The sequence below is a fragment of the Miniopterus natalensis genome, chromosome 17 (assembly GCF_054644295.1).
Source record: "Miniopterus natalensis isolate mMinNat1 chromosome 17, mMinNat1.hap1, whole genome shotgun sequence".
In the NCBI taxonomy this organism is placed as follows: Eukaryota; Metazoa; Chordata; class Mammalia; order Chiroptera; family Miniopteridae; genus Miniopterus; species Miniopterus natalensis.
In genome coordinates, this window is record NC_142097.1 from 1,054,736 (window position 1) to 1,124,624 (window position 69,889).

At 43.8% G+C, this 69,889-nt stretch overlaps 2 protein-coding genes and 1 pseudogene across 6 annotated transcripts in view; all 3 read right to left on the bottom strand.

Moving 5' to 3' along the window:
* Positions 1–2,773, bottom strand: part of FLCN (folliculin) — a 20,749-nt gene extending 17,976 nt beyond the window's left edge. For 2 of the 5 annotated variants that reach the window (XM_087825740.1, XM_016215630.2), the window contains exon 1: positions 809–1,175. The gene's annotated coding sequence lies outside the window, so the exon portion shown is untranslated. Of the gene's footprint in view, positions 1–808; positions 1,178–2,494; positions 2,532–2,692 lie in introns of those variants that run through there. The other 3 variants (XM_087825737.1, XM_087825738.1, XM_016215628.2) reach the window with 3 other exon arrangements.
* A 7,289-nt stretch (positions 2,774–10,062) lies between these two features.
* Positions 10,063–13,002, bottom strand: LOC107539191 (uncharacterized protein C15orf39 pseudogene; annotated as a pseudogene).
* A 12,763-nt stretch (positions 13,003–25,765) lies between these two features.
* COPS3 (COP9 signalosome subunit 3) lies at positions 25,766–54,198 on the bottom strand. Its single transcript, XM_016215624.2, has 12 exons — positions 54,091–54,198; positions 50,564–50,693; positions 48,230–48,342; positions 48,094–48,143; positions 46,572–46,664; positions 44,253–44,432; positions 41,404–41,544; positions 39,692–39,865; positions 36,272–36,358; positions 28,805–28,918; positions 27,452–27,532; positions 25,766–27,093 (listed from the first exon to the last, which is right to left on the bottom strand). Exons 1-12 carry the CDS (start codon positions 54,143–54,145, stop codon positions 27,040–27,042), a joined length of 1,272 nt encoding a protein of 423 aa, XP_016071110.1. The 5' UTR covers positions 54,146–54,198; the 3' UTR covers positions 25,766–27,039.
* Between the last annotated feature and the right edge of the window lie 15,691 nt (positions 54,199–69,889).

The following is a 69,889-nucleotide window of genomic DNA, read 5'->3' on the forward strand; positions in this document are numbered from 1 at the left end:
AGGCATCCACATAAACGTAGCATTTGGCCACGGTTCCTCCCATCTGTAGAGCATCAATACGAGCCTTTACACTCAGCAGCATCACACATCCACTGTCCAGCCTAGGCCAGAGCATCCAAGGCCATTTTCAAATGGGTCAGGTAGGACAATGGCAGTCATAGGCCTGACACTTTGTAGGTAAAGAAGAAAACCAGAGCTAATTCTAAGAGGAATGGACTTAGTGCATGAGAAAAAGTCCAAGCAGGTTCCAGCCAACCTCAAATTAGTTTCAACAGCAGTATTTCATAAAGGATCTCTTCAATGCTAAAAAACAGTTCTCATCCTTCCTGCTCTCGGTTAGAAGGCCAGTAGCCACTGGAAGGGACCCTAAATAACACTCAGCTCCGGAGTCACACAGGCCTTCTGGGTTGGGGGAAAAAGCCTGTCTCCAGCTTTACTGGCCATGCCACGTCAGGTATGTTCCTCACCCTCTCTAAGCACCACCTGCAAGCTGAGAAACAGGGGCCATACCCCACCTCTCAGAGTTAACCACTACAACTGGAGTAGAACTCTGGGCAGCTCATATGAGGTCAGCTCTATTCACTCTCCCATTCCAATCTCTGCAAATGTTTGCTGGGGAAAAAGTCTGGTTTGAGTACGCCTAACAGTTCTTCCTTTCCAACAAGCTTTCCAGAATCCAAGGAAGAGGCAGAAATCTTCCCCTACCCAAGAGGTAGGGTTCTTGCCCATGTCCCCCTCCCACAGTGGCAGAGCCACACCAGGGCAGTAACTTCCCAGTGATCCTCCCACCCCTGTGATGTGCCCTGACCTGGGTCTATTTCACCACCACTTCCTGTGGTCTTCTCATAGGGCCACAGAGGACTGCAAATAAATGCAGTATTGTAATGGCTCTTCATCAGAGGTCAGCATCAGAATCCCCACAGCTTCTTCAACTCGCCTCCCTTCAGGAGCCTCATTAAGCCAACTGCTGGGATACCAGCACTGCAGGTGAAAAGTTCCGGAGCACTGACTCCTGAAGAGGCCCACACAGGCGGCTCTGTTTCCGCAGACTTCACGTGGGTTTCTGTTTACAGAGCTCCCTGCTGTGTAACACTGGAAGGGCAAACGCAGTGTCATGTGCCACTCTTACGCAGTCATTTGATGGCATTGATAACCCTGTGCCTCCAGTACTTTCTCTTCTGTGACCTGGGGTCCCTCCTGCAACCCTGGGCTCGGTCCAAGGCTGGAGAACCAGTACCTCCTTCCAGTAAGCTCCTCCTTGCCCTCGGCCTCGGATGGCTGCTGATGACCACCTCAGACCTCAAGGCACAGGAACCCACCCCTGGGCTAAACATACAGGAAACAAGGATGTGTCTGACCATACCCACCCAACTGGAGAGAAATGCCACCCACCCTCCATGGAGGCCTGATCTAGGCCTCAATGCCTCAGAGGGCCGCCTGGGAAAAAAGGAATGAAGACGCACGTCCTCCCTACACCAGAGGTGAGGAAAACCGGGAAGGGGCCGGGCTGACCCGGCGCCACGGCGAGCGCGGCCCCCGGACCACGGCTCGGTTCCGTCCCGGCAGGGCGCGCACGCGGGAGGGCGCGCACCGGGGAGGGCGCGCACCGGGGAGGGCGCGCACCGGGGAGGGCGCGCACCGGGGAGGGCGCGCACGCGGGAGGGCGCGCACGCGGGAGGGCGCGCACCGGGGAGGGCGCCCCTCGGCCCCGCAGAGAAGCGGCGACGCCAGCCTCCCCATCCCGTGGCGCAGAAACCAGCGGCTAAGCCCTGCGGCGCGCCAACAGACACGCTTCTTGCCAATATGACACCAACAACAAAGTTGGTATAATCTGTTGTTGTGTTGGCTGCTGTCATTTTTTTCGACAACCTAAGGAAAAGAGGTCGGTGCCCTGACTGAAGTCGGATATTGCGTGTTTTAAAATAAAAGTTCCTGTGGGGCTCGGGTAGAAAATCGCTGCTTTAGAGTTTACAGATGTGCCCCTCCCTCATCTCGGGTCCTCAGCCCCCCCACCGCGGCCCCTAACCCCCAATCACTAAACGCCCCGATCAATCACTAAACGCCCCGATCAATCACGAACCACGCCGATCAATCACGAACCACGCCGATCAATCACGAACCACCCCGATCAACACGAACCACCCCAATCACTAAACGCCGCGATCGACCAGGAACCACCCCGATCGATCACGAACCACCCCGATTGATAACGAACCACCCCAATCACGAACCACCCCTATCAATCACAAACCACGCCGATCGATCACGAACCACGCCGATCGATCACGAACCACCCCTATCGATCACGAACCACGCCGCTTCACCAACTCGAAGCTCGGCTGCGCCCCTCAGCTGACCCGGAGGCCGCAGGTCCGACGGCGCCGCCCGGCTGCCGGCCCGTCCCCGGCCGCAGCGCCGCCCCGAGCAGCCCCCTCAGCCCCCGCACCCGGGCGCGCTCCCCGCCTCCTCGAGCGCCCGGCCGCCGCGCACTCACGGGACGCGCCAAGCCGCCGCCCTGGGCCTCAGTCCGCAGGGACCCAGTGGCCTCCCGGGGCTGGCGGTCGGACCGCTGCGCACCTGGCAGCGTCTTTCCTCCCGCGACCCGCCCTGTGCCCTTCCTCGAGCTCGTGGGCCAGACGCCCGGCCCCGCAGGACGCCGCCGGCTCCGCGCGAACCCGGGCTCCTAACTCACCCGGCCAACAGCAGCCAACAGCAGCCAACAGCAGCCGCAGCGCCTTCTCCGGCGCCGGACTCCGCCGCGGCCGTACCACCCGCCCGGGCCGCGGAGGGGCGCACGGGCCGTACCATCCGCCCGGGCCGCAGAAGGGCGCACGCGCCGTACCATCCGCCCGGGCAGCACGCGCCGTACCATCCGCCCGGGCCGCAAAGGGGCGCACGCGCCGTACCATCCGCCGGGCCGCGGAGGGGTGCAGGGGCGCCGGCCGAGGGCGCCCCTGCCCCTCGAGGCAAGCAGAGCCTCGCCAGCCCCACACATCCGAGAGGCCCGCTCGAGTTGGGTCACTCCGAATCTGGCCGGGAACCGAAGCCGCTGCCCGGCACCTCCCTCTCCCGCCCCCTATTCCCAGCCCCCCACCAAAAAGTACGAAATGGTTCAACCCCTGCCGAAGGGAGCTATTGGAGGAAACCACTTCAAGAGGGGGGAATATTTAAATTTTAAAAAGGAGACAGAACGTCGCAACCTTATAAAAAGCACTGTAATTTATCTTACAAGTCGGTTTTAAACCGATGGTTTTTACTAACTTGCCGATGAGCCCCGTCTTCGGCGGGCCGTGCGGGAAGACGGCGGGAGGCGGCGCCCGCGCGCCCTGCAGCGCCCCCAGCGGCGGGAGGCTCGTCTCGCCCCCGGCGGGCGGGCCGGCGTGCGCATGTGCGGCATTCACACCCACCCTCCCCGGTGAACCTCGAAGTTCTGAAAGTAGAAAAGTCAACTATTAAGTAATAATATTTTTTAAAAACCTGGGCGCTTGTTAACCTACTTAAAAATTGCCTTTAGAGGCGTGGGTGCGGGGTGGGATGTAGGGCCTCGGGGTGAAGCGCTGCGGCGGTGACACCCTCCGGCCCCCGGTCCCCGCGGCCGCAGCCGGCTCCTTGGCGCCGGGCGCGGGCCCCTGGAGCGCTGGGGAGCGCCGCCAGCCGCTGCGCAGAAGTGGGGGGTGGCTTCCCCCCCCCGCCCCCCTCTGCGGGTCCCCGCGGCGCTGGGGCGCGGGCTGCGGACGAGGCTGGCGGGGGGGGGGGGGGGGGGGGGGGGGGGGGGGGGGGGGGGCAGGGCGGCGAGGCGTCGCTTTGCAGGTTTAATTGTTTTTACCAGTCCAATTCCTCCGATGCTGGGCAGCACCAACTTCACCCATGGGTGCGCAAAAGTAGGTTAATAGTGATAAGTGGTAATACAGGAGCAAACTTTCCTGCACTGACGACTGCAAGCCTACGTTTGGGCACCCCTGCATGTTGCTAGTAAACCACAGATAACCGCTGAAGGAAGGGCAGCGACCGGGAGGCTCCGCCCACCTGGGATTCTACCCCCTCCCCCGGGTCAGGTGCCCGCCGCTGACCGCGTTTGCACCCTGCTCTGAAAGCCTCCGTGGGCCGTGCGAGGACTGGGCCGCCTCCTGTGCAGCTGTGCCTTTCCAGTTTCTAGAACAAAACATTTCTAACATTTGTGAAACTGAACAGGATGCACCCTGAAAACGGCTACAGCAGCCCTGGCTGGTGAGGCTCCGCGGTCAGAGCCGCAGCCTGCGCACCAAAGGGTCGCGGGTTCGAGTCCTGGTCAAGAGCACGTGCCTGGTTAGGGTCCATCTGCCCAGTCCAGGGGTGTGCAGGAGGCGCCCAGGTCCAGGGGTGTGCAGGAGGCGCCCAGGTCCAGGGGTGTGCAGGAGGCGCCCAGGTCCAGGGGTGTGCAGGAGGCGCCCAACGGATGTGTCTCTCTCGCATGGATGTTTCCCTCTCCCCCCACCCCCTCCCACTTTCTAAAAATCAACGGAAAAAAGTCCTCCCATGAGGATTAACAAGAAGATGAAAGTGGCCAGAGCAGCAATTCTGACTGCAAATGATTGAGTTCCACAGTAGTAAGCAAAGAAGTTATAAAATTGCAAAAACTGCCCTAGCCAGTTTGGCTCCGTTAGAGACTGGGCGGGCGACTGGAGGGCCCCCGTGCCATCCGACCAAGGGCAGGACCTCGTTGCAGGCTAGATGCCCAGCCCTGGCAGGCACGCAAGTGGCAGGCAACCCATGCATGTGTCTCTCACGTCGATGTTTCTCTCTCTCCCCCGTCTACTCTCTGAAAAGCAATGGGAAAAATATTCTTGGTTGAGGATTTAAAAAAGAATGTATTTTAAACTGCAAAATTTTAAATCATTTTCATGACTTTATTTAACGAGATTAACATTTTTTTCTAAAAATCCAATTGTATATTTTATTGCATCCATCAGGAAGGTGCTTTTTTTTTGTAATCTTGTGGTTTTTTTTCCCCATTATGTCTTAGTGTTAACTGTGTTTTATTGATTTAATTTTTTTAATTTTTTTATTTTTTTGAGAGAGAAACAGCAGTTTGTTGCTCCACCCAACCATGCATTTATTGGTTGGCTCCTGCATGTGCCCCACCAGAGAGAGATTGAATCCACAACCTTGGTGCACTGGGACAATGCTCCAACCAACGAGCCATCCAGCCAGGGCCAGTGTTAGGTGTTCTTGAAACTAACATTGGTTAGCCAGGTTTTAAACCCAAGGGAAAAAAAAATTTCTGTCTTGTAGCTTTAATTGGAGGAGTCAACTCCCTGAGTTTGTTAGCGGAGGAACCACCTTACTCAGATTACCCTTATTTCCATGGATAAACTAATGCAAGTCCAAAGTAGGAGAAGGTTTATTCAACCACTGCCATTTTCAATAACATTCAGTGTGCATTGGACTACAGCTGGACTACATTTATGCCGTTAATATCTTTCCCAGCACCGCTGGTTTTAGCCGCCTACCTCTTTTGGAGGTGTTTTCTCAAAAAATATATAAATCTGTTTAACAATAACAACTGCATGCCAATTCCTTGCCTCAGTGAGTTATACCAAGTGCTAATGAAAGTGGGCTCTCACAGAGCATAAACTCTCAAGGACATTCAACAAGAGAGACATCTTAGAGATCAGAAAATATACCCCACATTACCAGTGAGAAAGTAAAGCTGGCAGTCACACCCAACGAGGCTCAGCCAATGAAACACTGTGGTAAACTCAACATTTCTATGTACAATAGGAATTTTATGAAATGTTACCAAAGCATTCTGCAGGGCTCAATCATAATAAAAGAGAGGGTCTGTCAACTTCCAGTCAAGATAGCAGAGCAGATAAATGCTATGCTCACCATCTCCCATAACCACATTAAAATTACAACTAAGCTACAGAATAACCGTCATTGAGAACTACCTGAAGTCTAGCTGAACAGAACTCCAATGACTAAGGACATAAAGAACAAGCCACGTGGAGACTGATAGGAGGGGCAGAGATGTATCTTAGCTGTAGCCCTTGAGGAGTGACAAACAGGAATTGGAACTTTAAGAGAATATAATCAGCCCTGGCTCAGTTGGTTGGAGCATCGTCCCATATACCAGAAGGTGGCTGGTTTGATCCCCAGTCAGGGCACATACCCAGGTTGCTGGTTTGATCCCCAGTCGGGGCACATATGGGAGGCAGCTGATTGATGTTTCTCTCTCACTTAGATGTTTCTCTCTCTGTCTCCCTCCATTCTTCTCTCTCTAAAATCAATTTAAAAACAAATACACATAACCAGTAGGAAGGGTCTATGTGTTAACAGACCTTGAACGCCAGGTTTTGGAGTCTCAATGTTATAGAAATGAGCACTAAACTCAGCACAAGGTCGAGCAGATGAAAAGAGCTTGTGCACAGGGAGTTGACCAGAAAAGAGAAGTGAGCTCCCAGAGGGGGTTCCTGTGGCTGGCTTATATAGGGGCCTTAGGGTGGGTGTAGGGCTTGGGAGTGAGGATGAGGTCAGTTGTACCATGATTGTCATATTGGTGTGGTTGATCACTGGGTGGTCACAAGATCACTCAAAGGGCCTGTAAAATAATGCTTGTGCAAATGTTCTAGTTACCATTTAACTGACAAAACAACTATGAAATTTCATTGAAAGCAAAGAGGCATGGCCAGGCCCCTAAGACGGAACTCTTTTGATAAAGAGGGAGCCTAGCCCTGGCCAGTGTGACTCAGTGGTTAAAGCGTCGGCCGGAGCACCAAGCACCGAGCACCAAAGGGTTCAGTTCCCAGTCAAGGGCACGGACCTGGGCTGCAGGTTTGATCTTCAGCCCGTCTGGGTGTGCATGGGAGGCAACCAATCAATGTGTCTCTCTCCCATCAATGTTCCCCTCGCCTCTCTGTCTCTCCCTCCCCCTCCCTACTTCCCTTCCACTCTCTCTGCAAATCAATGGAAAAAATATCCTCAAGTGAGGATTAACAACAGCAACAAAGATGGAGTGTGGTGCTACCCCGAACTGCCTTATATGGGAGGAGCCAGGGCTTATGAAGCTCTCCTGCTCTGTGTAAGCGCAAGAACCCCATACACAAGAACTCTACAGGAAGAGCTCTGTGTTTATAATAATCTCTGTGGTCTTAACTTCCCCTTCCCTTAACTTCCTTTCCCCTTCTATAAATACCCCTCCATCCTTGGCGCTCAGGCCAGAGTGTGCACGTGGCTTGCCATGTCTGCACGCACTGGATTGCAACCCTTCCTTTTTCCCTAGTAAATCCTTTTTGGTGACAAAACACCTAGTAGGTGTTATTTTTCAGCCAACATTTGGGAGGTTCATCTGGGATTCCAGAGAACAACTCTGACAGCTTTGGGGCAGGTGAGCAGCTTTTGCTCGCTGCCTGCTCTCAGATTCAGAAGCTTAGGGTAAGTCTTCTGGAATCCCTTTTTGTGTTTGGAGCTCTCTGGGCTTTGTTCAGGAATTGTTTAGAGGTTTTATTATATTTTATTTTCGTTGTTATTGATGTTGTTAAAAGACATTGCTCATTTGTCTGTCTTGTCCATAAGTACTCAATTGTTGGCAGCTAGACAACTGTCTTACCAGTGAAGAAGCAGTCCACGTCACAGCAAGACAATCCGAGTCACGGCACCATGTTTGCGGTGGTGGGAATGGGACCAGGTGTCAGACCAGTGGGGTCAGACCAGACCTGGGTTCAGCAACCCCCGCATTTGAGTTCTGACTAGGAAACAATTCAGAGCCAAGACTCAAACTATAAGAGAACATTTATTTATAAAATCACAGAGGTAGGAGAAGTAATTCCTGGAAGAAATGGGCTGAGGAAACAAGTTATAGAGGCAAAGGAAGGGCCTTCGGAGCTTAGAAGTGAGGGAGGTCAAGGTGACTGACTGGGGGGTGGGGGGTGGGGGTAGGGGGGAGAAGGGAAAGGCGTGGGCACGCTCTTGGGAGGAAGAAGACTCACTGGTTCCTCTGTCCTAAGGGTTTTAAGGGTGGAGATTTCGGGGAAGTCCCTGGGGAAGATCTCAATAGAATATGCATCAGCTTCCCAGGTGTGTCCTTGCAGGGTCTCCACTGATTGATTGGTTGGTACCAGGGCAGGTTGTCATGTTCAGTGCAGCTGGTTCTGAGGTCAGTTGCTTGTCTGGTTTTGCTACTTTTCTGGGCCCGGAGCTGAAATACAACTGAGGCCTAGGTGTTATCTCTGGGGAGGAAAAGTCAGGGGGCCAAAACACATGACCAGCCATATGCTAGGGGAGGAAAGGCCACCTGGGGTGAGGTCCCACCCTACAGTTGTCTGTTGCTCCGTACCTGGGTCTTTCCATCCTGGTAGCTTTCTGCACCTGGCCATTGTCCTTGCTCTGCTCACGTCTGACAGCCTACTGCATTGATTTGGCACATTGGCTTGATTTCTTCAGAAAGAGATTGTCCTTTGAGACAAAACTGGCTTTTGCCCAAAGATCCCTTATGGAAACAGGTTATTTCTAGTGAGACTAGTCAGTTCTGTCCACTATTAGACTGTGCCATCCCATTGAGAGGAGTGCCCGTGAGTGCTCAGCTCAGCCTGATTCTCCAGGGGTCAGTTCTTTTCCTAGAACTGGCTTTTAGCTTTTGGCCCGGTCCTCTGTGATCAGACTGGTCTAGAGCAGCGATTTTCAACTTTTTTCATCACATGGCACATAAACTAATTACTAAAATTCTGTGGACACCAAAGTATATATTTTTTGCTGATCTGACCAAAAAAAAATAGGTATAATTTTGATTCATTCACACCGGATGGCTATTGTTCATGTTGGCTGTTGTAGTTTTTTTATTTTACCTTTTAATGGTGTTATACCTGGCTTACGCAAGACTAATTCACACAGAGACCAATTTGACCATTTGGAGATTTATTAGCCGGCGACTGCGAGCGGCTCCTGCCCTAAACAGACTCGCAGCCCTGAACAGTCTTTGCAGGGAGAATATAAAGGCAAAAGCACATCCTGGTTGGGGAGGGGGCAGGTGGGGGACTAGGGAAGCGGCAGACAGAGGCTAAGGTAAGCGCTAATCAACCTTCTTTGTGCGGCTGTTCCCTGGAATTTCGTGGATGGAAATCTTTCGCAGAGCCACGGGAGGGGAGAGGTCATTGTTCCTACATAATAGATCCTGTTGCTCTTGCTCATCTTCAGAGTAGCCGCCGTAGGGGTAGGAGGCGGGAGCGCTGAGATGGGGGCGCTCTCCGTGTTCGCCTTCATCCCACTGCCGTTTGTAAAGGTGATGAGAGTGAAGCCCTTGATTCTCCTTCGAAGGGCAGAGGAGGATCCTCGGTTCTGAGGACCATGAGCTTACAGAGTGAATTCTTCTCTAATGAAGTGGGTAGGCGGTTAAGGGACAGGGACCTATGATAGGGCGAGTGTGAGGAAGAGCAGGGGCCCAGCTGTCGCGGACAGGAGGGGTGTGAGCCAAGAGGACCAATTAGGAATACGATGGTACCAGGACTGAGAGCTCTCGAGCTGCCTTCTACCTGCTTCAATATTTTTCCATACGAGGGATAGAGATTCTTAGATGATGCCAGTGTTATGAGCATAGAAGCAACAGGCTTCCCCTTGGGCGGCACAGAGGCCTCCTTGCTGTAGGAAGCGGAGGTCCAGCCCCCTGCGGTTTTGGAGGACCACTGCCAGCGAATCTACCTGTTCATTAAGGGCAGCTATTGAGGCCTCTAAGTGGTTAAGATTGGTATTAACCTGCTCAGTGAGTTCGCGGGGGTGGGGATCAGAGGTGACTAGGGCAGCTGAGCTTATAACTGCAGATCCGGCTATGCCAAGTCCGGCTAAAACAGGGAGGAGGAGGGGGATTCCTCGTTTCTAAACCTTCAGGGGGGAAAATAAGAGTGTCCCCCTCTGACCCACATGTAAATAAAGACCTGTGGTAGGACATAGACAAAGAGACAGAAAACAGAATTTCGGGGGTCTTGTAATTCCTCGGAACTGAGACAGCGAGTAAGGCCCTGTCATGCAAACCATGTATTATTTGGGGCTAAGAAGTACTGACTAGAGGAGGGGAAAGACGAATTAAAGTATAAAGTTGTGTTGTCCTGTTTTACAAAGGGGTAAACCAGGGCTCGAGAGGAAGTGACTTGCCTAATTACACAGCAAGGAACATAGGAGCCAGTGTCTGACCCCCAAGCCAGTGGGGCTCCAAAGCCCACATGTCTTCTCTCAGGATGAAACAGAAATCAGTCCTTTCTAATAAGGGACCTCAAGTTACATGCTCAGGGACTCTCAGCCCAGCTGGGGGTGGGGGCAGGGTGAGAACCCGAGAGACTCCAAGGGCATGTCTCCTCGCCAAGCTGGGCTGGCAGAATGGAGGGGCAGAGAGAGATTACCGGGCAGTAGCTATCAAACAGCTCCAGCCACCAATGCTCCAGGAGATGGCTCTGGCCACCTAACAGCTGTGGGCAGGGTGAGGGCCCGGCTGCTCCTGAGGCCTTGTGGCCCTCAGTGGGCGGTGCCAGGCCACTAAGCCGGCGGTTTCCAGCAGGGTTCGGCAGCGGGCCCTCAGTGTGTGGCCGGGTGGGCTGGCACTGGCATCAGGGGCAGGTGAGGCACAGCAGGACCCTCCCCCGGCAGTTGCCTCTGCTTTCTCCCGGCCAGGAGTTAGTAGCTTCCTCCCTGGCTTCCTGGCCTTGGAGATGGGAGTCTTCTGAGCCAGAGATAGGCTCCCTGGCTCATCTCTGGCCAGGATGGGTTTCAGCTGGCGGCGTCCACAGTCACGCCGCTGCGGGCCCAGCAGGTCAGGGTATGTCAGGCAGCTGGCGCAGTGCCAGCGACTTCAGCATGCGTGGGGAGCAGCTACGCAGGGCTCGCTCCCGCAGTGCCTTCTCCTCTGACAATGCGGTGGGCCGGAGCTCCACGCGGTGCTCCTGCAGCATGTGGTCCACAGAAGCGGGTGGCCGCCTTGGGAAGAGCTGCTCCTTCACCCGGTGGATGGGCACGAGGATGGTGCCAACCCTCACCACATGGGGGAAGGGGCACTGCCAGGTGCACACAAAGCGCTGCACTGGGACAGCAGCTTGCCCAACAGCCCCTGCACTGTCTGGCCATCCTGCCGTGCTGCCCCGCCCCAAGGCCCAGCCATCTCAAGCCATTCACAGCTTCTCAGGTGGGGAGTGGGCCACTGAGCCCGAGATGGCATCACACAGGGATTCGTGCAATCGTGCAAAGTGTTGCTCTGGGGAATCCACTGTGACAGGGGTAGAAGCTGGAGTCAGAGCCTGGGCTAGAGCAGGTGATGGAGCCAGAATAGGTGCTGGGGTGGCCACGAATACACCTGGAAAAGTGGGCAGTGCCAGATCAAAGCAGGCCATGGGCAAGGGCTATTTGAGAACCTGTAGTTCAGTGGGCACAGATGTAGGGGTGGGTGCAGGCTGGTCAGAGGAAGGGACTGAGGTGGGCACAAATGGGACCATAGCTGCAGACAAGGGTGCCGGCCAGAGGATCTTGAATTTTCGGAACATGAAGGCCACAGAGCTGTGGAAGTTGGTCTTTGGGGTGGTCTCTGTGGTCACTGGCTCCCCAGGCAGCTCTGAGACTGGGCTACCTGCATCAGGTACCCCCACAGCTACAGGGAGCTTGGAGTGCACCACAGGACTAGGGACCTTGATAGGAGGAGCCTCTGCCATTGGTTTCTTTACACTCAAGTGCAGTGCCACTTCCTCCCTAAGTGAGCAGTGCACCCTCAAAGGGGCCTCCTGGGTAGACAAGGTTCCCCAGGAGTCTTTGTCATAGCTGTCCTTGGGGACTGGGGCTGGATCAGGCTCAGATGTGGCCTTGGGTGTCTGCACATCCAGATAGTCACAATAGGGGGCCAGGCTGAAGACATTGTCAATAATGGGTATGGGTGGAGAGGCAGGGGAGAGTGTGTGCCCTAGTTCTGTAGAATAGACTGGTGCTCTTGAGCACAGGGTATGTAGGTGGGGCGCAGGGAACTGGGCAATCTCCAATAACAATGGGTGGCCTGGGGTGCTCATTGAACTGGGGCTGGAGCTGCTCTTTCCTGCAGCTGGGCAGCCATGTAGTCTTCTCAGCATCCTGCACCAGCTTCTCTGTAGGCCTTACAGGCTCTGCACACAGCTGACTGGCAGCAAAGGCTGGCATGCTCGCTGGAAGGCACTGGGCTGTGGCACAGCCTGAACACTATTCTGGGAAGGTAATGTCCCCCTGAGCCCCGGGGATGCTCCACAGAGATAGGTCATCCCGTGCATAAGGAAAGCCCAGTGTCTGGGGGCAAAGCCTAGTGGGCACTGTGGACTGGGGTGGCTCGAAGCTTGCAGTATGCGCGTTGGTTCTTTCCTAGGGGTGGTCTCCCCTGCAGGTGGTTTTTTGTTTTTTCTCTGGCTTGTGAGGGCCCTTGTCCTCCCTTACCCCTGGTCCCTCTTGGTTGTTGACTACTAGACTCCTTTAGGGCTGCTACTACTACTCTTGCCAGCCTTTTTCTTGTTTTTCAGAGGGACTATCTTAGTTGTCAAAAATTTTTTGAGCTACTTTTACTAGTTGGGGTAAGTTCATCCCTTGGAACCCTTCTAATTTCTGTAGCTTCCTTCTAATGTCAGGGGCCAATTGAGTGACAAAGGCTGGGTTGATCGCCCTGCTGTTTTCCAGGGCAGCTGGGTCTATGGGAGTTCAGACTCGATAGGCCTCCTGCAACCTTTCCAGGAAAGCTGTAGGTGATTCCTGAGGGCCTTGGGAAACTGCAGTGACTTTGGACAGATTGATTGGTTTTCGGGTGGCCCCTTTTCAGGCCTGCTAGGAGATACCGGTGAAAATTGTTCAATGCATCCCTTCCTGCGGAGGTGTTGGGGTCCTACTCTGGCCGATTTGTGGGAAAAGAGTGTTCAATTCTATCTCTATTCTCTTCTAAGGAACGCCCCCCCCCCCCCCCCCCCCCGCCGGGCCCAAAACTGCTTTGCTGGCTTCCTTTCCAACTCTTTCACATTCCTCAGAAGTGAACAGGGTAACCATGAGTTGCTGACAATTGTCCCATGTGGGGCAATGGGGGTGAAACACAGACTCTAGTAGCCTGATAAGGGTCTGCGGTTTTTCCGAGAAAGGGGGATTCTGGGCTTTCCAGTTGTATCGGTCGCTAGACGAGAAGGGAATGTGAACAAGAAAAGGGGATCTTCCCCTTGAGCCCCTGTATGCCGGCGGGGCCTCCCTCGGGGAGAACAGCGCTAGAGGAAGGCGGCGCCTCCTGAGAGGGGCTCCCGGTACCCCCTGTGCCAAAACCAGCCTCTTCCCAGTGGTCGAGCACACCCTGGAGCGGAGTTCTGATTTTCGAGCTACCCCCGCCCATAGTGAAGCTAATGAAAACAATCAGTGCGGCCAAGGGAAAAAGGAGAAAGATTCCCGATGTCTTCCAGAAGGAGGCAAAGGCCGAGTCCCGTCGTCCCGTGATGATGGGAAAACAGATTAGGAGACAGGCAGCGGGAGACGGAGGGGAGAAGGCATGGAAAAAACAGTCTCGGGTGAAGAATATAGTCAGAGGCTGCCTTGGAAGACTAGGTCCACGATCTTTGGAGAGAACAGATTTCAAAAGAGAACGGGATAGGACTCAATGTAGAAAGATCCTCTAAGATATCTGAGGCAAGAGAAACAAAATTGTAACTAATAGTACAATAAATTGAACTAATATATGTAGGCTAAGTGAAATAAGAGAAACTGAACCAATTTATAAATTCTATGTATTCCTTGAACCCAGATCTTTCTGTGCACGGTGTCCGAGACAGACAAAGGAGAGGGGAGGTCCCGGAAGGGACCCTATCAGATGCCCGTCTGTCCACTGCCTTGTGGCGACTTCGTTCGGCCTTGACTAAGGTGCACCCGCATAAACCCCGGGCCTAGTCAGCAGATTGGGGCCCACTCACGTCCCGTAGCGAAAACCGTGGGACTACAGACACATTCACATGACACTCATTCAGAGGTTATTACATTTCCACCCGACAAAACCTGACTGGGACCTCTATAGGTTGGGGGAGGTGATCAATCTTCCCCTTGAACAGATTTTCAGAACCAGGTAAATCCCTCCATCAGCATCCTGACCCAAGGAGGGCACCCCGCACAATTAGAATGGCCATGTCTGGGCCTAATTGGCAAGAATCCAGAGACTAGTCTAACCAGGAAATAATTTAAAATTATTTCTTACCTCCGCAGGCGTCCTGAGGGACTCCAAATAAATAGATGGCCATAGGGCATAAGCTTCTCACCCACAGGGGAGAAGTCCTCATCGCAGGGCCCTGGGATTTCTTCAGGGGGTACCCCTCTGCGACAGGAAGTTCCTTAGAGGGCCAGTTGCAGAGGCCTGGCAGCCTGGAGAAATTTTAGAATTAGATCTTGCTGGGGCCTCCAAATGTTATACCCGACTTACACGAGGCTAATTCACACAGAGACCAAATTGACCATTTGGAGATTTATTAGCCGGCGACTGCGAGCGGCTCCTGCCTTAAACAGACTCGCAGCGAGAATATAAAAGCAATATAAAGAATATAAAGGCAAAAGCACATCCTGGTTGGGGAGGGGGCAGGCGGGGGACTAGCGAAGCGGCAGACAGAAGCTAAGGTAAGCGCTAATCAACCTTCTTTGGGCGGCTGTTCCCTGGAATTTCGTGGGCGGAAATCTCTCACAGAGCCAGGGGAGGGGAGAGGTCACTGTTCCTACCAAATGTTGTTGCCCTTGGTCATCTTCAGAGTAGCGACTGAAAGGGTAAAGATGGGAGCGCTGTACTCCAACTGCAGAGGCTTTTCCAGTCTTTCCTCTTAATTATCTTGGAGAAACTTCTCTTCAAATTGTTAAGAAAACTATTTCTATTTTTTAATTTATTTTTTATTGTTGACAGTATTACAGATGTCCCCCCCCGTCCCTCTCTACCCAGACCTGCTGCACCCCAGGCTTCACCACACTGTCGTCTGTGCCCATGTGTTATGAGCACCCAAACACCAGAAAATGCGTTATCAGGCAGCCCTGAGGTGAAGGGAGAGGGCTGTCCCCTTCTCGGTTCTTGTCGGTCTCGTAGGAGGGATTTCAAATGAGTGACTGTGGATGATTGTGTTGTAGTAACGCCAATTTATTAAAGAAGTAAAGCAAGTAGCCTGGCCAGTGTGGTTCAGCGGTTGAGAACCGTCCCATGTACCACAAGGCACCAGTTCGATTCCCAGGCAGGGCACATGCCTGGGTTGCGAGCATCCCCGGTGGGGTGTGCAGGAGGCAGCGGTCAGTGTCTCTCCCTCTCCCGTCCTCTCTGAAACGAGTAAAAGCATATTTAAAACAAGAAGAAGGAAGCAAGTAACCGATGGAGGATGTGAGGCAAGCGAGCCTGTGAGCGCCACACCTGCTGCCTGTTAGCCCCGGACACGCGCTTCGCCCGGTGCATGCACTTCCCCTCTGACGTGAGACATGACACCCAAAAGAGGACCTTCCTGACATCGAGGGATAAAAAGGCTGCGGCAGCTGGAAGACCTGTTGGTCAGGGATGCTTTCAGAGAAAGATCTCGATCAGAAGGGCAGAATGACAAAAACTAACTGAAACTTTAAGAAAACCATCAGTCAGGAGGAGCGAGGGCTTATGGAAGTTCTTATACTCTACACAATTACGAGGACCCTCTACACTGGGACCCTCCAGAAAGAACTTTGTTTATGATAAAGTTCAATGGTCTTCCTTTTCCCTTTTATAAATACCCCTCCTATCGGCACAGAGGCCAGAGTGTGCGTGTGGCTTCCCATGTCTGCATGCACGGGGTGGCAGCCCTTTCCTGAATCAGTCCTTTTAGCTGATAAATATTAATTTTCAGTAGACAGAAGGGGAGTTCCTAGCTCCACACCGGGCTCCCGAGCCCAGGGTTCCAGTGTGGGGAAGGTAAGTCCCTGTAACTTCTGGCTGTGAGAACCAGTGGAGGTTGTGGCTGAGACGGAGCTGCTGGCGTCCCAGGTGTTCCTCTTAAAGGGCCTCTCTCCCCCCACCCCCCTCCCTCTGAGCAGCAGTGGAACCTGTGCACGAACACCTCAGTTGCTCTGAGCTCTCATGCTGGAGCAGAAGCTTGAAAACCTCGAAAAACATACAGGGAATTGAATTTCCTGGCTTCATGGCAAAAACGGAAGGGGCAGCTTTCTCCCAGACAGAAGTGCTGGCAGAAGCCATTGTTTTTTGCTGAGCCCTCCCCATGCAGGCACAAGCAGGTGCCATATCTGAGTCTCCATCAACCAGGCTACCTGTTCCCCCAGCCCTGCCGATTCCTGAGACCTCACTCCACCCAAGTTGCTGCAGTGGCTTTTCCATACAAATGGCATGCCTTAGCTCGTGCTACAGACTTCTCTAACCTCTGTCAAAGGTTCACAAACCCTAAACAAACAGCACTGGCCTTGGCATGCCCAGTACCTCTTGCTAAGTTGCCCCAAGCCTGACACTAGTGGCAGCCAGCCTCAGTTCACGGCCTCTGGGTTCCACAGGGTACCTACTACATAAGGTCACTCCACCAAGATTGGGAGATGAAGCCATTCTACCTAATACATAGAAACAAACAAAGGGAGACAGCCAAAATGAGGAGACAAAACAAACAAAAAACATATAGGCTGGCCCTGGCCAGTTTGGCTCAGTGCTTAGAGCATTGGCCAGAGGACTGAAGGGTCCCAGCTTCGATTCTGACCAAGGGCAGGTAACTCGGTTGCAGGCTTGATCCCCGGCCCCGGCTGGGGCACGTGCGAGAGGTAACCAATCTCTCTCTCTTTCTCTCCCACTCTCTCTGAAAAGCAATGGGGGAAAAGTACCCTCAGTGGAGGATTAAAAAAAACATGTTTCAAATGAAAACAGAACAAAACTCCAGAAAAAATAACCAAAAAATGGAGGTAAGCAATCTACCACATGCAGAGTTCAAAACATTCAATGAACTCAATGAGAACTTTAACAGGGATAGAAAAAATATTTTTTTAAAAAGATGGAAAACAAAAAACTTGTCAGACATAAATATAGTAAGTGAAATGAATAATAACTTAGAGGGAATCAACAGATTAGATGAAGCAGAGGGACTGAGTCAGCAAATTAGAATATAGGTTAAAAAAAACACACACAAAAAGAAAACACAGCAAAAGTTAAAAAGAATTTTAAAAATGAGGATAGTTTAAGGGGCTTCTGAAACAACATCAAGTGTACCAACACTCACATCACAGGATACCAGAAGGAGAGAGAAAGCAAGGGACTGAGAATCTGTTTGAAGGAATAATGACTGAAAACTTTCCTAATCTGATGAAAGGAACAGACACACAAACAAACCCAGCAGGTGCACAGAGACCCAAATAAGAGGAACCCAAAGAGGCCCACACTAAGACAATGTAATTATAATGCCAAAGGTTATAGACAATGAGAGAATCTTAAAAGTAGAAACAGAAAAACAGTTAGTTACCTATAAGACTGTCAGCTGATTTCTCAAACAGAAACTTTGCCAGCTGGAAGGGACTGGCATGAATTATTCACAGGGACAAAAGCAACAATGTACACCCAAGATTACTCTACCCAGCAAAGCCATCATTTAGAATCAAAGGACAGATAAAGAGCTTCCTAGACAAGAAAAAGCTAAAGTTCATTACCAGCAAACCAGGATTATAAAAAATGTTAACGGGATTTCTTTAAGAAGAGCAAAAAGAACATAAATATACATAATAAAATGGCAATCAGTACATACCTATCAACAATTACTTTAAATGTAAATGGCTTAAATGCTCCAATCAGAAGATGAAGGGTGGCTGAATGACAAGAAAACATGACCCATACATATGTGGCCTACTAGAGACCCACTTCAGATCAAGACACACGCAGACTGAAAGTAAAGGGATGGAAAGAGATATTTCATGCAAATGAAGACAAACAAAATAACTGACATTGCAATACTTATATCAGACAAAATAGACTTTAAGACAAAAGCTATAACAAGAGATAAAGAAGGACCCAGCAATTCCACTTTTGAGTATTTATCCAAAGGAATCCGATACACTAATTGGAAAAGACATAAGCATCCCTGTTTATTGAAGCATTATTTAAAATAGCCAAGATATGGAAGCAACCTGTGTTGACTGATAGATAAATGGATAAATGGAATAGTAATCAGCCATAAAAAAAAGAAACCTTGCCATCTGCAACAACTTGGATAAACCTAGAAGGTATAAATAAGTAAGAGAGAACCCAAGATGGTGGCGGAGCAGGCAGAAGCTACACTCACCTCCTCCCAGGACCAAACTGGAACTACAACTAAATTATAGAACAATCATCCTGAATAACCAAATGAAGACTAGCTGAAGAGAAGCCTTTATGACCAAGGATTTACAGAAGCCACATCAAGACGGGTAGGAAGGGAAGGTATGGAAAAAGGGCCAGCCCAGCTCCCATGGGTGGTGGCTGAGGTTCTAGAGGGAGTTCTCAGCTGCGGGGGGTTCCCCCTAAGGAGCATGGGGCCTAAACCCCAAGCGGGGCTCCCCAGCCCAGAGCACCAGAGCTGAGAAGAGGTGCCCACATAACAATGGCTGTGAAAAGCAGCAAGGTTTCTGTCTACCAGAGAGAGAGAGACGGAAGTCGGCTACAGACACAGGTGACTTCTTAAAGGGTCAATGCAAACTTTCATTCTCAGCCACTCATCCTGGGCTCTGGCAGAGGGAGAGCCGATCAGACTAGAGTCATGTGAGGCTCGTCTGGGGCTTGTGGCTCTAGGGTGGCAGCTGAAGGTATAGCAGCCAGGATCCCACGGAGTGCTGAATCATTCTCCCACACTGCAGATGCCTTCTTTCTTGGGTGAGCACTCCCCTCTGTGCAGCATCAGCCTGGGGGGAAGCAATAGCCTCGCCCTCTGGACTCCCTCTCACCCCACCCTGCAGAGTTCACACCATGCTGAGGAGTCAGCCACCTTGGCCAGGATGTAGAGGTCTGGGCAGACTCAGGGAGGATCAGTGACTGAGTTGTGTGGCTTTAAGGCCATTCTCCCCACTTTCCTGTGAATGTGACTGGCACTTTCACCTCGGGAGAGACGCTAGAACCACCCTTCATGCTTCTAGTGGACTCACCCTCTGGGCTCCAGAGGAGCCACCCGCTGGACTTCTGGTGGTTCCACCCTACCCATGGCTGGCAAAATCCAGGACAGATTTGAGTTGTGTGGCTTTGGGGCAGGAGCCACACTGCCCACCTTCTGCAGCCTAATGGGCACCTCCCCATCATTGGAGAGCCACTAGACCCATCCTCCCAACTCACAGTAGCCCCAACCTGCTGAGCTCAATCTCCTCTCAGCAGAATCTAGGACAAACTGAGTTTTGTGGCTCTAGGCCATGGGCCATTTTTCCCTTGCACACACAACCAGAGCAGAGCCCTTCTTTCACATAGCCAAATCTTGGTCTATTTGGGTCTGATAAATTCTGCTTGCCTCACCCTGGCAACTCTCTGAGATCCCACCCCAACACATGAATGAGTGAGCATCCAGTGGCTGGCAGCTAGACTTGGTAAACTCAGGGACATTTGCTGAGTATCCTCAGACCCAGCACTGGCCCCTAGTATGAGCCTGTATCAGTCTGGTGTACACAACTTACCCAGACCTGGTGACTCACTGAGAACCTACCTGATGCAGCTCAAGTATAGCCAGAGGTTCTTTTAGTGACTGAGCTTCTCAGGCAGCCGGCAGGTGGAGGCAGGCAGAGGCAAATCTCCAGGTGCCTTGGGCCTTTTGCTGTCCTGCCCCCTGGCTCGATTCTGGTAAAAGCCAGCCTTAGGGTGCAGCTTGATCCTTCCCATGTGCACACAGGTTCAGCCAAGGCAACAACAAACTGTGGATCACTTGTAGTTCCAAAGAGGGTGCCCGGGGCCAGTTATAGGCAGTATCTGACTGTGGCCTGCTCCCAAGAGGCCCAGAACCAACACAACCAGTTGCCAGCTTCAGATAACATCAGAGCAGGATCCAATAAGCTACACAAGTGGCATATCCACAGGGAGATCTCTGCAGGCACCAGACCCTGCTGAGGCGAATTCCACTGTGTGGTCAGCACTTGCACAGCAGCTCACAAGCCGTGGTCAGGGTAGAACCTCACAGTCAGCCGGCCTTAGGGTTGATTCTAAGCAAAAATGGGCCAATAGCAATCAAGACTTAATTACAACAGGAGGGCCCACATAACACACCCAAGGAACATCCCTGGAGCACCCAGCTCAGGTAATCAAGGAGACTGCACTACTGAAGCTCACAGGACACCTACTACATAAGGCACTTCACCAAGACTGAGAGTTATAGCAGCTCTAATACAGAGAGAAACACAAAGAAGCAGTCAAAATGGGGAGACAAAAAAACATGCCCCAAAAGAAAACTGGTGAAATCTCCAGAAAAAGAACTAAATGAAATGGAGGCAAGCAATTTATCAGATATAGGGTGCAAAGCAATAGTTATAAGGATTCTCAACAGCATGAAAAAGGACCTAGAAACCATAAAAAAAGGACGAGTCAGAAATGAACAGAATATCTGAAATAAAGAATACACTAGAAGGAATAAACAGTAGGTTGGATGAAGCAGAGTATCAAATCAGTGATTTAGAAGACAAGGTAGCAGAAAACACCCAATCAGAGCAGCAAAATGAAAAAATAATTTTAGCCCAGCCGGGCGTGGCTCAGCGGTTGAGTGTTGACCTAGGATCCAGGCGATCGAGGTTCGATTCCCGGTCAGGGCACATGCCCAGGCTGCGGGCTCGATCCCCAGTCAGGGGCGTGCAGGAGGCAGCCAATCCATGACTCTCTCATCATTGATGTTTCTATCTCTCTCTCTCCCTCTCCTTTTCTCTCTCTGATCAATAGATATATTTTTTAAAAAAAGAAAAAATAATTTTAAAATATGAGGATAGTTTAAAAGATCTTTGGACAACATGAAGTGTAACAACATCTGCATCATAAAGGTACCAGAAAGAGATGGAGAACCTATTTGAAGAAATAATGACTGAAAACTTCCCTAACCTGGTGAAGGAAAAAGGCACACAAGTCCAGGAAGCCAAGAGGGTCCTAAACAAGAACCCAAAAAGGTCGCACACAGGCACATCATAATTAAAATGGAAAAAATTAAAGACAAATAATCTTAAAAGCAACACGAGAAAGACAGTTTGTTTCCTACAAGGGAGCTCCCATAAGACAGTCAGCTGATTTCTCAACAGAAAACATTTCAGGCCAGAAAAGACTGGCATAAAATATTCAAACTGATGAAATGCAAGGACCTACAACCAAGACTACTTTACCTTGCAAGGCTAACATTTGAAATTGAAGGAGAAATAAAGAACTTTCCAGACATAAAAAAGCTAAAAGAGCCCTGGCTGGTGTTGCTCAGTAGTTAGAATTTTGGCCCGCACACCAAAAGGTGTGGGTTCAATTCCAGGTCAAGGACACATACCTAGGTTGCAGGTTAGATCCCTGGCCCTGGTCAGGATGAGTGTGGGAGGCAACCAATTGATGTGCCTCTCTCACATTGATCTTTCTGTCTCTCTATCTCTCCCCCCTCTTCTACTCTCTCTAAAATCAATGGAAAAAATATCCTTCAGTGAGGATTAACAACAAAAAAGCTAGAGGAGTTTGTTACCACCAAACCAGTATTACAAGAAATGTTAAAGGGCCTTCTTGAAGGAGGAGGAGGCGGCAAAACAGCAGAGGAACAGAGTTAAAAGAATAAAATAGCAATAAATACGTATCCATTGATAATCATTTTAAATGTAAATGGCTTAAATGCTCCAATCAAAAGACATAGGGTAGCTGGATAAGAAAACAAGACCCATATATATATGCTGTTTACAAGAGACCCAACTCAGAATCAAAGATACACACAGACTGAAAGGGATGGAAAAAGATACTCCATGCAAATGGGAAAAAAAAGTTGTAGTAGCAATACTTATATCTGACAAAATAAACTTTAAAACAAAGGCTACAGTAAGAGACAAAGAAGGACACTACATAATGATAAAGGAAGCAATGGAACAAGAGGATACAACTCTTGTAAACATTTATGCACCCAGCACAGAAGAGCCTATATATGTAAAGCAAATCTTGATGGACGTAAGGGAGAGACTGACAGTAATAACAGTCATAATATGGGGATTTTAACACCCCACTGACATCAATGAATAGATCTCCCAGACAGGAAATCAATAAGGAAACAGAAGCCTTAACTGATATACTAGATCAAATGGATTTAATTGATATTTTCAGAGCATTTCATCCCAAAGCAGCAGAACATACCTTCTTTTCAAGTGCACATGGAACATTTTCTAGGATAGACCACATGTTAGGGCACAAAACAAGTCTCAGTAAATTTAAGAAGACCAAAATAATATCAAGCATGTTCTCTGATCATAATGGTATTAAACTAGAACTCAATCACAAGAAAAAAACCTGAAAAACACACAAAGACACAGAAGCCAAATAACATGTAACTAAACAATGAATGGATTGACAAGAAGATCAAGGAAAAAATCAAAAGGTATCTTGAAACAAATGAAGTGAGAACACAACACCTCAAAATCTACGAGACACAATGAGAGCAGTCCTAAGGGGGAAACTGATAGCATTACAGGCCTACCTCAAGAAACAAGAAAAATCTCAAATAAACAGTCTACCTTTACACTTAAAGGAACTAGAAAAAGAACAACAAACAAAGCCCAAAGTGAGTAGAAAAAAGCAATAATAAAGATCAGAGCAGAAATAAACAAAAATTTTAAAATACAACAGATCAATGAAACCAAGCTGTTTCTTTGAAAAGATAAACAGGATTGACAAACCTTTAACCCAAATAAATAAAATCAGAAATGAAAGAGAAGTAACAACTGACACCAAAGAAATACAAAGGATTGTAAGAAAATTTTATGAACAACTATATGCCAACAAATTGGACAACCTGGGTGAAATGGATAAATTCCTAGAAACATAAACTTCCAAAACTGAATCAGGAAGAATCAGAGAATCTGGACAAACAGATTACAACTAGTGAAATTGAAGCAGTAATAAAAAAAACTCCCAGCAAACAAAAGACCCAGACCTGATGGCTTCACAGGTGAATTTTACCAAACATTCAAAGAAAGCTAACATCTATCCTTCTTAAACTATTTCAAAATATTCAAGGAGTTAAGAATCCCAAGCTCATTATACCAGGCCAGCATTATCCTAATTCCCAAGCCAGATAAAGACACTACAAAGAAAGAAAATTATAGGCCAATATCTCTGATGAACATAGATGCTAAAATCAACAAAATATTAGCAAACCAGATCCAGCAATAGTTTAAAAAGATCATACACCATGACCAAGTGGGATTTATTCCAGGGATGCAAGGTTGGTATACCTGCAAATCAATAAATGTGATACATCAAATAAACAAAGTGAAGGATAAAAATAACATGATCATATCAACAGATGCAGAAAAAGAATTTTATAAAATCCAGCACCCATTTATGATAAAAACTCTTAGTAAAGTGGGAATAGAAGGAACATACCTCAACATAATAAAGGTAATATATGACAAACCCACAGCCAAAATTATGAGCAAAAACTGCAAGCATTTCCCTTAACATCGGGAACAAGACAGGGATGTCCACATTCACCACTTTTACTCAACATAGTACAGGATGTCCTAGCCACAGCAATCAGATAAGAAAAAATAGAAAAGCATCCAAATTGGAAAGAAGTAAAACTATCACTATTGGCAGATGACATGATACTACATAGAGAGAATGCTAAAGATTCCACCAAAAAACTACTAGAACTGATAAATGAATTCAGTAAAGTAGCAGGATACAAAATAAATACTCAGACATCAGTCACCATTTTATACACCAATAATGAACTATCAGAAAGGGAAACTAAAAATACAATCCCATCAAAATCCCACTTACAATCCCATCAAAAAACATACCTAGATAAATTTAAGCAAGGATGTAAAAGACCTGTACTTGAAAACTTATAAGACACTGAAGAAAAAAACTGAAGAAGATGCAAATAAATGGAAATATATACCATGTTCATGGATTGGAAGAAGAAACATCATTAAAATGTTTTTAGTGCCCAAAGCAATCTATAGATTCAATACAATTCCTATATTTCACAGAACTAGAACAAATATTCCAAACATTTATAGAGAACCATAAAAGACTGAATAACCATAGCAATCTTGAGAAAGAAGAACAAAGTTGGAGGAATCACACTACCTGGTATCAAACTATACTACAAGGTCACAGTAAACAAAACAGCCTGTTACTGGCATAAGAACAGGCATATAGATCAGTGGAACATAATACAGAGTCCAGAAATAAACCCACACCTTTATGGTCAATTAATATTTAACAAAGGAGTCAAAAACATACAATGGGGTAAAGATAGTCTATTCAATAAATGGTTTTTGGAAAACTGGACAAATACATGCAAAAAAAACAAAAAACAAAAAACTAGACCACCTTCTTACACCATACAAAAGAATAAACTCAAATGGATAAAAGACTGAAATGTTAGACTCGAAACCATAAAATCCTAGAAGAAAACATAGGCAGTAAAATCTTGGACATTTTGTCATAGCAATATTTTTTTCTGATGTATCTCCTGGGCAAGTGAAACTAAAGTAAACAAATGAGACTACATCAAACTAAAAAGCTTCTGCACTGCAAAGGAAACCATCAACAAAATGAAAAGACAGCTCACTGAATGGGAGAATATATTCACCAATGATACATCTGACAAGGGGTTAATGTTGAAAATTTATAAAGAACTTGTAAAACTCAAAACCAAAAAAAATCCAATTAAAAAATGAGTAAAGGATCTGAATAGACATTTCTCTAGAGACATACAGATGGACAACAGACATATGAAAAGACACTCAATGTCATTCTTCATCAGAGAGATGCAAATTAAAACCATAATGAGGTATCACCTCATACCTGTCAGAATGGCTACCATCAATACATCAACAAACAAGGGTTGGCGAGGGTGTGGAGAAAAGGGAATCCTCGTGTTGGTGGGAATGCAGACTGGTGCAGCCACTGTGGAAAGCAGTATGGAGTTGCATAAAAAATTAAATATGGAACTGCCATTTGATGCAGTGATCCCACTTCTAGGAATATATCCTAAGAAACTGGACACACCAATTAGAAAGAATATATGCACCCCTATGTTCATAGCAGCACAATTTACAACAGCTGAGATCTGGAAACAGTCCAGGTGCCCATCAGCAGATGAGTGGGTAAAAAAGCTGTGGCACATTTATAAAATGGAATGCTACTCAGCCCTAACAAAGAAGGAAATCTTACCCTTTGCGACAGTATGGATGGACCTGAAAAACATTATGCCATGTGAAATAAGCCAGTCAGAGGGAGACAAGAACCATATAATTTCATTCATGTGAAATCTAATCAACAAAATAAACTAACAAACAAAATAGAAGCAGACTAATAGAGAGAACAGACTGACACCTGTCAAAGGGGAGGTGAGTTTGCGGGTCTGGGTGAAAAAGATTAAGAGATTAAGCAAAAAAAAACCCAACAAATTCATAGGCACAGACAACTGTATGGGCATTACCAGAGGGAAAGAGGGTGGGGGAGGTAGAAGAGGGCATAGAGGGGATAAATGGTGATGGGAGGAGACTTAGGGTGAACACACAATATAATACACAGATGATGTATATAAAATTGTACACCTGAAACCTATATAATTTTATTAACCATTGTAACCCCAATCCAATAAAAATGAAAAAGTAGTCAGAGAAAGACAAATACCAATGATTTTACTTATATGTGCAGTCCGAAAAACAAAATAAACGAACAAACAAAACAGAAACAGTCACAGATACAGAGAACATTTTGATGGTTGTCAGATGGGAGGTTGGGAGAATGGGTGAAAAGGGGAAGAGATTAAGATGTGCAAATTGTCAGGTATAAAAAGTCACTGAGACGTAAAGTACAGCAGGACTAATTTGAGCTGGAGAAATTGAGAGTTTAGATAAGGGGTCAAACCAGCCCTCCCCCCATTTTCATGTAAGTTTTATTGGAGCACAGCTACACTCGCGCAATGACATATCGATTATCTGTGAATGCTTTCCGGCACCAAAGAAGAATGGTTATCACAATAGATCGCAAGACCCCCCCAAAGCCTCTCTATTTGGGGCAACTTTTTACGTAACTCATGAGGTTTCAGAGTTTCTTTTTGTAAATAATGCAAAAATGATTGACTACACAAGCTAACATATTTAAAAAAGTGAATGTGGCTAGTGAGAAATTTTTTTAAAGACCAAATTCTAGTTTAATCTGACCACACTTTTCAAAGGCTCCACCCCATTCTGGGCTAAATCAGTAAACCCTAAGTCAGAGGCATCAGAGTGCTGTAGAGGGGCCCTGAACATAATCGAAAAGCAGCTGTGCAGTTTAACTGAAAATGCTTCTGGGAGAAAGCGGGAAAGTGTGTCATCTGTCGCATAAAAAACCCATTCTCAAGACTATAACTGTGTGCAGCACACACCAAAGGTTAGAAAGACTGCAACAGCATCTCTTTAATTCACAATTCATACTGTTACTAAAATGCATGTTAATTCTAATTATAAAAAATTAGCTTCTGCCTTATGACCTCTTGCGGCCTTTTTTTTTTTTTTTTAAGGCAATTGATAGCAACTTTAGATCAAAATCTTCCAGGTTTCTAAAATCTAACTTTCTGTTCAAAATGAATGTTTTCAAAAAACTTTTCAGATGGAAAAAAAGGATACAAAAGACACATCAATGTTCAAGTAATTTAAAACAAAACGGTAGATTTAATGCAACAACAACATTAATCTGAGGATAAATAAATCCACAACCAACTGTGAAGTTTGATTTTTTTCCTTGCAGGGAGGATGGTTTTCCAAAAGCACAGGGCTGAAGAGGTGAAAACAAAACATGGTTCCTTAACGTCCAGGAGAAACAGGCGTGGTCCTCCCCGCTGCCCTCCTCACACTTGCTACTGGCCAAGGTGATCGTTTCTCTTGTTTGAAGCAGGATGGCCATTTGTTTCAAGAATAACTGGATGGTTTGTTTCCAGAATCATCTTCTTGGGACCCCATGCTCTGTAAGGGGAGGAGGAGGCAGTGTACTTATGTTTGTATTTGTCAAGAGTTTCCCACCAGCCCCAAACAAGCACCTGCGGGCCTCCCTGAGGGGTCACTGTGTCTCTTTGGGTACAATATTATCTTCGTGTACAGTGGAAAGGAAGCAAGTCCAGGTGCCACCCTATGCATTCCCTGAGAAGTCTGTTGTTTGAAAATGATCTCAATAGTCTCTCTGTGAACTTGAATAAAGGTTTTCAAAACTCCTGGCAACTAAACATTTAGCCTGAAATTGAGTCCACGTTCCTCATATGGGAAATACCCCTCCCTTCTCCACCCGGCCCACTTCTAGTTAATGAGAGGAACCCTAATCAATCACCTTCTGCACAAACTGGGGGTTCACTGTGATCTCCTGGTCCATAGCCTTCAGCCGCTCATCCAGCTCTATGCACTTCAGCATCTGTGTGATGGACATGTTTAAGGTAGTTAGTAAGCGGGTTTAGGTCAATTTGAACCTAGACTATTAATACGGTGCTACAGGTTCACAATCCCTTGACCTGACCACTGGAGCTAGACAGATTTTAGAGTCAGAAAAAATTTTTTTTAAAGATTTTTTTATTGATTTTTAGAGAGAGGAAGGGAGAAGGGAGAGAGGGAGAGAGGGAGGGAGGTAGAGAGAGAGAGACATCAATGTGAGAGCAAAAACACTGATCTCCTGCCTCCTGCTTGCCCCATACTGGGGATCAAGCCCATGACCTGGGCATGTGCCCTGACCAGGAACTGAACCAGCAACCTCTTGGTGCATGGGACAATGCCCAACCAAGTGAGCCACACCAGCCAGGGCAAGGAATCAGAATTTTTGAATTCAGAAAGTTAATACAGTATAAGTATTGTATATTACCTGACATCCCAGTAGTAGGATCTAGGGTAGCACCCCATAATCAAACACATTATCATTTGCAGTGAAACCTAAAACCATTCACACTAAGTAAAGACTATAAATCATTTCAGGTGGCATCTGCCATCTAATGAGTTACCAAAAAAACTTTTAGTTTTCAGGATTTTTCCAATTTTAAATTGCAAATAAGGGACTGTGGAAGTATACTATGAATTGCTTTTTTTTTTTTTTAAATGTTTTTGAGATTTAAGGTTTTGTTCTTTTTCTTAATCAGAGGTAAGAAACACAGACCACCCACACAATCCTGACTCGTGTGCAGAGCCCAGAGTGGCACTAAGAGCAGCACAACCTCAGAAGGTGCAGAGGTAGGTGGCTGCTCTGTGTCCCACAGCTGCAGCCTCATCAGGGCATGCAGGACGGCTTTCCTCCTCCCACTTTCCTCCCTTCACCCACTCTTAACACAGATGTTCTCTGACTTCCCGACTGGAACTCTGAACACATTTGGCCATAGAAATGAGACTCTATATGATAGGTGACAGTGGAGTGTGGATAAAATTACACTAATTGTAAGGCCCTTCAGGTGATTTACGAGTTAAAGTAGGCTTTGGTAATCTAGATGGGAACTCTAACCCACCATTTACTTATAACCAACAATCCAAAAGAGTTTACACAGCCCATTTTGTAATTAACTTTCTAGGAACCAAAATGTTCCTAGAAACTAGTTGGAAACTACCTGTATTTAAAATTAAATTATCCTGGAGCATAGGGACAGTATTTCAAATACAACATCTCAAACACCAATCAAAAAAATCAAAACCTGGCACCCATGTTTACCTCCTGATCAATGTTATGAAGCATGGCCGGGTTATTATATTTCTCAGGGTTATCATGGAAACTGACCATACCATCCTTCTGATTAATACTTGCAAAAATTTCACCATCTTCTATCTATAAAAAAAAAATCAGGGAAGAAGTTTAGACCTGAACACTATGTGAATCTATAGTGATTCAATATAATCAGGGCAGAGCACAGAGAGCAACGATACATACACAAATTTATATGTGTATTTTTAAGCACCAACTGTTTATTCAACAACTATTTATTGAATTCCAAGAATGTTCTAGGCACCATTATAGATGCCAGGGGGTGCAAAACTGACAAAATCATAAAAGTTCATGCCCTTACATTGTTTTATTTGTATTTTATTTTACATGTGAGGTAAAAGTCACAATGTAAATTAACCATCTTAAGGTGTACAATTTAGTGGCGTTTAGTACATTCCCAATGTTGTGCAACCACAGTTCCAAAACATTGTCATCACCCCAGAGGAACCCCCACTCCTGTCAAGCAGTTACTCCCTATTCTCCCATCCTTTCAGTCCTTAGCAACCACCGGCCTACTTTCTGCTCTACAGATTTGCCTATTCTGGACCTTTCTATAACGGAATCATACAATAATGTGTCTTTTGTGTCTTGTTTCCTTTAGTATGCTTTCAAACTGCCCTTGCATCTTTATTTATTTTTGCCACTGAGTTTTAGGGAAAGTGGAAGGGAAGGAGGGAGGGGAGAGGGGGAGAAGAGGAGGAAGGGAGGAGGAGGAGAAGAGGGAGGGAGGGAGGGAGGGAGGGAGGGAGGGAGGGAGGGGGAGAGGAAGAGGGAGAGAGAAAGAAACATCGATGTGAGAGAAACATTGATCAGTTGCCTCCTGCACATGCCCCAACCTGGCCTGGGATGCAACCTGCAACCCAAGGGATGTGCCCTTGACTGGGGAAGATGCTCCACGCCAGCCAAACTGCCCTCTCATCTTTAAACATTAACTTCATTATGTATAATTTAAATTGCCCCTGCATTTTGAAAACCAAAATACTAACACATTTTTGTTTAACCCCAGTAGAAATTATTTTCTGGTCCTTCAAGAAAACTTTTCTACCAATGTGGATTCCAAGGTAGTTTCAAGAGCTATGTTCTTTATATGTATCAATGACTAGGGATTTATCTGATTGATCCTCACAGCCAAATCCTGTCCATGAAGTTAAAAAGTGAGAAGCCAATAAAAGTCCCAAAAAGGTATTGTTATTCCTAACAAACTGTCCCACAGAGCGACAACAATGAATCCATCTGTTACTGAGCTTCCCTAAACTGGCCTATTCCTTTCTAGCCTTGGAAGGGATAGATATTGTTTAATGATACAGCAACCAGCCCAACACACATTAAATAGAATGCATAATTCTCTAAGTCGTCACAGACAGCTGCCTCTTTAAAAAGTGGATGGAATATATCCAAATGAAATGCAAACCTAGGTTCACCACAGAACTTTCTGTAATAACTAGAACCAGAAACAACCCCATGTCCATCTAACTGGAATGGAAATACATTCATACAGCGGAGCACTGAAAATGAATGAACTAAAACTCCATAGAACATCGTGAATGGATCTCATAGTGTTAAGCACAAAAGCCAGATCCCAAAAAGTTTATATTGTACGTTTCATTTGATATTTTATATAAAGCTCAAAAACAAACACAACTAAAATAGGGTGTGAGAAGTCAAGATAATAACATTTCTAGCCAGGAGCAGGGCTGGAAGCAGGGGTGGTTTTGGGTTTCTGGTTGTATTCGGATCCATGATCTAGGTATTGATTGAGCTTTTGTTACACTTCAATAAAATGTTTACGTTAAAGCACCAGTCCCAGAAAGGTTCACTGGTGAGTTCCACCCAACAAGTAAGGAAGAGGTCATGCTAGTTTCTACCATCTCTTCAGAGGCAGAAGCAGACAGAGCACTTCCCAACTTATTCTATGAAGCCAGCACTGACCTAATATCAAAGCTAGACTAAAGTATTACAAGAAAACTATACCACTCTTTCTCGTGAACATAGATACAAAAACACTCAACAAAATATAAGCAAATCCAACAATATATAAAAAGAATTATACGCCAAAACCAAGTGGGATTTATCCCAGGTGTACAAGGACAGTTAAACATTTGAGAATTAATCAGTGTAACTCATCATGTCAGCAGGCTGAGAAAGATCATGGTCAAATCAACATACGCAGAAAAAGCATTTCATAAAATCCAATACCCACTTATGATAAAAACTCACAGTAAACTAGGGAGAGGAGAACTTCCTCAACTTGATGAAGACTATCTATAGAAAACCTAGAGCTAGTATTGTATGGTGAGAAACTTGAAACTTCCCACAAACACCAGTAACGAGCATCACACCACTCCTTTATACAGTTTTGTACTGGAAGTTCTAGCTAATACGATAAGATGAACAAGGTATATAGAATGTGAAAGGGGAAATAAAACTGCCTCTTTACAGATAACATGATCGCCTACACAGAAAATCTGAAAGTATCACCATCACCACCACCAACACCACCAAAAAAACTCCTGCAATTATAGCAAGGCTGCAGGATACAAGGTTAATATACAAAAGTCAGTCGCTTTTGTTAATACCAGCAATGAACAAGTATAATTTGAAATTTAAAACAATAGCATTTACATTAGCATCACTATCCCCCAAAATTAAATACTTAGGAATAAATCCAACAAAATATCTCTAAGATCTATCTGAGGAAAACCACAAAAGTCTGATGAAGGAAATCAAAGAACTAAATAAATTGAGAGCTATTTCATGTTCATGGATAGAAAGACTCAGTATTATCAAGATATCAGTTCTTCCCAGTTTGATCTATAGATTCAATGCAATCTTAGTCAAAATCCCAGCAAGTGATTTTATAGATATTCACAAGCTGATTCTAAAGTTTATGTGGATAGATAAAAGAACACAGAAAAGCCAACACAGTATCAAAGAAGATCAAAGTTGGAAGACTGACAATACATGACTTTAAGACTTATTAAATAGCTACAGTAATCAAGACGGTGTGATACTGGCAAAAAAAAAAAAAAAGACAAATAGAGCAGTGGAACAGAATCGAGAGCCTAGAAACAGACCCACACAAATACAGTCACTGGGTCTTTGACAAAGGAGCAGAGGCAATACAATTTTCAACAAAGGGTGCTCAAACAACTGTACATCCACATTCAGAAAAAGAACTAGACACAGACCTTACACCCTTCACAAAAATTACAAGTCACGGGCCTAAATGAAAAATGCAAACCATAAAACTCAAACGGATGCAGACCTAAATGTAAAATGCAAAACCATGAAACTCCTAGAAGATAACCTAGGAGAAAAACCTAGATGACCTGGGTATAGTGGTGACTTTTTAGATACTCTTACCATATCATTCAGCAATCACACTTCCTGGTATTTACTAAAGTGAGTCAAAAACTTATGTCCACACAAAAACCTGCACAAGGATGTTTATAGCTGCTTTATTAATGTTTGAAAGCAACCAAGATGAATGAACAAACTGTGCTATATCCAGGCAATGGAATATTATTCGGTGCTAGAAAGAAATGAGCTTTCAAGCCATTAAAAGACATGGAGGAACCTTCAATGTAGATTACTCAGTGAAAGAAACCAATCTGAAATGGCTGGATCCTGTATGATTCCAACTATATGCCATTCTGGAAAAGGTGAAACTATGGAGACAGTAAAAAGATCAGTGGTTGCGAGGGGTGGAGAAGGGGAGATGAATAGGCAGAGCACAGAAGATTTTTAGGGCAATAAAGCTCTGTGTCAGACCATACCAATGTTTACAGGTTATTATATATTTGTCCAAACCCACAGAATGTACAAAAGTGAACCCTAATGTAAACTCTGGACTTAGAGTGCTGGTGATGTCCATATGGGTTCATCAACTGTAACAAAAGTACCACTTTGGTGAGGGATGATCGTAATGGGGGAGGCTGTGCATGTGTGGGGATGGAGGCAGGTAAATGGGAAATCTCTGTACCTTCTCCTCAATTTTCCTTTGAACCTCAAACTGCTTTAAAAAAAATAGTCTTAAAGAAAAGAAATCACACCCTCATGGATCTTATACTCTAGGGCAGGACTTTTCAAACTTGGCAGTATTGACATTTTGGGCCAGATAATTCTTTGCTGTGTGGGCCGTCCTATGCATTTAAGATGTTTAAGAGCATCCCTGGTCTCTACTTACTAAATGCAAGTACTGACCCCCTAGCTGTGACAAACAAAAACGTCTTCAGATACTGTACATAGAAAACCCTAAAACTCCATCAAAGTACTACTAGATTTGATAAACAAATTTGGCAAGGTAGATGGATACAAAATCAACATCTGGAAATCAATGGCATTCTTATACACCAACAATGAACTTTCAGAGAGAGAAACTGAAAAAGCAATACCATTTACCATTGCAACTAAAAAAATAAGATACCTAGGAATAAACTTAACCAAGGATGTAAAAGACCTGTACTCGGAAAACTACGTGACACTGAAAAAAGAAACAGAGGAAGATTTAAACAAGTGGAAGAAAATACCATGCTCATGGATTGGAAGAATTAATATCATTACAATGTCCATACTACCCAAAGCAATTTATAATTTCAATGCAATTCCTACTAAAATACCAACAGCATATTTCACAGGCCTAGAACAAACATTTTGAAAATTTATATGGAACCAAAAAAGACCCTGAATAGCTGCAGCCATCTTGAGAAAAAAGAACAGAGTGGGAGGGATCACATTACCAGACTTCAAACTGTATTACAAAGCCATTGTAATCAAAACAGCCTGGTATTGGTACAACAACAGTCATATAGATCAATGGAACAGAACAGAGACCCCAGAAATAGAACCACGCCACTATAGTCAGTTAATATTTGACAAAGGAGGCAAGAGTATCCAATGGAGTAAGGACAGTCTCTTCAATAAGTGGTGCTGGGAAAACTGGACAGATACATGCAAAAGAATGAAACTAGACCACCAACTTTCACCATACACAAAAATAAACTCAAAATGGATAAAAGACTTAAATGTAAGTCACGAAACCATAAAAATCCTGGAAGAAAACATAAGCAGTAAAGTTACAGACATCCCACATAGTGGACTTTTCACTGATACATCTCCTAGGGCAAGAGAAACAAAAGAAAAAATAAACATATGGGACTACATCAAACTAAAAAGCTTCTGCACAGCAAAAGAAAACAGCCTCAAAACACAAAGGAACCCCACGGTCTGGGAAAACATATTTGCCAAGGATGTATCTGATAAGGGGCTAATTTCCAAAGTGTACAAAGAACTCATAGCACTCAGCAGGAGGAAGACAAACAACCCAATTAAGAAATGGGCAAAGGGCTTAAATAGACACTTCTCCAAAGAGGACATACGGATGGCCAAGAGACACATGAGAAAATGCTCGACGTCGCTAATCATCAGAGAGATGCAAATTAAAACTACAATGAGGTGTCACTTCACATCTGTCAGAATGGCTCCATCAACAAATCAACAAACATGTGCTGGTGAGGGTGTGGAGAAAGGGGAACCCTAGTGCACTGCTGGTGGGAATGCAGACTGGTGCAGCCACTGTGGAAAACAGTATGGAGGTTCCTCAAAAAATTAGAAATGGAGCTGCCGTTTGACCCAGTGATTCCACTCCTAGGAATGTACCCTAAGAATCTTGAAACATTCATCAGAAAGAATATATGTACCCCGATGTTCATAGCAGCGCAGTTTACAATAGCTAAGACCTGGAAACAGCCCAAGTGCCCATCAGTAGATGAGTGGATAAAAAGCTGTGGGACATTTACACCATGGAATACTATGCACGTGTTAACAGGAAGAATCTCGTACCCTTTGGGACAGTATGGATGGACCTGGGGAATATTACGCTAAGTGAAATAAGCCAGGCAGCGAAAGACAAATATCACATGATCTCGCTTATATGTGGAATCTAAAGAACTTAATAAACTGATGAACAGAATAGATTCAATGACATGGAAGCATGGATGAGACTGACGAATGTCAGACGGATGGAGGGGGGTGGGTGGGTGAAGGGGGAGAGAGTAACCAAAGAATTTATATGCATATATGCACAACCCAAGGACACGGACAATGGTGGGGAGAGGGACTGGGGAGGGGGAAGAAAGGGGGTGGAATGGGTCATTGGGGAGAAAAAGGGACATCTGTAATATTTTAAACAAAAATAAAAATTAAAAAAAAAGAAGAAAAAATTGTCTTCAGACACTGCCAAATGTCCCCTGGCAGACCAAACACCCCTGCTGATCCAGGACTTTCAGGCTCTGTCTGGGTTGGTCATGCAGTGTTCAAAACCCATCCCCCTCCTTTGATCCCTCAAAGCATTTTGCTAACTCGTGTCCTGGCTGGTATTATAACCACTCATGTATTTCTTACCCCCGGAAGACTCTGTAGCTTCTTCATTCCCTCTAACCCCTACAGCGTTAGCAAGGTGCCCTTAGCAGACATTCCCAGGTTAGTTAAGTTGGACAAGTTTTGTTTGCTTGGGATGTATGGGTTTTGAGGGTTCGGATGAAGGAAAAAAAACTTCAAAACATTTGTAAATTGAACCAGGGAAAGAAAACACTCCATTATCACAATGAGAAGTAGTCCTATGACTCCTAATCCCAAAGCGACAGTGCTTCTGAAATCCGAGGAGACCACCAGCAGAAAATGCAGATGCTGACTTTCTACACACAGAGTCTGCCTGACCTGAGCTGAGGACAGGCTCATCTTGGTGATCAGATCAGCGCCAAGTCTCTATGTAACTAAGAAGGCAGGTAGATGACAATATATCACTCAGCTGGTTACCATGTAGTCAACTAAATGATGTTTATCCAAATTTGGGGAGTGGGGACATACAACTGGAAGTGATAAACAGGGGTGCCAGGTATACTGGTAATACCTGATTTCTGAAGCTGGGAGCTGAGCACATGGGTGCCTGCTCTAGCACTCTTTACATCAACACTACTCTAAGTATAGAAGGGGCTTGAGTCAGATCGCAGTCAGTGATGCTAATAAGCACACTGCCTAGCTGAGCAGGACTCTGTCGGTGATGGAAACAATGGCCTGACCCATATATGGGCACAAGTCCATGACCTTATCAGGGACCAGCATGTTGAGTAGCACTGTTTTATGCCTCTTTTATATCAGAAATATTTCATGAGTGTTTTAAATGATGTTTACAAAAACGGACATGAGCACAAAGAGGACACCCGCTGTAAATCACTGTGATCACTATGACTGGAGAACCCCACAGGCGTAAGGAAATAACCCAAAATGCCCACAGACGTTGCCTTTGGAGGCTCCTCACCCCCTTCTCCCTTTTTCATATTTTCCATAATGAACACTTGTTACTTTTACAAACACAAAATCCACGAAGGAGTTTTTCAAAAACAAAAGCACACTTACCATGTGTAGGACATATTTCTCTGCCTCCTGTGGTCCAGATAATTGCACACGACTTGCCATATCTTGTAACGACAGTGTTAAAAAGGTCTGAAATTCAGAAGCAGAATTAATCACGAGTAGAAACTAAGAAAATAAATTTTACTCAATGTGTACAGAGTTCTACTAAATCACTGAAAATCTGCTTTCCATTACTGCACAAAATGATTTTTTGTTGTGAAGATGACTTGACATTGATGAACTCGCTGGCTTTAGTCATCAATTTTCTAAGGAATGACTTCTAGAAATGTACCCCTACGTGTCTGAAATGACACACAAGCAAGGTTATCATTGTAGCACTGTTTGTGACAGCAAAAGACTGGAACCATCAACAGAGGACTAGTTAAGAACAGCATAGTACAATTATATAAATGGACTACTATGCAGTTATAACAAAAATTAAGTGGGAACTTTTTACGAACTAAAAAAGAATCCAAGATATGTACGATGTTAAATATAAAAGACGATCAGAACAGTGCATGCTCATATCGTATAAAAGAAAGGGAAAAAGCATCTATGGGGGGGCAGATATGAGCTCTAGGATACCCCAGGAACTGGTAACACTAGGTTGCCTCTGGGTAAAGAAAAAGGGTGACTGGAGTATATGAACTGGATGGAAATTTTTGTATCTTTTGAATTTGGTATTGTAAACCTATTACTGATTAAATAAGTATGAATCCTTCAAAATTCAAAGCCAAAATGTGTAAGCAAATGGAGAGTTAGAAGGAAACCAGTGCTTATTACTGCTCTGCTTGGGATGTGATTAAAATGCCTTTTTTGAGAACAAATTAAAAGAGCTCCTTTTTTTTTTGAAGGAAAGCTGTCAACATTTATAGTAACTCTGATCTTGAAAATTCTTGATAAACCAATGACCAAAAAAATTTACATATACTTTAGTTTGGAGAATAGCACCCAAGAAAATAAAATTGTTAATTTTAAGAAGTACATAAAAAGTTTATCACGAGGGAGAATTCGAAAGTGAACATTTCTAAATACATAGAACTATCATTGTTCTTATATCAAAAGAAATAGAAACTGCCACCTGAATGTCCATCAGTAGGGGACTGGTTGAATAATTATGATCCATCCATACAACAGAGTGCAGTGACAAGGCAGCTATGACACAGGCTTATGTTGCCAGGAAAGAGGGTTAAGACATATTGAAAAAAGCAGAGTACAGAACAACATGAAAAACAGGACCCCAACTGCATTTTACTGGGAGCTCCTAAATATGCAGAGATGGAAGGCAGAGGAGAGGAATCCAGAAAGATGCCCACCAAAATGTGAGCACAGAGTGGATTTAACGTCCATGTGATTACCCAACCCTAGATGCCTTCCAGACAGCAATGCTATGGGACATGGTTCCTGTCACCGATACTGAAAGTTTGCCTGCTGAAGCTTCTTAACAGGCTTTTATTTTCTGACTTTTGAATAACAGACATCCGTGGCTAGAAAATCCTTTGATGTCTCCCCCCTTCTATTATTCTGGCATAACAGCCACCACCAAAGATTTAACCTTCTGACTAGACACATCCTTCAATGACACTGCCCCTCCTCTATGTCCCCTGTGCAGTGCTTATCAGCCCAGCCGGCCCCAATCACCATGAGTCAGCACATGCAAGACCGAGCCACTGCCCCAGCCCTTGACTGACCACCTCGAGGCCTTTCCTGTTCATTTGGTCAAACTCATGTTCTGGATTTATCTGATCCACAACAGAGTAAAACTACCAGCTTACTCCTAAGTGCTGGACTGTGGCTGACTGCTTCACAGAGAGCTAACTGATGATTTTTGTGGAGATGCCCATTTACTAGATTTCTTAGGTTCTAATTCTTCATTTTACTTTTACGGTGGTACCTCGGTTTTCGAGTGTAATCTGTCCCGGAAGACCGTTCGAGTTCTGAAACATTTGAAAACCGAGGGACCAACAGCTGACAGCTGGGCCTCAGGGTCTTGCCCTCAGCGGAAGCCATGTGGCATGTTCAACTTCCAAGGTGTGTTCGAAAACCGAAGCATTTACTTCCAGGTCTATGGCATTTGTAAACGGAAACGTTTGACAACAGAGACTTTCGAAAACCGAGGTACCACTGTTATTTACCTTTCTGCAATTTAACATTTTGTGAAATACCCTTTTAACTTTGGAAATATTTTGATTCTTCTACTTAAGCCTCAAGTACTAGTCACAAATGGGGCGCTCTTCTTCAAAGGCCCTCTTGATGGTGAGGCAGGAATCTTCTTGGTTCTGTTGGCACCTGGACCAAACAGGAAATGTTGTGGAGGAAACTAGGCTGCCTGTTACCCTGAGTCTCTTAGGTCCTGGCCTTTCTTGCCTGTGGGTCAAGTTGGCTCTCCTCTGGCTGACAGGTTAAGGCTCATTTTTTATCTTTCTTGAGTTGCTTTCAGTCCTTATTTTCCTCTCACAAATTCTCTGCTGAGTTCCTTATGCTGGCCAGGAAGTTATGGTTACTCTCTCGTGTTTAGGTGCCTCCTTTCCTTGTTCCGCGACCATCTCCTCGCCTCCTTCTTTTCCTTGCATGGTCTACTGCCTTCATGACTCGCCCTACGCACCACCCACATTTCTACTCTAGCTTCTCTAGGCCCTCACACACTGTCAAACCCACCTCCTTTCCCACCCTTCATCCAGAGGCGAGCAACAGACACACCCTATTCTTGTAACTCTGCCATCACCCCGCTGCTGACACAAGGCAGAGGACATATAGAGGAAGCTGCACCTCCTCTCACCAGCTCTGAACTGCTGTTCGACTATACTACTTCTCAAGAGAAAAAAAACAATACTCTGTTTAAGCTGCTTAGCTTCTTGTTCCTTGCAGTATATGCCTTCCTAGTTCACATGAGACTTCAATTTTCTTTTATGACTTTCTATAACCAAAAAACATCAGGTTATTTTCACTTTGAAAACAAAAATTATATAATTGACCAATTGTCTATAGTTCAACCGCACATAGCTCATTCAACTCTGGCCTGCGTGGTAATTAATATCATTGTACTGTGTCCAAACAGAGATCAGCACAGTCTGAGAGGTTCTGAGGCTGCTCACAAGGAACTTACATCTGCATTGCTAAGTGTATCACCCATCTGCCCATGGAACTGTTTACCTCTCTCAGGCTACCTTTCTCTGCCTCCCAAAGTAGTTGTATCTCCTACCTGTCTTCCTCTTCACCTGTTCCTCTTCTTAAATACCCTGCTCTAGCCCTGAAAAGACCAAAAAGTATAAATCAAACTCTTGTCTAAGAACTTGGTTGTGACAGTTCTTAGTGTGGAAACCCCACTGCACTGTATCCCTGTACCTGTTTCCTTAGCACTGCGAAGGAAAAGAGGGTGGAGGCCCAGGAGTCAGATGGGATCGAGGGCAGCACCTGTCTCACCTTGGTTAGCCTTTGAATATTCTTCTTGTAGAGAGAGGACAAGCACTGCTTCACCAGTCCCATGTTGTTGTCACGAGTAAAAGTTTCGCTGTGCTTATTCACCAGGTTGCGGAGTTCCGAGGGGTTATTGGTTGAATAAACCTGTGCTAGCTCGTGGTAAGCATTGCTAAGCGGCTAAAGGTTTGAAGAGGGAAAATCAGATTAAAATGTTAGAGGACTAAAATTTGTACAGGAAGCAAAACAAAACTTGGTACTGTATTTTGAGCAATGACATTCAATATCCCTTATTGTTACCTAACAAATTATATAACTTATCCAACAAATGCTTAGTTAAGACCAAGGATAAAAATTCACTATGGAGTAACTCATTGTCAGAAAAACTTTGTGGTACAGAGCAAACAAGTGCATATCAGGTGAACATGCACTGCACTTGGTAAAGACATGCACGTCTTTTTCCCTATCAGCGGCTCCTTTTTCCTACTGGAAGAAAGGTGGAATCTCCATCATTCTCAACTCTCTCGTGCCCTCTCACGCACATACATCCCCCCCAGGTGCAACGGGACACTGGCTACTTTTGATAAGAAGGAAGACAGGAACAAGAGGACTAATGGTGGCTGAGGGCCTAGTAAGAGCCCGAGTAACTTTAGGCATTTTATTTTATACACATTATCATTTATTTAAAATATTAAGAAATTGGGGCAGAAGTCCAAAAGAATGTGGAGTGGTCATGAACACAGGTATAAACTGGATTCACACCTATATTTCTACTTTTTTGAAGTTTGTGTTCTTTTCATCATGTATGATGTCATCATAAATAAACTAATGCTTGTGAATTATGCCACTTTATAAAAGCATTCCTTCTAAAACAGGGCGACCTAAAGGAACCAGGGGAGTTCTTCAGAATGGTCTGAGAATGGCAACCCTAATCCTATCCCGCCTGTCGCCCTTCCATGGGATTTCTCAGCAGCCTTCCCTACCACTGCCCAGCCTGTGACGAGGCAGCCTAGAGGCCCGAGAACCACAGTCAGGTTCTTAGGTGAAGAGCACTCAGCTATCTTCAACAAAACAACAAAGAATTTTCTCAGCGGGAAGACTTTCAAACTGATACTCTGAAATCTGAGTTTTGTACAAAGGTGAACAGGATAAAACTGTTATTAAAACAATGTGGCCTCATGATCTTTTCAATTGTTCAAGTTTTTAAAAACCGTGAGCATGTATTTCAAAGTATTTTTTAAAAGCGTTAATTTATTTTTCATGTTGTCCCAAAGCTGGGTTCTCGGCGAAAACACAAGTTCTGTGGACAGAACCTGTGGTCTTCACACAGGAGCTCCAGGAAGATCTTGCAGCACTCAGGCTAACTGGGAGTTCAATAAACCAGTGCTGCTCTTTCAGTATTTTCACTAAACTGTAATGAAGAACTAGAAAAATCAACCCTTACTGGAGCTTAAAATTTACACCTACAGCTACAACCACCCAGAGCAAAAGTCTGAAAACAGATTCCTGAGAAACACTCTGCCCCAATCAGGGGATCAAAAGGTGCATGGACTGAAGTGAGGTTAGAGACTCTACCAGAACTGCTGCTCCCATTTAACAAATGTCTGCTAATAGGAAGCTGCTGGGAGAGCAAAATCACTACAAAATAAAATTACAGAACTACATATCATCACATTTCCTTATGGACTTAAGAAATCAGTTTTATTTTAAAAACTCACCTTAATGAATCTACCCACGATTTGAGATGTATATTTCGGTAGCTGCTGCACTTTTCCAAGTAATATCAAAGAGACTAGAATATACTTTTTATATGATTCCAACATGATGTGACTGACCGCCATGGCAGGGGTAGTTATAGCCTGAGCAAGAGAAGAATGCTGAATGTGAAGCTGGCATACCAAGCAGGAAAGAACAATCAGCCACAGGTATCGCTTAATTATAAAACAACGCTTACACTCAATGTCCTATTTTATATAACATCTTTATGTAGATACAATTCCCATGCTATGAGACTTTCCCTTTTAGAGTACACGATGCAGTGGTCTTGGTATTTCACCACACTGTATAGCCACCACCACCTAATTTCCAAACATTTTTCATCCCGTCACAAAAGAAACCCCATACCCATTAGCATTCATTCCCCATTCTCCCTCCCCTCAACCCCAGGCAATCACTACTCTGTTTATGTCTCTATGGATTTGCCTACTCTGGACAGTTCATAGAAATGGCATCATAAATATGTGGTCTTGTGTCTTGAAGGTTCACCATGTTGTAGCACCAGTACCTTATTCCGTTTTGTGATTGGGTAATACCCCGTGGTGTGAATGCACATTTTGTTTACTCACTCCTCAGCTGATGGGCATTTGGGTTGTCTCTGCGTTTGGCTACTATGAGTAATGATGCTATGGACACCTGTGTACGCATTTTTGTGTGAACATCTGTCTTCATTTCTCTTGGGTATACATTCCTAGTAGTGGATCTGCTGGGTCCCATGGTAACTATATGTTTAACATTTTGAGGAATTTCCAATTCTTTTCCAAAGTCACTGCACCATTTTATAATCCCACTGGCAACTGTGAGGGTTCCAAATTCTCCACATCCTAATGCGTTTAATTATTACCGGCTGTGTCTTTTTAACTGTAGTCATCGCAGTGCGAATTGGTATCCCATAGTGGTTTGATTTGCACTTCCTTGATGACTAATGATGACAAGCATCTTTTCATGTGCTTATTGGCCATTTGTATACTTTCTTTGGAGAAATGTCTATGCAAGTCCATTGCCCATTTTGAAATTTTTGTTTTCACTGCTGAGTTGTTAAGAGGTCTCTATATATTCTGGATGCAAGTCCCTTATCAGAAACATGATCAGCAAATATTTCTCCCATTCTGCGGATGCCTTTTTAACTTTCTCACCTGAATTGTAAAGGTTAAGAGGAACTAAAAACTATCACACCCAATCAGCCCAATATTTCACATCAAAACTCAAACCGCTGCGCCTATAAGGCACTTCTTTGAGATTATTCTACAGAAACAGTCACATAAGCACACAAGGATACAAGCACAACGACCCCCACTGCAACACTGCTCTCAGAGTGAAAGAACAGAATCAACTTACAGTTCTATCCTTCAAGGACTAGTGAACTAACTAGGCCAGTCCGGGTGCGATATGAGAAGATAAAGATGCCTTCACTTTTTGTTTTATACAATGCTGTGCTGAATTTTTTTCAATAAGTATGTTCTTCTTTTGGAAATTTTTTGAAGCAGTAAAAAAAATCTGTGTAACCTTCTAAAATTAAGGTACTAATACCAGCTATAGCAGCATGCACATTATTAACACACAATGGCATGAAGTAGACTAATACTAGACAATGCTTGTCCTTAGGGTAAATCAGGAAATAAGTATATTTCAAGTAAGAGGCTTCCATCTATAAATATAAAAGTGTTTGTTTTTAATATTTTAACTATTTGTGATGGAAATATTTTTCTAAGTACATTGCATATCATCTTGCTATTTCTGTTTCTAGATCAGTATGTTAATCAGTTGTTGTGCTGGGCTGTCCAATGACAATGCATTCAGTGGCTATGAAGTGTGTGTTTATAATTTTCTGAAGAACTGAAATTTTGACTGTGTACCCTTGAAGATTTTATCTGACTAGACGCGTCATTTAATGACACCAGCACCTTCTGGTGATCCTTCCCTAGGTTCTCTTGGTGATACCTGCAAACGCTCACTCACTGAGGCAATGCTCAGTCACAGATGTGTGGCATGTGTATTAATACTGTTAGCATTTCAACTAAATGGTAAGCTCCTTGAAGGCTTAAAACATACTTTATTACTTTAATATGTGCAATGAATAAAATAAGAACCACTTAACATCTGACAAATTTATGTTAAAATACCAGTATTAGCCAATACAGGGTGGGGCAAAAGCAGGTGTACAGTTGTTCGTGTGGAAATCAATACAATAGTTAATAAGTAGTAATATTATACAAGAATAGACTGCCCATGAACTCACACTGTACACGTCTTCTTCCCACACTGCACTGTGAATCTCACTTTCGGGCTCTAAGTAACTCCCAGAATACTCTATCAAACTGAGTAGTACGTCACATGACACACGCCGGGGGCTCTTACAGACGTAGACAAAGGTGAGAGGGATGTTTCACTGTGCATACTTAATATCCCTTGACTTTGAACCATGAGAATATTTTACTTATTAAAATAAATAATTTAACCACCACACACGGTTTTAGAATACGACAATTCAAACATCATTCAGTTCAAATTCTTTCCTATATGCAAAGGAAGTTATAAAGGTCAAGAGATGTACAGAACTTAACACAAATTAGACAGTGTTAAGTGGCAAAGCCCAGATTAGGCCCCACACATCAGTGCTCTTCCCTCCACAGCTAATGCCCTTCAATTTGAGGAACATCAGCACCATTTACGTGATCACAGAGAAACAGCCTTTAGAGGACCCCCACCTGAAACTCAGAGGCAGAAATCAACCCGCTCCATCAGTTGTGTACTTCTTTGACCATACAAGCTCAACACAACTTATGATTACCTGCTCATAGAAGTAGAGCGCTCTTTCAAAGTTCTTCAGCCCAGTATAGATCATCCCTCCATAATAATAGTAACATAAAAAGTGCTTTGCATCGTAGGCTCCATTCTCTTTACAAATATCCATCATGTCCACATCAAGATATGGAAGAGCAGGCTTAAAGCATTTTGCCAACAAACAAAGCTGTGAAAAAAAATTTGTATTAGACTGTCATTTTAATTGTACTCTGGCAAGCTTTAGCAAAAGGAGCAAATTCAGATTCTAGAAAGTTCAAGAAAATATTTTGTTTCACATTTTTACATTTAATTTATTGATTAAAAGGATCTACATATCAATATATTACTCCATTTTCTTAAGCACTCAGAATAAAATAGCATTTCTTTATAAAAGACTAACCAACCATGAGAGTACTCCACAGATGAATTAAAGTGCAGCCAACACTCAGTTCATCTAGCATCCACTCTGTTTGTAGATGCGCAAATAAGAGACCTTTTACTCTTTGCTGAACTAGTCAAACAGAAATAGATCAGCATGGCATGAGTAAAAATGGGAGTTTTCTCTTTAATTATACTTTTTCAATGCCTAAATCCTTTACATAAGTGTAGGGAATTGTGCAATTGAAAAAAGCAAGCACATGGCAAGGTTGTGTATGTGGATGATGGTAGTACAGGTGAAGATACAGGTACAAACTCCCTGAGCTAGCTGTACACTTACTATTTACTGTATGTATTTTTATACCTCAATCACAAGTTTCTTAAAAGAAAAAAAAAATTAAAAAAAAAGGGAAAGAGCACACCTTCATTGAAACTAGAACATGTGTTTGAAATAACCCACATACCATGTTATTCATTAAGGAAACAATCTATGGGTTAAACCCATATTGTGGGATACTCCACAGCTGTAAAGCACTGATATGGAATCATCTCTAAGATACATTAAGTAGAGCCCTGGCAATGTGGCTCAGTTGGCTGAGAGTCGTCCCGTGCACTGAGAGGTCTCTGGTTCAATTCCCGGTCAGGGCATATATGCCAGTTGCAGGCTCAATCCCCAGTAGGGGGCGTGTAGGAGGCAGTCTATTGATGTTACCCTCTCACATCAATGTTTCTATCTCTGTCTCCCTCTCCCTTCCTCTCTCTAAAATCAATAACAAAAACATATTTTTTAAAAAAGATACATTAAGTAGAAAACAAGCAAAAGCAAGGGGTAAAAAAAAGCAAGGAATATAAGAGTTTATACAAATTTGTATTAAAAAAATATATATATACAAATTCGTATTTATATTAAAAAAAAAAAAGAGAGCCCGGCCAGGCGTGGCTCAGCGGTTGAGCATCGACCTGGGATCCAGGCGATCGGGGTTCGATTCCCAGTCAGGGCACATGCCAGGGTTGTGGGCTCGATCAATGACTCTCTCATCATTGATGTTTCTACCTCTCTCTGAGATCAATAAAGATATATTTAAAATAAATAAATAAATAAATAAATAAATAAATAAATAAATAAATAAATAAATAAATAAGTAAATAGAGAGAGAGAGAGCGAGCGAGCGAGCGAGCTCTGGCCAGGTTACTCAGTTGGTTGGAGCATTGTTCTGTACACCAAAAGGTTGCGAGTTCAATTCCTGACCCAGGCACATACCTAGGTTACAGGTTTGATCCTGGTCGGGAACAACCGGAGGCAACCGATGGGTGTTTCTCTCACACATCAATGTTTCTCTCTCTCTCTCTTCCTTCCTCTCTCTCTCTAAAAATCAATAAAAACATATCCTTGGGTGAAAATTCCAAAAAAAAGAAAGAGAAAAAAATAGACATATTTGCTCGTACAGACATAAAATGTCTTTGGAAGGATAAACAAGACACTGCTAACACTGGTTTCCTTTGGAGAGACGTGACTCGTGAGGCAGAGTGGTGGGAAGACTTCTTTATACACCCTCCCTTTTGCCTGCTGGATTTTGAACCATGTACAATAAAATAAATGAATAACATTTAAGGTATAAAGTTACCTGTGTTTATCCTCAGGGTCCAAGATTTCTTAAAAAGAAAATACCTTGGCATTTTTTTAATGTCACAGTGTTAAGAGTAATTAACACTGTGACATTAAACAGACTAACATCACAAGCCTACTAGCTGAGCTCCGTTCTGCAATTTGCATCTAGTAGCTGCTGAAAATTCCCTTACTATAGAATAGATGTACTTCTATATTTCAACTGCTAGAACATATCTGTCTCCACCAAACTGCCTTCATTTATCTAATCTGATGCTGAGCAAACTTACAAGCGACCTCCCATCCCTGACTTGGTCTGACTGACACTCCCTGGGTGCTTACCTGGCAGAGATCAGCATGTATTGAGGTCAGCTGGTTTGTATTCATCTGCATCTTGTCTATGGCTTGCTTGAGGACGCCTATTCCTCGCAGGGGCTGTCAGAAATGACATCTCTTTCAGATAAGCTCTCAGAGATGGCAGCACATTGGATCTTATGTTGTCACTTACAAATAAAAAATAATACCACTTGATAGATTCCTTTAAATGACAACATGAGGTTTCCATATTCTTTCAGGACTGTTCCAATTCAGTCAGAAAATGTCTTACACTGTTTCTTGTGACATTTAGAGTAATTCAGCACCATTTTTAAAATCATAAAGCCTTTTTTACCATGAAATAAATAATCAAAAGCAACATTACTTTCGTAACAGTCAATGGACTCATTATATTTACATCTAAACAAACAGAAAATTTCCAAATCATTACTATGCTTAGTAAATTTAACTGTGTTAAGGATGCTGGCATTTCCCCATCAGGCAGCTTTGGCATCACCTGTAAACGCTCTCCAAAAACATCATTTCTTACCTGATAATAAATTACTACTGAAACCACCACCACATTTTCCTGCCCTGATTATAAATAATAAGACTGAGTTTCAAGTGAGGTACAGTCAGTTTCTGGACAGGAGACGTGACTAAAATGCTTAACAACTTTACATGGTTTTTTCAGTAAAGGTTTGTTGATGTGTGTTTTTTTAAACCATCTCTTTCAAACTACAACTTATTCAGTACTCCTACAAAATACCAGCCAGTTCTTTCTGTTTTCAGTCTCCTTCAAACCACTAGTCTTAAAAGTTAAATTTCAAATTAAAAAGAAACACTCAGATTATAACTTGTGTCAATATCACAAAAACTAAAGAAAGACCAAAGAACTGTTCGAGATTAAAGGAAACAAAAGTTGTGTGGCAATGTAGACAACCCATGAACTGAGATTTTCTTTTGTTATAAAGAAATAAGTAAAACAACTGGCAAAATCCGAATAAGGTCAGTAGATTTGTAAAAAAATTATATCAATATTCATCTCCTAAGGTTGTGGCTCTGTAAGAGAATGTCTTATTTTTTAGGAGACAATCAAGGGCCATCATATCTGCAACTTACTTTCCAATGGCTCAGGGAGAGAGAAGGGTAAGTACAACCTTACTCTCTGGAGGAGAATCTGGTGTATGGGAATTGTTTATATTATTCTTGCAGCTCTTCATAAGGCTAAGATTATGTTGTACTTAAAAGTTTTAAAGTTTAACATACAACACCCAGCATACTACAACGTAAAGGACACTAGCATGGTAGTTCCAAAACCACCGCCACCAGCCGCAGCTCTGAGGCCCTCCTTCCCCTGCACTCAGAATCAGCACCTGAGGGAGGGACTGGTTGGCTCACAGCCAATGCTCTGAGTACTCTGAAGCGACCACGTATATCTAAGAACTGGGACTCGCAGTACTAACTTGGAACCTTAACAAACTAGTTCATTGTCTAAGTTAGATATATACTACAACAAAACTACAAGCACTTGCATAACATTGCTTACCTGTTTTCTTTCCATAAGGGCATTTGTTAGCTGATGGCAAAGCCCAGCAACTAGATAAAATAACAAAATATTAAAAGTATAAATGACTAGACAGGCAAAATACATTCAATGGAAAATAGCACGATGTTTAGCTTACACGTGTCTGTTGCATATCGAATGTGCTCTCCATTACAAGTACTGATAAAAAGCTGAACCTGTGAGAACAATGTTTCGAAGTCAGGAACACTGGGCATAGAAAACTTCACAAATCTGGAATAGAGAAAAAAATCAATTTATTTTGATATTTCACAGGTTGAAAATGTAGAAGCAACTGAGGTCAGAAGTCCACCCTACCTCCACTGCTCTGTGAATGAGTCACCATATTTTTAAAAATTAAGAAACCAAGTCTATGAGATTCTCCTGGCCTGATGTTTTTGCATAATCAAGACACAACATAGATAACAAAAAGAAGAAAAGTATGTTTTAAAAAGAACAGCTTTCCAAAAGGGAAATTCCATTAAATGAGGCCAAATATCAGGTGATCCTAATACTTGTGAAGGAACTCAATGTAAACTTTTAACCAAAAGTTTTAAAAAATATTTTTCTTTTGAGCTCCAATGTGGTCAGGACTATTTACTTGATTTAAAAGCCAGCTGTTGCTTTTCCTGCCCTGAAGGTGAGGCTGAACGGGACAAGGACCTAGAGCTATGGACTGTAGAGGGCTGAGGCAGTGATTCAAGTTAAAAATGCTGCTGGCCAGGATCGGGCAATGCTATGGTCCGTCTGGGAAAAAAAAATGATGAACAGGACAGGAAGCATTGGAGGTGCTGGGAAGAGGGAGGACTCAGATGATCCATCCTGAGTCACTTGGTAGATGGTGCCTTTCAATTGCCCACGATAAACACTCTGAGAGGGGGGTCAAAGATAGGTTTGGGGAAGAAATCATATAAGCTACCACCACTCAGGCACTGCTTACAAGTAAAATTCAAGGTCTTCTTTTTAATTAAAAAAAAAAAAAAAGAACTGTTGAAATTAACTTCAAGAAAAATGAAATGGATATTTTTGCCTACTCACAATTTCTCCAAAATCTTTCAATTTGTGCTTCCATCCATGTGTACGGTATTATTTGACTTAATGTCACCTGTCACTGCACTTCCCAATTACCAAGTGTGTCTGAATCAATTTCATCGGGGCCTCACAGTAAGTTAGTAAGGCATTGTAATTTCCATCTTATAAATAAAAACATAAAGCTTAGGGTCCCATACCTCATAATGGAAGAACATAATTCAAATCCAGGGTACTAAGATAAAAGGTCGGGGTTGTTTCTAGGTTTTCTTTTACTTCTATATAATGGTAAAACACCTTAGAGCTTGAAAATGCTTTTATGAATATTATATCTCACCTGATACATACAGGGGTGGGCAAAAGTAGGTTAATAATAATACGATAACTAATCAATAAATAAAAATACAAGAATAAACTGTGTTTTGTGTACTTTTGCCCACATGTAAATTTATGTGTGCCTAAAACATGCATGCTAAAAAGGACGGGGGGGGGGGAATGAAAAAACAAAACAAAACATACATTCTATCTGTTCTTTTAATCAGCAAACACAGACAGTAGAAACTTTTACCAGCCTGCACTATCCAACAGAACTTTCTGCAGTGGTAGAAATGTCCTATATCTGCCCTGTCCAACACAGTAGTTACCACAGTAGCTGCATGTAGCTACTGAGTACTTGAAATGTGGCTAGTGCAACTGAGGAACTGAATCTTTAACTTAGCAAAGCTCTAGACCCTTCCATTCTGACGCAGTTTCTTCTCTAAACTCTATTCTTGACCCCTACCTTTGTCTCAGGAATCCAAGAACAAGTAAAGCCAGACTTTTGCTTTTAGGTCTTCTCAGTCTATTTATAGTTCAACTTTTATGAAAACCATAACATCCCAACTTTAATACTAGAACATCAAGAGAAAAATAATTCTGCTGTCAGGTACCCAGAGTTACAAGGCACCCAACTGAAATAAGGACTATTTAAATTGGTCTCAAACAGCTTAACCTTGTTTGAAAAGAATCCAAAGCAATGCTGCTCCTGAGCACTGATAACTGCACTCACTATACCCTGCCATGTCCCTCATCACTCTTCCCCATTTTATTTCCAAATTAGAGAATGTGGACAATCTGATGGGCTACCTAAGTAAAAGTATTGAGATAAATGCAAACTCTAGTGCCCACAACTGAGATGGCCATCCGTTTTTTAAAATAAATTTCAAAATTTGTATAAATATAAATAGTAAGAGTTAAAAAAATGATGAACTGAACAAGATATAATAAGCAATGATTAGCTGGGATGAGTAAAACGTAACTACTACGACATGACTAGTTGTGCAGAAGAGCTCAATGTTGTTTACATGGCTTACACTAAAACAATAAAGTCAGAAAGTGCATAGTCTTCAGTTCTAGAAAGCACAAAACTGTGAAAGCTGTCCCTTACAAAACAGCAAGGACGCCCAAGGAGTGCTCTTGTACATCCAGAGCCCCAAGCACAGTGTCCAGATGGGATAAGTTCTTTGCAAGGAGTTCCCCACTCTTGTTGATCAGTTCACAAAGCTGAGTCATCTGCCCTGGAAAACAGGAATAACACTATGTCATTCGGTTATAGTATTAACCACACTAAAGGGAGTATAACCAGATTTCATACCTCAGAGCAAGAAATACCTAAAGATGATTTCTTGCATCTCCATTTCAGATGAGGACCAAGAAGGGCCAGAGAAATGAAATGACCCTGTCCCTGGTCTCAGAACTAGACCTCCCACATCCCTCTGGCCCCTGAAAATTTCTCTTTTTCTTCCATTCCCTTTTCTGGTCCCCCAAGCCAGAAATGTACACATACTATCACCACCCCTTTCAGCTCCTCTGTATCCAAAATGTCACCAAAGATTATTTCATTTTACTTCCTGTCTCTTAGCTCCATTCCTTTCACTCTCCCCTGCCTTAATTCATATCCTTATGACTTCTTATCTAAACTACATCATAAATCTTCTCAATGTCCACTCTTTCCTCCAACCCATATTCCACACTGGTACCTGTGTGATCTTTCTAAAATGAAAAATTCAATCAAATTATTCCACTGGCTTTAAGAAGTCCAAATGCCTCAGCCCAGTAATGGCCCCTGTGCCTCCCCAGCCTCACGTCCTGCGACTTCCCCTCACGTACCTTGTCTTTGGTCATGCCAAGCTCAGATTCAGTCAGCATTCTGTACTCTCTCACCTTGCTGCGCCCACGCCTGTTGCTCTCCACGCTGGCTGCTCCCCTTCCCTCTTCTCTCCCACATCCTCCCCTACCTGACTCATCCCTGCTCTTCACTGGATCCTCACCTCCCTCCCTCCCCATGGCTAACTTGGCTGGGTAGCTGCTGCCCTCTCTGCGTCCTCTTTCCATCACCTGGGGTGTGGTGATTAGGTAATTCAACATAAACTCAGGGGAGAGTCCCTTTCTCCATCTTCACAATGCAGTGCTTACGCAGTGATTCAATAAACAAGCAGCTTGTTGACTCTCCAAGATCCATTTTTCTTCCCCTTATACCACGATGTTATAACAATGAAAGTACAGAATCTAATTAGGCCTGAACTGGTACTTTGAAGTAGACTTGCCAATTTTAATAGGTTATTCTAATAACAGACACACTACGGTCACACTCTGTACTCTCAAATCCCACTAGCTGTCTTTCTGGTCGGGGTAGGGGGAAATCAACCTCTTAAACTTCCTCCTTCAATAGTCCTCTTACATTTTGAATTTCAAGCTACCCATACCAGCTATTTTTATTTGGTGGCTGGCTGATTTTTTTTTCCCTATTAAAAAAAACATTTAAGTAATATAATGCTTAAAATCCAAGCGACTGTAACTAGGAACTTTGATAATTTTACTTCTGGGGCTTCTACACTATAAAACTTTTAAATTTGATCTTTTACCAAAAATAAAGGAAACACCCCATTACTATCTCATGCACTACAAAACACGAATTTAAAACATCCAGGATCTATCAGGTATCATTTTTCAAGACAATAATACAAGCTGAACTGGGAAATATCGCCTCACTATCATTTTATTAAAGATCTCACTGGTAGGTACGAAATAGCATCTTCCAGTTAAATAATCAGCCCCCCCCTTTAAACCCACTGCTTTAAATACATTTATAATGATTTGAAACACGCAGAAATAAGCATTTCAGGCCATTATTTTTCCTCCCAATTAAATAATCAATGTTGAGCTGAGACTTAACAGCTGGGTCATTATGAAATCATAAGAGTCAACTATTGCAGCCCTGCCGGGCGTGGCTCAGTGGTTGAGTGTAAACCTGGGATCCAGGCAATTGGGGTTCAATTCCCGGTCAGGGCACATGCCCAGGTTGCGGGCTAGATCAATGACTCTCTCATCATTGATGTTTCTATCTCTCTCTCCCCCTCTCCTTTCCTCTCTCTAAAATCAATAAAGATATATTAAAAAAAAAAGAGTCAACTATTGCAGGGCCAAGGGGAGAGTCAAAAGTAAGTTTAAGTGTCAGGGGCACATATGAAATGAGCCCAACTAGAGATGTGGCTGGTGAAATTCCCTCTATCCCTTTACTTAAGCTCCATGTTAAGAAATCTGAACAAGAGCAGAAAAAACAGACACTTGTAAACATTTACTATGCTGTGAATGTGAGGTACAGAAGCCAAGGGCAATAAAAGTATCACATTTACCTCTGCCCCGGAGGCTGTTCCTAAAGTGGTGTCCTGCACAGACCATGCATGCAGAGCTTTGCAATCCCTCTGGATGCTCAACAGCCCTTACATTTTGTAAATGATAAAATTGGCCCAGGGAAATTAAGTGGCTTGCACATGAAATGACTGAGACAGGATTCCAACTTAAATCTTCTAAGCACACTACATCCCAGAAAATAGAAACCAAGTGTCCGTGTCATAAATGAATAAGTGGTGGTTTCTTCATTCCTACACACTGAAAGTCTATGCCTGACCTGTGAACCTAATTTCTATCAAAAATAAGAGAAGACAGAAGTACTTCACTTTGCATGTCCCCATACGAGGTTCAGTGAAGCCTTACAACAGCGAGGTAGAGAGATAAATGGAGATAAGAGACTGGAGACTAAAGGTGACCTGCCCAAGGTCACGCAGCTCCTAGGAACTTTACAATTAATGGCGTTAACCATTAGTGACCGTACTTACTGCACCCCATATGACAGGCACTGTTCCGAGGGCTTTTACATGGCTCTCCCATTCAATCCTAACGACTACATGAAGTACGGACTTATTTTTATTTTACAGATGAAGAAACAGGATGGGTAAAGGGGCCTCCGCAGCCAGCAGTTAATTACTTTAATTCAGAGTCCAGGGCTCTATCAAGTGCTCAGATGAATGAAGCAAACAGTATGAAAATGAAGGGCAAAGTAAGAAGGGTCACAATTCTACCCCCAGAAATGGAGTCCGACGAGCGACAGCTCCTTCGACATTCCGCAGGACTAAAATAGGCGCCGAGGCGTCCCGAGGGCGCGCGGGCGGGCGGCGGCGGCACGAGGCCCGGCCAAGGTGAGCCTCGGAGCCCCGGCTCCCGGAGCCGCTCGCCGGCGCCCGCGGCCCAGCGGCCTCAGGACAGGCGGGCCAGCGCGCCAATCACCGCTGGCGACGGAGGCCGGAGGCACCAACGGGCGCTCGCGGAGGCGTCCAACGGAAGTCACCGCCCCCAAAATGTCAAGCTAGGCGCCCGGGTGGAGGGGGCCGGCTCGGGGGGTACGGGAGGGGAGCAGGCGGGTCCTGCAGGCCCCAGGTCCGGAGGGGCCGGCGGCCGAGCGCACGGCGCGGCGGGAGGGAGCCACGGAGCCCGAGCGCGCGAGGGGGCTGCTCACACTGTCTTCCGGAGCCCGGCCTGGCCGAAGCGCCGCACCCGCGAGCCCGCCCCGGGGACCACCGGCGGCTGGGGATGCAGGTCCGTCCCCGCGGCCCGCAGGCCGGCCCAGCGCCTCACCTTGAGCCGAGAGCTGTCGGACACTGTTCACGAACTGCTCCAGGGCAGAGGCCATGTTTCCCCCCCGGGCGACCCGAGCGCCAGAGCCAGCTCGCGCGGGAAACGGCGGCCGCGGTGCGCCGGAAGTTCTCGAGAGACACGTCACTTCCGCAGGTCAATCTAGCGCCGCGAGATCTCACCTACCCGGAACCAGTGGCCGTTTCCTTGGAAACGGTCCCGCTGCTCGGCGTAGCCGGAAGTTAGCTTGTTTTTCCTCCTCTCTTCTTTTGTTTACAGGTGAGATCCCTCCGTTTAATGGGGCGGATGGGCAAAGGAAGAAACTAATCGTGATTCCTGGCCGCGTCATTCAAGGCCGGCCTAACGCCGCTTCCTGTGAGGCGGGACCGTGGCAGGGGAGCCGCGCCAGCAGCCTGTGTTCACAGCCCTTTCCTACCGATTAGTAGCTATGTGACTTTGTGCAAGTTATCTGACCATCTGTCTAGTTTCCCCCACCTGTAAAAGTCTTACAATGACCTCAACCACCTAAAACACTTTCAGGACCATGACTTCATTCAAGATACATGTTGAATGAGTTGATTCCCCCATGTGGAATTGATGTCTTTCCTCCACTTAACTCCTAAAGCACTTTGCTCCCCATAGGGCCACTTACATGTTGCAGAAATTTGTCTTCATAATCCATACCATATCCATTGCTTTTAACCTGCACGGAGTTCCTTAAGATCAAGCATCTGTCTTACCTCTGGACCATTTTAGGGCCCAACACACATCAACTGAAGATTGATGGTATCAATTCAAGGCCAAAGGAATCCCCAACTTGGGGTGCAGTTAAGAAAGAAACTTTATTCAGTGCAAACAGCTCAATTTGAAACCAGACACAATGGGTCTGGGCTGCCTGTCGCTACCTCAGCCAGTTAAGCAGAGACAAGGTTGAATCATATATGATTCATTTATTCCAAAATGCCGGCAGTATGGGAGCACAGCAGGATCCATCCACATAAAACCTGCTCTGCCTTGCCCCCCTCACCCCCCCATCAATCAGCTACTTATATTGGGCAGAAGCACAAAGATTACCTGGGGAAATGGGTAAAAAGATATAAGAATGGGCATAATGATTACAGGTTACAGGAAATGCGGGCTGAGGGTTGCAAAAGATTGGGGCACCTCCACCTCTGGTGGAGGGGCTGTGGGTTGGGGGTTTCCAAAGGGTGGACCCCTCCAGAACGCCACTGTTTCAAGAACTAGGTTGCTATCTTTCCATGATAAAAGGAGAATGGACCTGGACCCGACTCCAAGGTCAACTCCCATGTCCTGGGGTGTACAACTAGCCAGGTTAGAAAGTGCTTTCTTTAATTAGAACACAACAATCATGGTTAACACAGTGTGATTAATATTTCTTATAATTATAGCTAAAAATCATGGTTATCAGAGCATGATAATTATTTCTGCCCCCAACAAATTGTAACAGCATGGCTGTGAAAACAGCCTGGAGCCAGGCACCTCTCCATACAGACAGCTCTGCTCTGCCCTGCAGTTGACTGTTCGGTTCTGTCCTGCTCCAGCCAAAGAAACACAGCCCTCAGCCTTCAGGAAAAAAGGAAAACACAAATACAGCACCCAGTCCTGGTGGAAAGGGAAAGGACACTCTGAGTCACTGCGGAGTTTACTTGTAGAGAAAGAGGTCCACACCCCTTATCCCTGATTGACTCATCCTCATGCAAATGAGGACTCCAAATCGTCACAGTTTGATTGGTCTAAAAGGCACTGTCCTGATTGGTCAGAATGTAGCAGCCCTGATTGGTTGGTGAAGAAACTGATGGGGGGGGGGGAATATAGCCATGCAGCTCTGATTGGGTAAGAAAGTTTCAGTCCTATTGGTTGAAATAGGATTTCAGGAACTCCTTTATAAGGGCAGGCTCCGCGGGCAGGAACAGTGTATGCAGGCAGCTTGGGGAAGGCTTCTCCCTGAAGTGTGGTTTGTGAGAGTGGCCCTTGTATAGAAATGGCTGCTGGGCTGTTTTTAAATTTTAGGGCAGTTAGCCACTGGAGCCCTTCTTAGTATGTATCTTCTTTCTCAGAATCCACACACAAGATTTGGTGTGGGGACTGAGTAGATAAACACAAATTTAAAAATGTTATCCAACAGATACTGAGATTTATTGAGCATCTACGATATGCTGTGCTAGGCACTAGTGATACACTGCTGAGTGAAAATAGTCATGGTCGTTTTCCCTTACAGATAATGAACAAAGAGAGACCCTAGAAAAAAGGGTATAGTGCTCTGAAGGAGTGAAACAGGTTCTATAAGGTCATGCAGTAGAGGAAACCAACCTAACCTGGGAACAAGAGGGAAGGCGTTCTTAAAGAAATGACACAAACTATCAACATAAGAAACGTTCAAATCTGCGAAGAATTTTTTGAACCACACTGTGGAGAATTTCTGGGAAGCAAAATTTCAACAGATTGAGGTAAGACTCCAGAGAATGTCAGTTTTGCGCCTTATTTTATACATTACAATCAAAAGAGGAGACAAATGTGGGTTATATGAAATCCTTTTGGTGATAGATTAGGGAGGCAGGAGAAAGCAAAGCAGGGAAACCTCTGGTATTGCATAAAAAGTAAAATGATAGATGCATACCTCTTTTATGTAGGTGGGTGCAGGATAGTTAACAGTAAAAAATTAACAACAATGAAGGGACTTGTGGTCTCCGCAGAGCAGTGCATGTGCTTTGAGGGGGTCCAGAAAAAGAAAAATTATCTTGACACTCCAAAGATATGTTATCATAGATGCAAAAGACAAGAGACGGGCCCAGTGAAAGTAAAGATTGACTTTTGTCAGGGAAGATTCTAGCCTAGGACATGACTACCCACCATAAACTGCTTTTAGTTAAAAAGTCCTCAATTCATACCATCCTTTGTGGTTACTTTGGGTCTCTGAGTTTGCAAGGCCTCCCCTGAGTTAGTCAAGTGAGCATGTGGCCCCTTTTTGTCCACAAAATTCAGCTCTAAAGGAAGAGTAGGAGTTAATAAGATAAGGGAGGGAGAAGTTATACTATGTGAGAAGACAGCATGTGCTAAGACCCTGTGTTGGGAGGGAGCCTGCTGTCTGAGATTGAGGAACTGAAATGAAAGAAGGTGGTCAGAGGGGAGTGGTACGAGGTGGAGCTGCAAGGTCCACATCAAGCAGGGTCGGGATCAAGTAATCTGTGCCAAAGATACTGGACTTACCCTGAGAAGATCAGGAACCATTGAGAGCTTTATGTGAGCAAGTGGGGTGATTGGATTTGCACTTCGGAAAGGTTGTCTGGCTACCCATGGATTACTTTAGAGAACCGTTTAGGAAACTACTGCAGTAGTCAACATGAAATATAATGGTAATACTTGTACCTTGAAAGTAGAAATGGAAATAAATTGGTGAATTTTGAACATGTTTAATTTTTTTAATGTTTTTATTGATTTTTTAGAGAGAGAGGATGGGAAAGGGAGAGAGAGAAACATCGGTGTGAGACAAAAGCATCGATCTGCTGCCTTCTGCAAGTCCCCAACTGGGGATAGAGCCCTCACTTCGGGCATGTGCCCTAACTGATCATTGAACCAGCGACCTTTTGGTGTATGGGACAGTGTTAAACCAACTGAGCCACACTGGTCAGGGCTGAACATGTTTAGATGAATGACTTTAACACTTGTACTCTAAGATGAAACTGCCCCTGAATGCTCTATGTGAACATTCGGTTCTCAGTTTTTGAGTTCTTGTATAACATACAAGACAGATATCTTGACTTATAGGGCACATTTCCATGTACTTGCCTGGATTTTAATGAAAGCCAAATATGTTGCAGAGAAGTAAAACCTACAATAATTTAAAATAGCCACAGCTACTACTGATACTTTAAAATTTGTTGCCTATTTAGATTATGGCAGCTGTTCTCAAAGTGTGGTTTCCCCAACCAGCATCAGCATCATTTGGGAGCTACTTAAAATGCAAGTTCTTGGACTCCACTCTAGACTAACTGCATCAGAAACTCTGAGGGTGGTGCCCTGCAATCTGAATCTAACAAGCCCTGCACTACTTCTGATGCACACTAAAGTTTGAGAAAGCCTGGATTGTGGTATAGAGGAGCCAGGACACAAATTACATTCATATGGAATACTATGAACTGTACATACTATGCAGCTGTAAAAATGAAAGATCGCTTACCCTTTGGGACAGCATGGATGGACCTGGAGAGTATTATGCTAAGTGAACTAAGCCAGTCAGAGAAAGACAGATGTCACATGATCTCACTCATATGTGGAATCTAATGAACAAAATAAACTGATGAACAAAATAGATCCAGAGACATACTAGCATGGAACAGACTGAAGGATCTCAGAGGGAAGGTGGGGGTGGGTGGGAAGAGATTAACCTAAGAACTTATATGCATATAAACATAACTTATGGACACAGGCAATGGTATGTAGAAGGCCTGGGGGTGGGGCGGATGTGGGGTGGAGGGGGTCAATGGGGGGAAAAAAGGGGACATCTATAATACTTTCAACAGTAAAGATGTTTTTTTAAAAAAGAAACAAAAGTAGTGGCAGCTATTGGTCACCACGGGTGTAATTAAGTCATTGATATATTCGTTTAATAAATATGTGAAGGCTAAGTGTTATTCTAGGGGATGAATATGTAGCCATGAATAAGAAAAACTTTATGGTTTTATCTCTGTACCTTTTCACATGAAGCTCCTTTTGTCAGGAATGTGTACACACACACTAACACACACACACAATCACATACACGTTACAGTCTAGTCAATTCTCAAAAAAAAAATTACACTTATTTCAAAACAGCTAAGCTTCATTCCACCCTGCTCTTCCTCTCAAGAATGAAATAACTGAAAGATGTATGGTTACAAGGATAACCTTGAATATATTCTAACTTGTATTTTTTTTAAAGCTAGTCATTTAAAATCTGGCAGTTACTTAGGACAAAGCACAGCAGTAGGTGGAGATGCTACATTTAATCATCTGTTCTTACATTCTTTACTTTTTTAAAATTTAATTTTATTGTTGAAAGTATTACAGATGTCCTCTTTTCCCCCCCATTGACCCCTCTACCCCCACCTCCCCCACCCCCACCCCCGGCCCTTAAACACCCATTTACTTTGTGTCTAATACGTTTCAAGCCCTGTGCCAGGTGCTGGGGATGTATTTGTGAACAAGACAAAGTCCTTTCTGGCATGAAGTTCTGGTTTGCTGAGTAAGACAATAAGCAAGCAAATCAACAAAATAATTTCAGACAGTAATACCTGCTGTAAAGAAGATAAAACATTGTGAGGAGGTTTAGGAAGGTCAGGAAGCAGGAGCCAGATAGGCCTGGGGGCAGAGACTTTCAGAGAAGGAGGAACATGGATGATATGCAAAGATCTAAGACCCAAACAAGTTTGGTGTGTTTCTGGAAAAGAGAAAAATGCCAGTTTGGCTAGAATATAGGAAGTAAGGAGGATTCTGGTGTGTCTCAGTTGAGTACCGTTTGTAACAACAGTAATGGTCTCCTACATTTGTCCAGCTTTTTCCATTCGCAAAGCATTTTCAGATCAATTAGTTTTCTTAGATTCATCACTGAAATATCTTCACCAAGTGCAGAGACTTGAAAGAAAAGAATATTAGATGATTTTGAAGAGAAAAAACAGTGTCAGAAACTGGTATAAACGCTTCCCACACACTCCATCTTCCTTTTGGGGATCCATGTGGTGCCAGGGAACATGACTTGGAGACCTGAGCAAGTGGACTGAGGGAAACCACCCTCATCCACATTCCATCACCACCCACTCAGGCGACCTTAAGTATATGACTTAGGTTGATCCAATCAAAGGTACGCTTGAAACTGGACCAAAGGGTCCAGCTGCCTGCCATTACTGGAGTCAAATAAGTAGAGATGCAGTTGAATCTTTGTTGTGCGTTTATTAACCAGATAGCCAGAAATCTGAGAAAGGGGCAGGTGTAACACCTGAAAAGATACTCTGACATTTCATTTCCAATAAGCTCCTATATAGGGTAGTGGGTGGGAAAATCTAAAGTTAATGAGCTCCCAGGTTCTGCCTTGTCCTTGTCCTTGCAAAGGTTAGCTCTGGAAAAGATTAGCCCAGAGTGCTGTCTCCTTCAGGTTAGGTACTGTCCTTGATCTGTGCTTAAAATGTATTTTCTTTTGAGTGACAGGCTCATCTGGGCTCTAGGGCTGCTTTACCTCCAGTGCCTACTCTTCTTGCAACACATTGTCCAGTTTCCCAGGGTCTGTAAGAAAACCTCTTCTTTATAATGAGCAGCTATTAAACAACTGTGATTCTATCCTGTTGCATGCCCCCCTGCTATCAAGCTCAGGACTTCTAGGAACTTTCTTCCCTGCTGGGTGAACAAGGAAGCTTCATCCCTAAGGGTTTCTGGCAGCCACCTTGAAGGGAGGAAGGCTTAGGATAAAGCTAGTATCTCATAATACAGAAAAGAGAGGCAGAAATAAGCCAGCCCTATCCATCATTGAGACACTGAATCCAGTCTTACCAGAAGCAATCCTGCCTCCCGACCTTTTACCCCCAAAATATGAGCTAACACATTCCCTTTACTCTTTAAGTGTTTATTGAATTAACATGGTGTTTTCTCTTTCTTGTAGTTGCAAGTATCTTGATATAGCACTTTAATGGCATTGTCCCCACAACAATCCCTCAAGACAGATTTTATTGTGGAAGTTATACTCACAGTAACTGTCGATAATTATTTCAGCTCTATTCCTTCCATACCCTTTAAAAGTGAATATAACTATGTGACTTCATTTGGCTGCTCAAAAACAGGTAGTGGTGGCATGTGTCACTTTTGAGTGGGAGTGTTAAGTGCCAGTACGCAATGCCTCCCCTGTCAGGGTCATCATGGAGACAGGTGTTGAGATGGAGCCTCCAGCAGCCTAGGTCCCTGAGTAGGAGGGATCAAGCCCCTCGTCTCAATTCACATTAGACACATAGTTATATAACAAATGATCCCAAAACTTAAAGGCTTAGCCTTTAGTATTTCGGAAACATTTACTATCTCACAGTTTCTATGGATCAGGAATTTTGTCATGACTTAGCTGGATGCCTTTGCCTTAAGATCTCTCACAAGCCTCAAGGTGTGAGAGATTGTTGAGGGATTGTTGTGGGGACAGTGCCATTAAAGTGCTATATCAAGATACTTGCAACTACAAGAAAGAGAAAACACCATGTTAATTCAATAAACACTTAAAGAGTAAAGGGAATGTGTTAGCTCATATTTTGGGGGTAAAAGGTCGGGAGGCAGGATTGCTTCTGGTAAGACTGGATTCAGTGTCTCAATGATGGATAGGGCTGGTTTTAGTTCAAGAATGTGTAACGGGAACCCAAGTTTGACTGCCTGCCACCACAAAAACCAAACTCATGATACAGATGCTGGTGAAAGGAAAGAGGTTTATTCAAGTACCGGTCACCTGAGATGGGGGACTCTTGTCACAAAGCCCATCTCAACATCTCAGAAGTTTTTATAAGGAGGGAGAGGGACAGCAGAACAAAGAAATCAAGGGCAGGGGGTTGAGAAATTCTCTCCATGCAGCCAGCACAGTCCATTCCACTATGGACCTCAAAACTGGTCAAGTGATGGTCTGATGTGCATCATCCTGGTCTTTGTCATCCTGGTTCTACATTTGAAGGTCAGCAAATCTCCTGGAACTGGGATCACTGAAGGGCAGAGTCTGTATCTTCTGAAGTTAGTTCCTAGGATTCTGATACAAACATGTTGTTTATCTAGAAGCTGCATATTAGTCAGAGTCAGCATTTACAGAAACAATGTCCAAAGAATGGTGAGGTGGGTTATAATTCACCACTGTTACAAATGTGATCTCATCTGAAGGCTTGACTCTCAGCTTCTAAACTCATTCAGATAGTTGTTGGAAGGATTCCAGCTGTTGAACCTCAGTTGCTGGTGGCTGTTGGCTGGGATCTACCTCAGTGCCTTGCCACCTGGGCCTCTCCACAGCATGGCAGGTGGATTCCTGCCATGCTGTGGAGAAAGAGAGATGGGGGAGGGGGTAGAGAGAGAGGAATAAGAGGGAAGAGGAGAGAAGCATACTAAATTCAGAGTCTTTTTGTAACCTAGACTCAAGACTAGGCATTTTTAAAAAGCATGACTCCCAGGAGGCAAAGCTTACATGGAGTCATTTTAGAGGATGACTCCCACAGTAAGTGAGAAACAAACTTTGTTAAGCTACTAAGATTTGGGGGGCTGGTGGTTACTGCAGCATCACCTAGCCTATCCTTATTTGATACAATTTTCCCATTGTTCATAAGAGGAAACTGGTGCTCAGAGAGATTTTAGGGGTTTGGCCAAAGGCACACCACTAGTTACTGGCAGAACATTGGGCATATGGGAAATGTGCAGATGGGAAAACATTCCATTTCAGTCAGTGGTACAGTAGCAACTGGGAACTACAGATCGTGAGGGGTGAGAGGGTGAGAAAAAAAACCCAGACAAAAAACATGCCCTGCAGTCTTGTAATCTGATTCCCAACACTTCTTTATTTTCTACAATACAGTGATCTAAATGACTGGCTTCAAAGCACTTCATATTTTCAAATTCGTGATCTTTCTCCTGGCAGCTCCCAGCTTCTACCCATAGCCACATGCAGAATCTGTTTGTTGGGAACAGGGACACAATGAAGGACAATTTGTCTGAGACCATTTTGTCAACCCTTTTATATTACTGAGGAGTCAATGAAGGCCAGAGAGGAGCTGTACCTTGCCCAAAGTCACACAGCACACTAGTGACAGAGATTGGACGATGACTTACTCTGCCAGAATCTCAGTCTAAGCTACCTTTCGTGACAGCACATGGCAACTTCACAGAGATCCTATACAGCTGATATCAGTGTCCTTTATATGTTAACAGCTCAAGCTCATCAAAACAAGCCATGAATTATACAGAGGTGGAAGGCCAGTCAAGAACCTTCCCACCGATTTTCTGGAGGATTTACTCTCCTTTTCTTCCACTTTTACTCTTAAAATTCCAAAAAAGTATTTAATGGCTTTAATTCTTTGCACCCACACCCTACTTCCATTCTAGGCTTCATCACAATCATCGAGAGGTCAGAAATGTACTGCTCATGACTCAGAATTGAAAGTGACAGAAAACACAATTTAAATTGGTTTAATTTAAAAAGGGAATTTATTGGCTTATGTTACTGGAAAGTTCATGGAATGGACTGATTGTTGATTCAGAAAAAGTTGGATTTCACAATGTAGCAATCTGAATATTGTCTCCATTTCATTTGTTTTATTTCTTTCAGTTTCTTGGATAAAAGTTTTGATTTTAAATTTTTAAACTTTGAGGTATTATTGTCATACAAAAAATTTCACACATTTAAAGTATGATAAAACTTTGATGAATTTTTTAAAAATTTGAGACATTTTGACTTATATATACACCTGTGAAACCATCTCCTCTATTATATAGATATAATAATGCATATATCTATCACCAGCAAATGTCCCCTTGCCTCCTTTTGTAATCTATCTGCTCCCTGTGTCTCCCAATTCCCTGGCAACTACTGACAGGCTTTAGTCACTACAGATTAGTTTGAATTTCCTATAATTTTATATTAATGGAATCATACTATACACACACACATAAATCTGGTTTATTTCATTCACCATAATTACTTCAAGATTCATCCTTGCCCTGGCTGGTGTGGCTCCGTGGTTAGAGTGTAAGCCCAGGCACCAATGGGTCACAGGTTTGATTCCCAGTCAAGGGCATGTGCCTGGGTTGCAGGTTTTATCCCCGGCCCAGTTAGGGCAGGTGTAGGAGGCAACCAATTGATGTGTCTCTCTCACATCGATGATTCTCTCTCCCTCCTTCCCTCCCTCCCTTCTACTATCTCTAAAAAAAATCAATGGAAAAAAATATCTTCTGGTGAGAATTAACAAAAAAGAGAGAGAGAGAGAGAGAGAAGGAGAAAGAAAGAAGAAAGAAAAAGAAAGAGAAAGGGAGGGAGGGAGGGAGGGAGGGAGGGAGGGAAGAAAAAGGCATCTATGTTTGGCACTTGTCAGTTTGTTCCTTTTGTACTGCTAAATAGTAATCTATTATGTGGATGTACAACAAATTTTTTATCTAGTCATGTGTTGATGGGCCTTTTGGGTTGTTTTCACTTTTTGGCTTACAAATAAAGCTGCTATGAACATTCCTATACAAGTCCTATGATTATATACTTTCTTTCCTCTTGGATGTATAGCCAGGAGTGGAATAACAGACTAATATGGTAGGTATATGTTGGTTTAACTTTTAAGAAGCTGCCATAGTATTTTCTAAAGTGTTTGTACAATTTTTTCCATCCCCACCAACATTTTATGCGAATTCCACTTCTTCCACATCTTTGTCGACATTTGCTATGGTCAGTCTTTTTAACTTTAGCCATCCTAGTGGGTGTGAAGTGGTATCTAATTGTGGCTTTAATTTGCATTTCCTGATGACTGATGATGTTGAGCATCTTTTCACGTGCTTATTGGCCATCTGTAGATCTTCTTTGGTGAAGTGGGTTTGAATAACTGCCACTGCTTTAATGTTTAAGGGCACCTTGCAAATTTTGATATTTTGAATTTCCATTTTTATTCAGATAAAATATATTTTATATTGGTTTATTCTTTTATTCATAGGTTATTTAGGAGCATGTTTTTAGGTTTCAAACATTTGGGGATTTTTTTAGAGATCTTTCAGGATTAATTTCTAAATTCTATGTGGTCAGAGAATACACTTTGTACACTTGAATCCTTTTAAATGCATTGAGGTTTGTTTTATGGCCCAGAATATGGCATATCTTGTTAAATGGTTCGTGCACACTGGACAAGAATGGTTGACAGTGTTGTTCAATTCTTCCATATCCTTACTGGTTTTCTATTTGTTCTATCAGTTTTTAAGACAGAGATGTTAAAGTCTCTGACAATAATTGTGAATATGCCTACTTCTCCTCTCAGCTTTATATATTTAAGAAGTTCTTTCCTCTTACTCTATCTTTATAGTCATTTTATATCTAATTCACATAGCAAAATTTACCATTTTAAAATGTACGATTCAGTGGGTCTTAGTATATTCACTATGTTGTGTAACCATCACCGCTATCAAATTCCAGATCATTTCTATCACTTCAAAAAGAACCCCATACCTACTAGCAATTAGTTTGAATTTCACTCACCGCACAACAGTAATCTACTTTCTGTCTCTATAGATTTGCTTATAATCCGGGCACTTTGTGTAAGTGGAATCCTACATTACGAGGCCTTTTGTGACTGGGTTATTTCACTTAGCGTAATGTATTATTCAAGGTTCATCAATGTTCAGCATGTGTCAGAAGTTCCCTCCTTCTCAGGGCTGAGTAATATTCCAATGTACGTATATATCACATTTTATTTACCCATTCATCAATGGATGGACACTTGTGTTGCCTCCACCTTTTGGCTATTGTGAGTAATGCTGCGATGAACATGGGTGTACAAATACCTGTTCAGGTCTTTGCTTTCAGTTCTTTAGAGTAAGCCTGGAAGTGGAATTGCTGGATCACATAGTAATTCTGTTTTTAACTTCTTGAGGTACTGCCATACCATTTTCCATGACAGTTGCACCATTTTACATTCCCACCAGCAATGCAAAAGGGTTTTGATTTCTTTATATCCTCATAATTTGCTATTTTCTGTTTCTAATAGCCGTTGTGGACAAAATAAGGGGCCACACGCTAAACCTGACAAACTCAGGGGAGGCCTGCATGTGGCCTTACTAAGAGAACACACTTTACCATGTAGGATGGTCTGAACAAAAAAATGTCGAACTAAAAGCGGGTTCTGGCAGGTAGTCATCCTAGGCTTGTAGCTTCCTTGACAAAGTCAGTCTTCATTGTCAATGAGCCTGTCTGTTGTCTCTGTGCATCTACGATAACATACCTTTGAAATGTCAGCCTAATCTCTTTTTCCAGGCCTCTCAGGGCACAACCTCTCACCAGAGCACAGACCACAGAGCCCCTCATTCTTACCTTGTTCCCTCACATACTGTTGCTATGTGCTGTACATGTTAACTAGCCTGTACCCACCAAAGTGTTTTTTGTTTGTTTGTGTTTAATTCTCCCCCGAGGATATTTTTTCTATTGCTTTTCAGGATGGGGGGGAGGGAGATGTGAGAGAGACACATTGATTGGTTGCCTCCTGCATGAGCCTGGACTGGGGCCAGGGATCCAGCCTGCAACCGACCACCAATGTGTTTTAGTTTTTGTCCAGTCTTAGAAATTCCCTACTTTGCTTTCTCCTGTCTCTCTAACCTATCACCAATGAATTGTATGTAACCCTCCCCCATTATGTCTTCTCCTTTGACTTAAATGTATATAGTAAGCTGTAAAACTGCCATTCTTCAAAGCACTTTCTCAGTTCATTGAGATTTTGCTTCCCAGTAATTGTTCAGTTTTGCTCAAATAAACTCTTATAAGACTTTTTCTTAGGCTGGATGCTCTTTTGTCAACACTAATGTCAGAAGTAATGTCAACACTAATGAATGTGAAGTTGAAACCAGACACAGGGGGTCCAAGGCCGCCTGTCACTACTTGAGCCAAATTAAGCAGAGACGGGTGAATCATACGCGAGCGTTTGTTCCATTGTCACTGAGGAATAATGGGAGAGCAGTCGGTCGCCCTGGAAATTCTGCTCTGATTCCCCTCCCCATGTGGCTGAATCTATACCAGCGACGGAGAAGATAACTCGTGCAGCGGCCAGCTACACTGTGACAGGGAAAGGGGAGCGGGGGGTCTGCAGGCCGGCCTCCCGGAGCTCCCAGTCGATAACCAGGTGGCTAATCTATGATGTTACAAACAGCTCAGCCGTTCCTGGGATGGGAGAACCGTCAGCGTTCCTGAGGCAAACTCCCGGAGAGGGTCAGGGTTTTGGCACAGCAACACAGTCAACGCATGTCCTGTCCTTGGTCTGTTCTCAAAATGTATTTCTTTTCTGAGTAATGGACTCACCGAGGCACCTTATCTTTTTATAGCCTTGGTTCAGCCTCCAGTTTCCCAGGGTCTGTAAGAAAACCTCTTGTCTATAGTTAGTAAGGTGAACAATTATTAAACATCTGTGGCTCTATTCTTATTACATGCCTTTCCTCACTATCAAAGTGATATCTCATTGTGGTTTTGATTTGCATTTCCCTAATGATTACTAATATTGACCATCTTTTCATGAGCTTATTGATCATGTTGAAGCATGTAACTCATTTTTTCAATCATGAAGCATGTAACCTTCATTTGTAATCTGTCAACCCTGTTCTATAGCCCTGAACAGTTGCAAGCTAGGAACACACAGTTACAAGCTAGTGCCAGGAAATAGCCAACCGTAACGGTTGAACAATGCTTATTTCAGCTTCTGTATATTGCTTTGCTAGGTTCCCATCCATCTCCATGCCAAACAGGATGTAGTTTTGCCTTTATAGTCTCCCTGTGAAGACTGTTCAGAGCTGCGAGTCTGTTTAGGGCATAAGCCCCTCGTAGCCGCCGGCTTAATAAATTCCAAAAGCTCAGTTTGGTCTCTGTGAATTAATCTTGTGAAAACTGGGTATAACAATGTGTATATCTTTTTCGGGAAGAAACCTCTATTTGACACTGCGATATTGTGATCATGGACAAAAAAGGGGTTCTATGGAAAGTAACTTCACAGGGTGATCTGATCACGAATTCCTAACTGGGCAGGTCATGGTGAGTAGTCATGATATGACATTTTAGTAAAAGATTTATCTTTGGCCCAGCTGGTGTGGTTCAGTGGTTGAGCATCAACCCAGGCACCAAGAAGTCACTGATTCGATTTCCAGTCAGGGCACATGCCTGAGTTTTGGGCTCAATCCCCAGCTGGGGGTGTGTGCAGGAGGTAGCCGATTGATGTTTCTCTCTCATAGATGTTTCTATCTCTCCCTTTTCCCTCTCCCTTCCTCTCTCTCTAAAACTCAATAAATACATATATTTTTTAATTAAAAAAAGATTTATCTTTGCCTTAGTAAGCCCTGTTCATTGTTTCCATGCATCTAGGTTAACACATCTTTGAAATGAGCTGGAACCAACCTCAAGAGAGCACATAATCTCACTATCCTGTAATTCAATTTCTGTCTTGCTTCTCCCACCTCGATGTAATCTTTTTAAAATCCCCTCTTTAATTTCAAATGTATAAAAGAAGTTGCAAAACTGTTATTCTCTGAAACATTTGAGATCTTGCTCCCCAGCACATTTCATCAGTTTGGCTCAAATAAACTCATAAAAGCTATCTACAGATTTGAATATTTCTGACGACATGATTTATAAGAAATATGTATTTGGTCATAGACACCTAGCTGGTGTCTGAGAATTGTTTGTTGGTGCAGCATACCCCCAACCCCCAACACACACATTGGAATTGGGTCTGGAAACCCTACTCAAATCCTTTACTCATTTTTAAAAAATTAATGCATTGTTTTTGACAAGAAGCCTGCTGTCACTCTTATCTTTGTTCTTCTGTAGATAATTAGTCTTTATTTTTCTGAAGGCTTTATTATTTTCTCTTTACCACTGGTTTTGAGCAATTTGATTACAATGGGTCTTAGTTTTTACAACCATTAGAGCTCCAATTATCAATAACATAGAAGCAATAATAAAATTTACAGCATAGGGTTTGTGTCCCCATGGCCAGGAAGCAGAAAAATATTTGAAGAAATAATGGCTGAAAATCTTCTTAATTTGATGAAAGCTCAAAAAGCTCACCAACCCCCAAACCCAGGAAACATGAAGAAAACTACACTAAAGCATACTTCCCTGAGACTGGAAAGTATGAAGGAAATGACAGACATCAAGGAAGTGATCTGATAAAACTGTGTCTGAATTTGTGATCTTACCTCTAAGTAATGCATGTGTGAATTGGTCCTAAATTGCACACCAAAAACTTTGGGAGCCCCGGCTGGGCATGGCTCAGTGGTTGAGCATCAACCTAAAATCCAAGAGATCGTGGTTTGATTCCCAGTCAGGACACATGCCCAGGTTGTAGGCTCGATCCCCAGTCGGGGGTGTGCAGGAGGCAGCAGATCAATGATGACTCTCTCATCATTGACATTTCTATCTCTCGCTCTCCTTTCCTCTCTCTGAAATCAATAAAGATACATTTAAAAAAAAAACTTTGGGAATGAAACTATGGGGTAGACCACTTCTCAGGTCTGAGATTGACTACTGGGTGGTGTACATGAAGGACAGATCTAAAAAACACTACAACAGCCCTGGCCAGGTAGCTCAGTTGGGTAGAGTGTCGTCCAGATGTTCCAAGGTTTTAGGTTCAATCCCAGGTCAGGGCAAATACAAGAATCAATGAGTGAATGCATAAATAAGTGAAACGACAAATTGTTGTTTTTTTCTCCCTCTCTCTCTCTCTCTTTTTCTAAAATCAATTTAAAAATAAAAATAAAAAGCACTACAAAAGCTTTGAAAACAGAACTAACAAAGCCATAGTCATCAGAATTGTGGTAGGAAATGGTTAATTAAAGCTAACTGGGTCAATTGCCTGCTAAAACAAAGCAAAAAAAAAAAAATCAATATTCTCTGCAGGATTATACAAGATCCAGCATATTATAACAATATTCAAAATGTTCAGGATAGCCTGGCCAGGTGTGGCTCAGCGGTTGAGCATCAACCTAGGATCCAGGCAATCAGGGTTCGATTCCCGGTCAGGGCACATGCCTGGGTTGTGAGCTCGATCCCCAGTCGGGGGCATGAAGGAGGCAGCTGATC

Bases quoted from the DNA above. Each gene is read 5' to 3' on its own strand.
- COPS3 (XM_016215624.2), bottom strand. From the start codon at position 54,145: ATGGCCTCTGCCCTGGAGCAGTTCGTGAACAGTGTCCGACAGCTCTCG. The intron at 39,866-41,403 runs GTGAGTTTTTAA...TCAAACCTTTAG, and splicing joins TCGTGGGTAGATTCATTAAG to CCGCTTAGCAATGCTTACCA. The intron at 27,533-28,804 runs GTAAACATGGGT...TCCATCACACAG, and splicing joins TTCATAACATTGATCAGGAG to ATGCTGAAGTGCATAGAGCT.